General features: G+C 38.7%; 1 protein-coding gene across 3 annotated transcripts; it reads left to right on the plus strand.

Annotated features, from left to right (window-relative positions):
• Positions 1–6,411: 6,411 nt before the first annotated feature.
• ITGB8 (integrin subunit beta 8) lies at positions 6,412–55,190 on the plus strand. 3 transcript variants are annotated; one of them, XM_066318487.1, is made up of 15 exons: positions 6,416–6,668; positions 21,398–21,483; positions 24,062–24,236; positions 26,808–27,054; positions 28,809–28,974; positions 31,694–31,852; positions 36,572–36,667; positions 36,762–36,851; positions 39,438–39,572; positions 42,489–42,894; positions 44,003–44,228; positions 45,774–45,877; positions 46,988–47,151; positions 54,390–54,515; positions 54,763–55,190. In XM_066318487.1, exons 1-15 carry the CDS (start codon positions 6,539–6,541, stop codon positions 54,814–54,816), a joined length of 2,364 nt encoding a protein of 787 aa, XP_066174584.1. In that variant the 5' UTR covers positions 6,416–6,538; the 3' UTR covers positions 54,817–55,190. The 3 variants fall into 3 exon arrangements, 2 of the variants coding, with proteins under 2 accessions (XP_066174584.1, XP_066174588.1); XM_066318491.1 differs by lacking the exons at positions 54,390–54,515; positions 54,763–55,190 and adding an exon at positions 47,245–48,089; XR_010743533.1 differs by lacking the exons at positions 44,003–44,228; positions 54,390–54,515; positions 54,763–55,190 and having other exon boundaries at positions 6,412–6,668; positions 46,988–47,072.
• The last annotated feature ends 16,899 nt before the right edge of the window (positions 55,191–72,089 follow it).

A 72,089-nucleotide genomic window follows, 5' to 3' on the forward strand; every position in this document is an offset into this window, starting at 1 on the left:
CTCTGTTAGGGAAATGAGAGACACAGAGAAGAAGTACGTGGGGAAAGCAAAGAGGCCTGTAAGTATCTGAGGATCCATTCAAGGTGACTGCGCGGAGGGAGGGTGAGAAAAAAGAATAAAAACTTTTTAATGCAGATGAGGAAGAAGGCAGAATGGGAGTAGTAGTATGCAATGGAAAGAAAACTAAAAAAAGGGAAAAAATTTAAGGAAGAAAAAAATTAAAACACCTGACGTATAATACAGTCACTTGACGGACACCTTTGTAGGCTCTCAGCACTAAGTGGAGATTACGTACTTTTTTCAAGTACCAGAGAGAAAGGTAGGAGACAGGCAACAAGAACAGAAGCAAATGGGTGAAGGTAAAATAAAGAAAAACACATGGTGTGCCAGCGCTCTGTGGACAGTTTGAGCTTGCAATAACAATTAAAAAAAAAAGGAAAAAAAAGTATGTGAAAGTGGTTGTTGCTCCTCTGTAGAAATAAAAATGCTATTTGCGCATGTCACAAACTATCCTGTGAAATGTGCGTTTTTCAGAGCTCAGCTGACTCAATGTCTGTGGTTCTATAAACCTGGTCTCTGCCCATCCTCCATGGAGCTGGAAAACAACATAGCTGCAAAGATGCTGTCACTGTTTTTGGGTGGGCTGCAGTCCTTTGTGAATATAAAACTAAAATGATATGCTCTTCTTTCTCTGTTAGTCACTGAAGGAAAACAGGAAAATGGCACACAAATTAGTAACACAGGATCAGGTCTTTCGCCCTTCAGGCCAAAGTCCCACTGAAATAAGGTTAATGAAATAACTCATCTGGCCTACTGCTCACCTGTCTATTCTTTTCAGAAATCAAGCCACGATGCCTGTAAGTCTGTGAATTAATATCTGGAAAGTATTAATGACAGCATATAGAAGAACCCCATGTAAATTTTATACTTTGAAGACAGACCACAGGGGAGCTCATCCCTCTGAAATACTACACAACACAGTGTATTTGTCAAAAGAAAACAATTCTGTCTAAAATACCAGTTCTGTTACATAAAAATGCATAGTGGAAATACCAAAAAATCTTAGTGTAACACTGTTCTTTAAAACTCTTCATGTGACAACAACTGAAATGTTCTTCTTTCAGAATACATCTGTTCAACTAAATATACTACTGGGGTTTTTCAGTAATTATTTCCAGAAAGAGATTTTTAGACCATTTCAATAAACAACTTCAGCTTTGACCACTTGTTGCAATTCATATTTTTATGGTTTTGAGCATCCTAGGGGGATTACATAGATAATTTCTTATGCTTCCTTGTCTGTAGAAAACTCATCCTACTCTTTCTAAGAGGACAGGGAACCTTCATTGAGGTCCCCTCAGTGCCAATTTACACATCAGCTGTCTGCACTACAGATCTCTTTAGAAATGAGTGTCTGTATAGAACCATAGAACTTAAAAGCATTGAGTTTAACCTAGTAAACCCTAAACAGAGTGATACCTTCTCCACCTGTGAAGAGACTGCTGTGTCTGTCTCGACTGCTGTGTCTGTCTCAACTGCTTGCTGACCATTTCTGCTGAGAACCCATCAGCATGGGATTTTTTCTTTTCTTGCAATAAGGTGAAGTATCTAAGGCTTATTGTCTTATAACACAGTCTTCTTCAGGGGACTTGTCAGAAGCACTGAAGTACATAAGACCACGCTCTGTGACTTTAGGAGAATTACATACTATTTTTTTAATATAAAAATTTTACAATTCAGTTGGTTATATAATCAAGGGAGAAAAGTGTATCAGCAAGGTATTGCAAGTAATTTTCTCAGAAAAGCAGAATGGAGACATTTCTGCCACATAAATCAGAAAAGAAAATAATTTTATAGCTAAAGCTTTCCAAATAAATTATGAATAACAATAGCATTTAGATGCAGTATACATAAGTCATCAGGCTGAGTATATGGAAACTAAATAGTGGTATTCCACCTGCCTCTACATGACATTGACCAAACTGTTAACACTGAGAAGGTAAATGAAAAAAGGTAGTAGTTCAGGTGTTGTCAAATAATTTCATGCAGGCCTCTGGAAGTTGCAAACCTAAGTAAGATTTGTACACTCACAAAAAATGTCCACCTGAAATAAATTTAAGCCTTCAGAAAAAATTAAATAGAGTATTGGACTATTTGGATAGCTGTTTTACCTTCAAAGGGACCATTTTCTCTTTGTGCCATGTACATCAGGGAGGTCAGTAGCATGGGCTGATAATGAAGGTAGGTATTAACAAAAAAAATAATGAAAAAATACTGTTTTGGGGAGTAAAGAATTTTCTTGGTTTGGAAACTGGCACTACCAGTTCTCACAATAAGAACTGAGCCTAGAAATGAAAATTAATGTGCACAGTTATAATATCTTATAAGGAAATGCATCATTAATTTTTCAGAATTACAAAATAAAAGCACATTTTGTTAAAAAATTGTGTACTGCACCAGGCAGCTGGAATTATATGCAGAATTTTTTTTCGTATTTAATAAACAGCATAGGTGGATTGCTCATAGTCGGCACTTCTGAGGAAGAGGCCTATGACTTCTTGGCAATTGTTTTTTGGGAATAGTCACTGATTTTGAATTGTTCCATTATTTTTAATTGATAGGTTATAAAGGATTTGCACAATACACTGGCCTTTTTATATGAAACAGATACAATTTTAGATTCAAATGCAGTATGAAGAAATGAACCCAAGTAATAGCAAATGCAATCATATCTGACAGACAAGCATATGATTCTTATAGGTAGTTATATTGCAAAAAAATTCAAATTGGCATGTCAGTGGGATCAAATGAAGCCACCAAATCCAAAACAATTACTGCACTGTAGCAGGATTCTATACTATTAAAATAGGGAAGCTGGAGAAAAGTAAAATTAATTTAACAATAGAAAAATGCTTTTTATGGGGATTTTAATTGTGTCTAAGATTGCATTATAATGTAAGAAATCACAAGATTGGATAATGAACACTTTTTATTTTAAAAAAGTTTTGATATTAGAAGCTGTAAAACACCATCAATCTTCCCTTTGCTGTCCTGGTTTGGACTCTCCCCCACAAAATGGCTCATTGAAGATGGTTGCAAACATTCAACCAAAAAAGGAACATGGTTTTTGTAAGAAAAGTTTTGGGTTTTTTGAGCAGCTCTACTTAACATTCATTGCAGATGCAATATTTTCAAAGCTGTTTCCTGAAAAGAGAAACTTCACCAACAAGGTGATAGACAATTGCATTTTGTTTCAATAAAGCAAATGCAAATACTGGAAAGAAGCCACAGTTATACTACTTCAAGAAATTTGGGATACATGTAATATAATAACACACTTTCCACCACAAAAATTCGTAGAAAAACTTAGGTAGGAAAAAGCCCCCTGAGGCCCAACTATCCCTCTGCTCAAAACAGGTCCAATTAGTTCAGTCTGCCTGGGGACATGTTCATCTGAGCTTCAACTTTCTCCAAGGACACACTGCTTCAAGGATTCATAGCCCTGTGGATAGGACAATGGATTGAGACTTCAAGTCCATTTCCAGTGGTGTTAAATTCCTTGTTACAGGAGTTTAAGAGTCATATACTCTCATATGTGACCTTGGATGAGTTAGTTTCTCACTTGCAAGCCTACAGGTATTATTCAAAACTCCTGCCTAATTATATAATTGCATTATAAACAATACATTCAAAGATGCTATCACTGCAAAGTAAATGTTTTTAAGTCCTTGGATTCCACCAGGGGAAGAATGAAGCTAAAGAAATAGGGCATTTTATATAAAAAAGACTACACTTTAACCTCTTATACTAGCCTCTAAACATTGAGGCCTGAACTATTGGCATCTTCAGCTCTTGGCTTTTTTACTGGTGACTTAATTCAGGGTGCATAGTTCTCACCCAATTGTGGCATCCTTTTCATTATTTTTTCAAGGTTTAAATTAATGACCAGAGTGGTTTCATTTTGGTTACCTTATTATCAGATTTTATATGAAAATTATCAAATTTTTTCTTCCACATTAAGCTTTAGGCATTGTCTTTCTGCTCATAATAGCAAATCCTTGCCTGATGTTCTCATCAGGAGTAGTGCATGTAATGACTGATTCCTATTTGTATGATGAACAACCTTTATTTAGAAAATGAGAAGATAATTCATGCTGTTGAGGACATGGCCATTTTCTTTATGCTGCTTATGATAATTTACATTCTGTCTAATAAATAGCTTCATATGCAATATATCTGTATGGGATATTTACTGTATCCTTCCTCCCATCAGCACCACTTAGACTATGCAGGTGAAAAATCTAAAACAGGAAGATTCCAGTTTCAGTCACATTTGCTTCTGCTGGCATTTTCTTTAATGATATTTCCTTGAATTTCTTCATGGATCATCTGACTCCTTTTTTCCCAGATATATCTGAATCACCATGAATTTGCAACATCATGATCTACAAATTACACATTACAGTACCCAAGAGGAGTAAACTGAGTTTAGTTCACCCATCACCGGTCTATCTTACTTCAAATAGCACCTGAGTTCTCAAGGGACATGTAGCTCTCCACCTACAGTGTTTGAGACTGTGACCTCTGAAATCACAGAGCTTTTAGGTTAAGAATGCCACAATATTTGAGGTACTGTAGATGCTACACTTCTTTCTGAATGTCATTGTGTACTGCTTTCTCACATCCCATATCCCCATTTGGGCTGTGACCACTCAAGGAATGATAGTCAGATGTCTGAAATGGGGGATTTTTCCAAAATGAAGCAAAAAAAGATGATACATCATTTAAAAACTCCAAGAGTGGGACCACGGGGTTGCTTCATTGCCAACTCTGCCTCAGCGCTCTTGAACAAACCTACCGTGTTTTGTTTCTGACCTCTGACATTCAGATGCTAAACCATCCATAGCTCCTCAAAGCTTAGCACAGGATCTGAAAAGGCTTCCGCAGCCCTTCATTCGTAAAGACAGTGAAACAGCACACTGTTTACACTGGTTGGTAGCATTTGCAGGACTTACTAACGTTGTACCCTGCACAGACAGACTCGGACGCGGCATAGAGATCCTTTTAGGATCCTGCGTGCGCTGTTATCTCTTGCCGGTATCAGAAATGAAGGATGCCATAGGGCTGGCCATCAGAGACCCGAGGTGGGCACACCTATCCCCTAAGGCAGCCGGGCGGGTGCCCGGCCACCAGCGAGTGACAGGGGGAGGTGCCCAGGTGAGTTTTACCTGCCGGGAAATGCCTCCACCCACGGCCTCGCCGGGGAGCGGAGCCCTCCAGAGGAGCACGGCGACAAGAGCCGCCGGGAGCGGGGCCGGGGAGCGGAGCCGGGCGGGCCCGGGAGGCGGCCGGAGGTCGCACCTTGGCCCGGCGGGGCTTTCCCGGCCCGCACGGCGCGGTACTTTCCGGCACGGCTAACCTTCGCGTTACTTCCACTGCGCCCGGAGGCATGGAAACTCCGGGCAGAAATCATTCGGCAGGGCGCTAAAGGAGGTGTTTTTAGGTGACATGAAGCGATCAGGGGCGTTTTGCCGGCCCGCACCAGGGGCCGGCGCGCTGCTGCCAGTGGGACACCCCGGGGAAAACGGCGGCGTTGCTGGGGCCTGGGGCAGCGCCGCGGGAGCGGAGCGGGTGGTGGAGGCGAGGGTCACACGAGCAAGCGGCGGCGGGGCACACGGAGCGAGGGCCGGCCCCGGCGGCGGGGCGGAGCGGCTGTCACGGGGCCGAGGTGCAGCGGGGGCTGGCGGAGCGGCGCTGAGCCGGCGGCCTTCGCCCGCTTCCCCGCCCGGGGGCAGCGGCCGTACTGAGCTCAGGGAGCCGCGACCGGAGCCGGCGCCGAACAAAGGCGCGGGCGGGCGCAGTGACTTCAGCGCCGGGCCCGCCCCCGCACTCCCGCCCGCGGAACCTGCCCCGCTGCCGTCTCCTGGCAACCCGCGGGTACCCGCGGGCACGGCGCGCACCCTCCGCGCAGCGCCGCCGGCCGCGGCCTCCCGCCCATTCCCTTGCCGTCCTCAGCAGACCCCCCAGCCCCGGCGCGCAGAGGCGGCCCCGGCGGCAGCTCGGGACGGCGGCGGGCAGCGCCCACCTGGCCCCGGCGGGGGCGGGCAGGGGGCGGCTGTCCCCGCCCCTCCCGGCGGCCGCCCTCCTCGCCCGAGGGAGGTGCGGAGCCGCCGCCGCCGCTCCCCGCGCGGTGCCAGGAGCCTCCCCGCGCCCCCCGGGCGGGGCGGGCGGCGGGGCGCCCCTGGCGCGCCGGGCTGGAGGCGGATGGAGGGAGCCAAGCTCCGCGCTCGGCGGGGGCCCCGCTGCTGCCGGGGGCGGGCCGGCCCTGGCGGGGCGCGGGGGCGCGGCAGGCGCTGCCCCCGAGATGCGGCGGCCCCCGCCCGCCCCGCCGAGCGCCCTACCTGTGCCGGGCCCGCCGCGCCCCTCCCCCGGCCCCGCCGCCGCCGCCCCCGCGGGGGCCGGGACTGAGCGCGCCGCGGCGCCGAGACACGGCCCCGAGAAGAGGGCGAGGGAGCGGGAGCGGTGCCGGCCGCGGCGCATGATGTGGGTGCCGCTGCTGGCGTGCCTCACCGCGGGGATCGTCTCCGTGCCCAGGTGCCAGCGCGGCCCCGGAGCCTTCCTCGGGGCGGCCCGGCTGCTGGCGGCCGTGCCGGGACTCTGCCAGCGCTGTAAGTGTCCGAGCGCCCGGGGCTGCTCGCGGTGCCCCGGCCGGTCGGGCTGTGGCCGGGTTTGGGTCTGGCGCGGGGTGGTGCGTGGGCGGGGGGCTCGCCCGGGCCCGGCGGCCGCCTCGGGGCGCAGCGCTGACAGCGGGACCGCCCGGCGCCAGCGGCACTCGCCGGCCGGGCCGAGCTGGCGGAGGGACGGTACCTGCGGGGAGAGCCGGGCTGGAGCGGCCGGCCCCTGCCCGAACCTCACACCAACGGGACCTGCCCGTGATTTACTTGTCCACGCCTTTGGGGAGCCGCGGTAGCTCCCGGGGAGCCGGCGGGAGTATCGGGCTCCAGAGTACTGCGGGTCCTGAACGCACCCTCCGCAACACTCCGTGGGGCGGCACCAGGACCCGCCCGGGGGACCCAAGCCAGGGATGGACAGTGCTTGGGGATGGTAGTGCTCTGTTTTACGTCGTTTATATGGCATGCAGTGGCAGGGTTAAATAGGGATAGAGCTACGAAAAGATTGTCTTCTGTTTACCTTGGGATAATGCGCTTGTTGACAGTGCCCCGGGAGCTACGGTCCTCGGGTGAAAAAGGGTCTGGTAAATGTGGGTGACCCCTCGTGTTGTGGAATTGTTTCCCAAAGCCCTGGGCATCAGTTTTAATGTGTGCAAATGTACCTTAGATAGTGGAGCAGTTGACAGAGCAAGCAGGTTAGTCAAGTTTTTCATAAAGGTTCTTTATTTAGCAAGCAGTGGTCATAAAAGCAGATTGGTTGTCATTCATCTTTCTGTATTTTTTTCTGCTTGTGGAATAATTGGCATTTCCCAGCTTAAGCCTGGAGCTGATTTGCAATGTTAACATGTAACCTCTAAGATTTACAATGGAAACATGTATTAGTCTTAAATTCTTTATTGCATATGTGACAAATTCATGCCCAATTCAGTAGGATTTGTCCAGTGCTATTAAAAACAATGGAATAATTTGTTAACTTTCATAGGATAATTTACTTTGCTTTTTTGGCTTCATATTTTGAATTCAGAACCAAACTAAATGTCAATAGGAAAAAGAATATATATTATTAAATTTCTTATGAAACATGACATCTTGTGTGTAGTATCCCAGATTCTTTTTTATGCAGTGCAATTGAGTTGAAAGGCTAATTGAAACTTTATGAAGAGGATGGTTCTGTGCCTGAATGCAGTGTTGTGCTTGCTCATGAGTGTAGTTCCTGGGTAGACACTAGTGCAAATAATGCATCAGAGCAGAATGCCACAGGGGGGAGGTTGTGCTTGGGGCTTTTGTGCAAAAGGATGCTTGCTGTCTTTGTTGTGCTTCATAGTGAAAATATATATGGGTGATGCGTCATGGGTTATGTGTTTATTGTGACAACAGCTCTCAGATTGGGCAGACTGTAACTCAAATAGACCTTGTTTTTTCCTTTTCATTTGAAATCTCTGCTAATTCATGAAAGCTGAAAGGCACACTGAATTCTTTCCTTCATACATAATCACTTTACAGGCTACAGCCACTGTTGAAGCAAGAAGAATGTTTTGTTTTGTTTTTCTGTGAATGAACACATGAAATCTTTTTGTTATTATGAATGTTGTTTGTGATTTTTACATTTGGTTGTGATAGCCGGCACAGCACCACCTGGATTCTTTGAATGTCTGCAGGCTGCTTTCAAAGAGACTGGGCAGCAGCTCCGTGTACAGATATTTGGCAGCAAGGCTTTGTTCAAGCAGCCACTCCTCTTTGCTTCTGCATCGACAGTGCTGGGCATGGAGAAAAGCATCGTGCTCTTCCCGTGCCATCAACAAGTCCAGTTTATTTATGTGCAGAGTTGGCAGAACCTGCCTATCTGTTTCACTGAATCTCCAGTTCTAAAAGAGACTGGAAATAATATGAAATCTACACAGAACTCACATTTATTTTCATTCTTGTTGGAGCATTTGTGGCTCTTCTACTTGAAAAATGGAGAGCCTGATTCTACCTGAGGTATTTGTACTGCAAACTGCAGTTTGAGATGTGAGTCATTGCTTGGGGATAAGTAAAGGTAGGATTTGGCACAGGGCTTGAAGTTACAAGGAGTGCAAAAGGAAATCTCACAATGCTGTAAATTTGCAATTCCCAAATTACAGGTTCTGTAAGCTCAGATAAAAAGAGTAGTGTTGCTGCCTTCTACAAAGAGTCCCTTGTTCAATAAGGAACCAAAAGGAAATTTGCAGTTCAGTAAGCCAACTATAACAAATACCTGACCTAAGAATCAAGTTAGTTCTGTAGGGATTTCTACAGATCCCTACATTTATGTTTGAGCATTAAAACCTGACAAACTCCTAAAGATGTAAACCAGTGAACTGAATAAAAGCTGGATTCTACAGCAAGAGCATGTGTACGCATTGTGCTAGCCAGTTGAGTAAGTGCTCACTTCAGTGAAGGCAGTTCCCTTGCCTTGTTCAGAAACCAACTGCTGAAACTCTTATTTTTTACCTGCTGTATAAGCCCATGGGTTATGTGGGGCTTAAGTACTGAAGAATGACTGATTGGTCAGAGTTAACAAAGGACATTGGTTGAAATCTCAGCAGTGTCCCAAAACCAGTTATAATTAATATTGAAATCTCAAAACTAAGGTATTTGGTGCTTTCCAAAATACCTAGGGAGTTATTCTTCTATGAAGCTCAAGTAAACACAGCCTACTTGTGATGTGCAAACAAGGATGGGATGGAATGAAAATCTTTATCTCAGATGTAAAAGTTGGAGAACAGTCACTCAGCAGTTCTCTTAGATAGTTGTGATTGACAGGTCTCTTTAAATACCAACTTTAAAAGTTTGTATTTTCAGTCTTCTTGAGAGTGTCATTTGGAAAGACCACTGGGAAAAGTGGAGGATCTGTGATCACAAAGGGGTCAGTTGTTGATTGATTTATGCCAATAGCATGACTTTTGATTAATTAACTTCCTTCCATCAAGGCCTTTGGTGCTTCACCAGTCTTGCCATCAGATTTCCATGTGTTCCATCTAGTAAAAAAGTTTTATAAACAATTACTGTGTTACTTCTCAATGGAATAACAAAAGCAATTCAAACCACCTATGGAAGTTTTTGAAGAAAGGTGATCAGGAAATGTCCCATGACACACACAGAGGCACACAAAAAAGTCTGAAATAAAAGATACATCATGATAGCTTTAATTGGTGTTTGTCTGTTAATTCTCTTGCATACCCATGTGGCCCATTTTCCTTTGGGACTCAGTGGAAGAAGCTGAACTGTATGGAACACCCAACACTGAGCCAGTTTGGCTTTTCTTGAGGCTTAAAACAATCCAAGAAGAAGAGAAAACTCATTCTGCTCCCTAGGAGTAATGGACCATCTTTGGGAAAGCCAGCCTTTTGGGAACCTTTGGGAACCAGCCTTTGGGAAGAACAGCCTGGGTGTTTGAGAGGGCTGTAAGTTGCAGTTCTGAGGAATAGCAAAGGAGAGGTTAGTTTATGTGAGCATTGCTCAATGAGCATATTTTGCCAATAACATGCATACATTTGCTTTGCAAATTGCACACTTCTCATAATCTGTTGCAATTTCATGTCTCTTCAGGGGGCTTATGTGGTAAGGTTTTTTTTTTTTTTAATTTTATTTCATTTAGTTTATTTAATTTTTTTTAATTTCATTTAGTTGAATTAAACTCTTAGTTACATGTATAGTATTTACAATGTTTTCATGCTACAGATGTTTGAGATGAGACTAGGAAAAGAGAGGAGAGGGACAGTTGGTGAACTAGAGGAGCAATAACCATACTCTTGATGCTCTGGGAAGGTTGTCTCTGTCATTTTGGGTATGCTATTGGTGAGAAAAATTATCAAAGCAGTCTGAAGATTGGATGCAGCAGAAATACTCTCTACAGTTTGAAGAGGCAGTTGCTTCTTTTCGGGCCTTTAAACTTTCAAGGACTGGAACTGCAACAACTGTGAAAGCAAAAAATTACACCCCATTAGTCAAGAGGCCTGAATGAATAAATTTGATTTTCCATTAAAGTACAATCTTAAGTTTAATTTACTTCCCCAGACCATCAGAAAGATGTCAGAATGTGAACTTCATGGAAGCTAAAGAAAATCTTCATTAAACAACCTCCATTCCACAAGAGGACATTAAAATGTCAGATTATAACCTCCCATATACTTTATAGAGCACATAAATGCTGGTAATATTCTTCAAATCCCTATGAAGAATTTGTGATGACTTGTCCATGTTGGGTCTTGGGTTTGGGATAATCAGAACTAACTACTAATTACTGTAGGACAAGAAAAATTGAAGATATTTTATTTACAAATTGTGTGAGTTGACATGGGCTGCTGATATATCTCAAGACTTTTTCAGAAAGTCAGAGTCATCATTATTTTTGTAAGTTCATACTTGGAAACTAGCGACCTCACAGTTCTGGGTGCCTTCTCCCAAGTAACAAGTTGTAAGATGAGTGGAAATAGCCTCAAGTTGTGCCAGGAAAGGTTTAGATTGGATATCAAGAAAAATTATTCACTGAAAGGGCTGTCACGCCTTGAAATAGGCTGCCTGGGGAAATTAAGGGGTCACAATCCCTGGAGAGATTTAAAAGACATATTGATGTGATGCTTAGGAACATGTTTTAGTGGTGGGCTTGTGCTGGGTTAACAGTTGGACTAGAGGATTTAAAGGATCTTTTCCAGCCTAAATGATTCTATGATTCAAGGACGTACTCCTGAGCCTTTCTTATCCTCATCTCTGAGAAGTTCTGGCACTTATATGAAGGTGGAATCATTCAGGACAACAACCTGAAGAACAGAAGCCTGAGATAGGTGTACGTAAACTCAAGTTTTTTCATGTAAATATATATCAATGTAGAGGATTAGTGGTGGACCTGGCAGTATTGGGTTAAGCGCTGGTCTACATGATCTTAGTGGTTCTTTCCAACCCAAGTTATTCTGATTCTATCCTATGATTCTATGAATAGATCTGATGTAAGAAACATTAACCTTAAAGTACAAATTAAATCTACATTACCTAAATGATTTTTTTTTCAACAACGTAAGTTTTAAAAACTAGAATATAGAAAAACTGTACTTGTTTAGATCAGGATTGGTGTATCTTAGGCAGTGATTGGGATATAGTGAGTTCTGTCAGGGTAAAAAGGACAAGTGGAAAACCTTGGTGTTTTGACCTTTAAAATTTGCTCAGTGTTCTTAAAATATGTTAATGGTACTAAAATCATGTTATATTTTTGAAACTTATATTTGTGAACTGTTTAGTGCTTTTACTGTAACTGGTAATCCAGACATCTTGGTATAAATTTGACTTCTCATAATGAATTTACTGAAAATTGAAAACTAGACAGAGAAATTCTGAAAGAAAAATCAGTTCCGTTTTGTTAATAAACTTTTTGTGGGTTTTGTTTGTATGTTTGTTTGGTTGGTTTTGGTGTGTGTGCTTTTTTTTTTTTGTTTTTTAAATAAAATTCTTAGGGCCTCAGTGCTTCTCATTCTACTTGCATCCTCCTTTATGGTGAAGTCTTGTTTTCAAAGTTCCTGTATCTCCACTACTAATTTCTGATTTCTGTCTAACAGAGTGGAAACATGTAATAATTCTTTCTCATCTGCTTAAGCAAACATAATTTTTGATGGACAGAGTAGGATATGGTCTGTTATTCCTTTCAAAGTACTTGAACTTTATTATTTTTTTTTCCTTTTGGCAGTTTACATAAATAGCCTTGGGCTATTTAGTTTAACTTTTGGGAAGGAAGTGGGGTTCTGATGAATTAGTTCACTGTACACTGTAATGGAACCTTTCTCCAAGAAGAAAAGTAAGCTTCTTGCCAGCCATTCAGGATCCCTCATGTTCTGGTGGCAGAACAAGAATACCCCTTGAGTAAAATGTGTTTCAGGATTATTGGAATTTACAGCATTAGAAAGCTGCCAAAAAAGCAACTTCTAGCTGAGGCTAAATTGGCCTAAATTAAAAACTTTGCAAAGCTCATAATTGATTTTTTTCTTCATATGTTTCTCTGCTTCCCATGACTTCATTGTCATATGCCTGTGGTGACTTCTTGGTTTTTTACCCATAGTGACAATAATAGTGAGTCTGAAATATTTATGGTCATCAAAAGATACTGAGACAAATATTTTAACTGTAATTCTTGGCGGAGAAAATTTCTGTAGCTTCAGGCGGGTAGAATGATGTTCCTGGATGTTTGATTTTTATTTTGCTTTGGCCTCTTCTGTGCCCACTGATTTGGGAGTTAAGTCGTTAGCAGCAGTAGTTCGTCAGGTTTAGATATTGAAGACTTTAGTATTTCTGCAGTTGTAGCAGTATTATGAATACTGCTGCATGATGTATGGTGGCATCACAAAAGTAGTCCAAGTGTGATTAAACCAGTAGCTGCCCTTTCCAAAATAAATTCTGTTCCTTCTCGATGTTCAAGGGAATTAGGCTAAGTGAATTCTGTTTGTTCTCTACTTGAGAGTACAACTTTTTTTCCATCTTATCTCTGCAGGGTGGAAAGGGTTAGTACTGTGCTGAGGACAACTTGCTTCTCTCAGATGGGAGCTTCTTCCTGGAAACAACCAAGTTCCCATCTTTTTGTTCAAACAAGACTACCAGGAAATAGGAAAAGTTGTAACAGCTTACGCCCTGGCACAAATGGCACAAAATAACTAAATATAACTAATGACATCAGCAAGCAGGCTCTTCCAATCTAAGCAAAATTGTTGGAGTGCATTTTGCTATTAAAAATGTTGTGGCAATACTTCAGAACATTAAATAAACCACTACCTGTTTAAAACCTAGAATTTGCACATTTGAAGTCTGTCCTTTAAGGAGCATTTAAGCTGCAGCTGCAGACCTTACACATATGTGAATACTTCTTTGAAGGAGCAGAAGCAGAAGCTTGCATTCAAACAGTCTGTGTGCACCTGTAGTTTAGGTATAGTCAGTATGTGAGTCTGCATATTTTATAGCCCACAGTCATGTTTTGTGCAACCTTTGCCCCCAAATCATACAAATTTTACAGGTTAAACCTAAAATAGAGGTTGGCCAGTGTCTGTTTCTAGACAGGTTGCTTGAGTTTTGAGGTTTTTAATTATGAAAAAATCCCAGAAAGCTTTTTACTAATTTGTCTCAGGGACAATAACCATCTTTGGAGATTGAAAATCCTATGGAAAAGCAAATTACTGAAATAACAAATACCAAAGTCTTGGTATTCTAGAAAACAGTAACATTTTTTAAATAGCCCTCTTGAATAAATGCTCCTCCCAATTTGTGGACTACATACAAGTCCTTAGGGAGTGGTGGTTAACCTCTCTGATACCAGTCTTAAGTTTTATTTAATATTCTTGAGGTTTTCTCATTACTAGTGTAAACTATGTATTATGTGTTCAATGTTTTATTTCAACTCTGACCTAATCCACACGTGCGCAGCTTTTGGTTTGGGGATTTTGGTTTCTTTCAGGAAAATCTTCTTTAAAGGCACAACTCAGTTTATCATTTTGTGTTCAGAACTGACGGACTTGTTCCCCCTAGGCTGTCAACTTTGGGAATTTCAGTCTAAAATGCAGAGCAGGTTTGTTCCAAACCACCATGTATGCAGATAAGAGAGAGTGAAATAAGCTGTTTCCGTTGCTATGGACTAAGAACCTATCAGGTGGTCTTTGGTGACACTATGTGGGAAAAAATAGCTCTGAGCTATTCTTAGCAGTTGCCAATCCTCCGCTCTGCTGCTGGGTTTGTGAATGAAGACACAGTGCCAGGATGAGGTCATGTTCCTATGGAGCAGAAAGCAACAATTTGGTGATGATTAGATATGCAATTAAAAGGTACATTAGAGAAACAACTGGAGGGCTGAAGGCCTGGTTGGAGGAGGTAGAGTGCTAGAGAAGACAGGTGGGAGATAAAGACTGGCCTTGTCTTCTATTCAAGGCTGAACTTCTTAAGCAGGCACAAAATAGTTATTTTTATCTAACTTTATAACCATGACCTCCTAATTAATTAAGACTTTATAGAATATGCAGGAATATACCAACCATTCAGGGCTCTTGATGGGTTACTTGCTAGCAGCGCTTACTAATGCACAAGAAATTGAATTAGCAGTGATATCTGGCAGTAGCCATTCCAGGCTTTGCTTGAGCAGCATGGCTATTCGATCTGGTCAGCTCCAACAGAGCTTCTAGCAGCTGTAGATGACTGGAGCACAGTGATCCCTATGCCCATCCTAGGACACAGAATTAACACAACTCTGCACATCTTGAAGTTTCCTGGAAATGAATGGACTTAATAAAAAAAAAAAAAATTAAGCTCTCTGGTTCCATATGCTTTGCATTTTTATTAGTGTAAAGCTGTGTAAACAGGACCATCGAACCTTCCCCATAGAAGCATTAGCTTTTATGACTGTGGGAAATGAATCTCTTCTAATGATATAATCCTAGTAAATTTCCTTATATGTTTTTATTTGTAAGAGACAGGATAGGTTAGTTTCTGAAGCCAAGTAGTCTTTGACTCATTGTTTGCAGGCATGGATTGCATCAACAGAATGTAACCATCTCCCAGAAAAGCAGGAAGTTTCATAGAAAGGAGAGGCTACAAGTAAAGTTTGCCAAGAAACAAAAATTGTGTTGTGAAAAATTTCAAGGTTGCATTGCTTGTTTTCATTCTGTGTTGTGGCTTGGGAACAAAGTGAGACCGGAGTAGTCAATAGATCTCTCTCTCATAGTCAAGGCCATGTCTGAGGCTGTGGTTTGAACATTGTGTTTTTGAGTCCTAACTGCGATACCAGTAGCTACTATGGGCAGTACCTTTTCTAAAATGCTGTTATATACATCTTTCTGAAAACAAACAAACAAAAACCACAACAAAAACCAACCAACCAAACAAAAAACTTTCAAAATTGATATATATACTTGAAAAACTTGGGTGGCTAGGCATCTGTCTGAAGCTTGTGTTCCCCAAGTCTTCATCTTGAATGATCCGCAACCTTCGTGTAAGTGCGGGAACTTTTCAGAGAGATGAGATTAAGATACATAGAGACTCAGAGAATATCAGGAGTATCTCCTTGAATCGTAACATCATTTAGGCTGGAAAAGACCCTTAAGATTCTCTAGTCAACTGTTAACCCAGCATAAGCCCACCACTAAAACATGTTCCTAAGCATCACATCTGCATATCTTTTAAATACCTCCAGGGGATGTTGACTCTTGCTACTTCCCTGGGTACCCCTTTCAGTGAAGATATTTTTCCTGATATCCAATCTAAACCTTCCCTGGCACAACTTGAGGCCATTTCCTTTTGTCTTATTGCTTGTTAGCTGGGAGAAGAGGCCAACCCCATTACAGAGCAGACTTATGATGCATTTTCTATCCTCCAGCATCAACTGTGACTTGTTTTCTGCCAGGGCTTCCCTAATGCTGTGTTGACAGAGGTGTCCTCCCCTTTTGTCTGCCCTGTTCAGCTGAAATCCAGCGTCAGCTCTCTCCGGTGGCATCACTCAGACCTTGCACAATGTGCAAAAAAGGAAGATCTTGGCGTTTTTGTCCTCATGCTTTGCAAAGGCACAAACTCAGGAAGGGTAGACTGCTGCTTTGCTTTGCATTTTTATGACTTATTAAATCACCTGAGTAACTGTCACTAATGACCCTCATGTTTAAAAGGTACTGTTTTCATACAGTAATGTAGATTAATTCGGGAATTCCAAAACTCTCTGGGGTATTGGCAGAGTTAGGAATGGAAAGTCCCTATCAGTTATCAGGACTTGTTCACTAGTGATTCTTTTCACTCCATGTATGCATATATGCAAAGACTTCTTATTCAATCTCACCTCTGCCTCTTACCATCTCTGTAACTACATTATGGTTCATCTCTTCCAGTTCCATTTCTCTTTTTGGGAACACTGTAACAGTTGATTAGTTGGGGGGGAATGGTGCGGCGGTGGTTAGCTTGTTTGTTTGTTTGGAAAGGTGTTTTTATTTACTTGCCAGGTTTACAGAAGTATTTTTTGAGAGCTCAGAATTTAGCAGTGTTTTTCACCTTTCTTTTACACATCTTTATTTTCTTAGCAAAAACATGTCTCTGCCATGCAGAGTTTTAGTTTACTGCTTCTTCTGTTGCTGGCAAAAAAACATTTTATAATCAGTGTGTGTGTTCTTTCACTGAATAGTGAAACTAAAGTGCCCACCCATTAATGGAGAAGTGAAACAAATTAACAAATCCCATATATAATAGAAAAAAAAAAAAAAAAGAAGAGGAAAGAAAAGTTGTTCGGTGTTCTTCTCAAGCAATCTTAGGATTTTATTATAAAGCATAAAAAGTGTACAGTATTCAATTTGAAATCTCCTTTCCTGGGCAAGGTTGAGTACCTCTTAAAGCTGATTTTGAGGCATACCTTGTAATAGTCTTGAAAAATCTGGTGATGACATAGTGTGTTTTTAAAGCATGGCACAAAAGGCAGAATTATTTCTTGTTTGGAAAAAAAGAAGAAGAGGGGAAAAATCCCTAATTCCAGGACTGGGTTTTAGGATTGGCAGTTAAAGCACAGACTTTTTTTTTTTTCCTGTAACCTGAGCAAGTAACAGTCCAACACAATAATCATGGAAAAATAATCCCTCCTCTGTAGCATTTTTGTAATGCTTTTTATTGTACCTGCACACTCAGCCAAAGTGAATCAGGAAGCCATGTGTTAGGTGGGACAGTCGCTGTCTGTCCCCTCTGCAGGGTCATGTTGCTCTGCTCTGAAGGCAGAAAGGTGAAGGTAACTGCAGTATACGGCATGAAAGCTGCACCTTTCCTCATAAATTAGGCTGTATATGAGATACTGAAGGCCTCGTTCATTATCTGTGCAGAGGGGTAGCCTGGCTGATTGCTGTCCTCGAACAAGATTAGATGCATAAATGAAGTTGCACAGTAGAAGCTGGGTAATTACCTATCTTCTTGCCTTAATGAGTGTTCACCAGTCTGATGGCCATGATCAGGGAGTATAAGCTGCAAACTATATTTTGGCTTTCTCTTTTAAGAAAGCAAGTGGTACACCCTCCAAAACCAGCACAAGCATGTACCAACTGTGAAGCTGATACAAATCCGAATTCTTGGCTGTACTTGAACAAAGTTCTGTCTGTTTGAAAACCTGTTTAACATCCCCTCTGAGATGCCAGAGTGTTTTATTGCTATTTCATCTCTTAGATAAATACCCTGATTGTGATCAGGTTTCTTTCATAATAAGGAGGCAGGATATAATTATAACATATATGATGTTTGTCTTGCCTTGGTCCCTCTTGTTCTAGAGAGTTTAGGCTTGCCACACCTGTGATCACTGTAAATAGCTGCAGTTGTTGGAGCATGGTTGTAATTTTGTGGAGTAAGCTGGAAAAGTGTAGTTTAACCTGATGCACTTTTTATTATATGCATATGCCTGTGCAGTTCCCAGCACAGAATTTGGCCCTTGTCGAAAATACCTTTTGGCATATATCAGTTCAAATGAAGCCAGTAGAAACTAGCCCTTAGCTTTGGCTGAGCAGTAACTCAGTCTTGTCTGGACTCTGTTTTTGGTGAAGTGGCAGGAAAAATCTCAGTTTTTTTTTAAGTCAACTCATAAAAAAATATTTCTTGCTTTACCGTGATTTTTTAAAGCAACTGCAAAGTTTATACTTACACAGTTATGGTTTTAGAATAGGCTTACAACTAAATAATAAATATTTGATGAGTGAAAGCATGTCCATAAATGTTACTGTTGTAATGGACTGTGTACTTGGGAACCAGAGTAGTGATGTAGACAGAATAATAAAGAAAGAAATTAATTCAACTTTTTCCAGTTTTTCTTTATAAAGAACAAAAAATTTCAACCTTTTGCTCCAATGGCACCAAGCTTGTCTATTGCCAACCTGTGACTTCATGTTGGGAAAATGGGGCTCTTGAGACTGGAGAGATATCAGCAAAGAGATGTGCTTCCAGCAGTACTGTATATCTCATTTGTGAAAGTCTTTTATCTGTTGTGATCACACTGAAACTGGATTTTAAGATTTTTTTTTTCTGTCTTAGCAGTCTGCAAAGGCACACAGATCCCTCTATATTTTACTAGACAGGCTGTATTAATAAACTAAATCAAGTTTCGATAGATTCAATAAACTAACCATGCAGGGAAAAAAATGGGACAGGTTTTTGCAGTCAATTTTCCAATGCCTCTGGAAAATGACACATAGATAGATATTGTTGGTTTTTTAGCAGTTTCTGCATATTAAAAAAGGTATTAATATTCTGTTATGTGGTCAATGGCATTTAAATTAAAGTATGTGTTTTGCAGATAGGTTTATATGTCTTAAGAAAGGAGTCTCAGATATTATTGCAGGAAATTATTTAGGCCATACTTATTATTTGGCTTATTTGGTTTACTGATTGCAATGACAAGGTATTAATCTTCCTTATTCCTTATCTGAATGGCTACAAACACAGGTTTCTCTTTTTTTCATGTCAGCTATTTATTTTTATCAGAACTGCTCTGTCTCATACAATGGATATTAATCTGAATAGGTAACTTCAAAGTTCATGTGATTTTCTTCCTATTTTGCTCCATGGTGGTCTTAAAACACTATTATGCTGCAAATCAGCAACTTACACTTTTCCTCGTCCTTTGACACTTTTACTGAATCTATCGCTCTTTTTCTTGTAACGCCTTTCGTCTCTGCTCTCTTTGATATCCAGTTGAAGATGGGAGGGTAGTTTGTGTGCCAAGAACAATTACATTCCTTTTATTTTTACTCCTTCAACAACTTTTCATTCTGAGTCTTTGCACTTTATGAATACTGTCTAGAAAGGGATCTGTGGCAAGGTCTACAACCCTCTGCATATCAGTACCTACCCAAAATCTTCATACTTTTTTCCCCCTCCTGCAGTATGTCTTAACATTTTCTATGGCCTCTAGGTTTGCTCTTCCAGCCTGCAGAACATAAAGTGCAGTTGCTATCTTCTTACAAATGAAAAAAAGTTTTATTGTGTCAGTGCTGAATGAGCTTGCTCTCATTTCACATCCAAGTAAAACTTGCTGTTTGTTTTTATAAAAAAAAAAAGACTGAACAAAAACCTTTTGGACTTTGTCTTGTTCTTTTCTCTCACCTTTGCAGCTCCTCCTTTTTTTATCCCTCTCCCACCCTTTAATCAGTTTTCCCTGCATTCCAGCGCCTTCCTGGGCTGCTTTTCAACTTACTGTTTATATCATACCTGTAGCTCTTCTTTTCATTTATGTTTTTTTTATCTCATATTGCTTTCATGGCAAAAATTGTCAGCAGCAGTTGATATGAAATAGAAGTATACATCTGACCTTTGAAATTATTTAAATTGCCACCAACCTACAAATTATCAGTATAATGCTGCAGATGTGCTGCACTCGGCTTGTTAATGCAGATAATGGTATATGTGTTGTTGATACTAATAACATGCAAATTGTTATTAGTGCCTTGCATCAGCCATCATTCTAAGTGACCTGCTAAAAAATAGCTGTTTATATGATACAGGATATCGTCTTAGAATCCATAGCTGAAATCAGCAAAATAAATATTAAAAAGGGGTTTTGGTACATATTTTCCTAATACAGCTGTTCACTGTGAGAGGTTTGTCTCATTACCTAAAAAGAGAGATTTGCATTATTATTGCAGGTTGGAAAAGAAATAATCTGAGAGACAGTGCATGTAGCCAAAACTTTAGATGAAAACCAAACCTGTCATCAAACTGTTTTGGTATGATTATGCACACTATCCAATGGACCAATTGACATATGCAGCCTTTTGTTGTATGCAGAAATTAAATTTATTTTGTTCCCTGTATATTTTCTAATATAGCATGCTGAACATGCCACAAGGCAGTGTTGTTAAACAGCACTACGACTGAGCTGTGTATTTTGTGCCCTCCATATAACTCTTAGCAGGTGACTTCTGTCTTGTTTAGAGGTGCACTGGTGTGCAAGAGACTTGTGCTCAACATGCTGAAAGGATACACTAATGCTGGCAATTCAAGCTGAGCTGACCAAGTCCCTTGAAAAGACTCTTCTTCTCAGTACCAATTGCCAAAGTTTCATAGGAAAGAGTAGTAACTTCAGCAATGATCTATAAGACAAAGATGTGAAAAGGATATAAAGGACTTTGCTGGTAGACATGTAAGTGGACACAATTTTTGCAGTTGTTGGTACAGAAGGGTGTGTCTTCAATCTGTGACACATGTAGTGTTGGATACATTTCTATTTGCTTCTGGAAAAGAAAATCTTCCTCTTCTGGGAAACTATTCATTGCAAAAATGAATATGCAGAGGGGGAATATTTATAGAAGGTGAGAAAATACTTTGGGTTTCATGAGGAGTGAATAATGAATAATTCAGTCAAGTGTAAATGACTTAAAGGGAAAATGTCTGTGAAAAGATAAGCTACCTAGTACTTTTTTTTCTGTTAGGCAGTAAATCAGCAAGATACATGCCAAAGATAAACTTGCACTTCAAAATTATTCTAAATTAGGGTCTTAAAAATTTGACCTTGTGAATTGTGAATGAAGTTATTTAATCTGTGCATATGGTTCTAGACTGTAAATAAAATTATATTCTCTCGCCACAGTGTCTTTGTTCTGATTTACTTCTGTTTTAATAGATTGTCATCACTCTTAATCTGGAGAAGTAATTTTTGAAATCTTGGTTTAAAATTAGATATTTTACAATTTCACATATCATCATAAATCATGAATCTTTGGGTTTGTATTTCACTGCAGCGGAAAACAGATGTGCCACTTCAAATGCAGTAACATGCACAAAGTGTCTTGCTTTGGGTCCAGAGTGTGGATGGTGTGCTCAAGAGGTATGGCGTTTTGCTTAATTATATTTGACTTTGTATTTTAGCTGCTTCTGATCTTTATAAAGATAAAGACTTTTAAACTGAGAAAATTATAGTGAGAAATAGCAACAAAATCTTTAAATGATCCCTAGAGGTAGGACCTGAGAAATCATATGAAATATATTTTGTTTCAAAAGGAGAAAATGCAATCCTTTATTTGGAAAATTGCAGTAATTTTAAATAAAGTGAGACCCTTTTAATGCATTCCATCTGCTTTGTAGACAGCTTTGGCAGACTTATAGTAGCTTCGAGAGTTTAACAGTTTTTGGCTTCAAAAGCAAAATTACTTATCAGTACTTTATATTATAAAGTCGTCATCATATATGAAAGCAAGTCTATACATATATGTCTACTGCATTTAGCAAAAGGTTGTACTAACAGTGGAGCTGACTTCAACGTCACCTTATATTATGATCCTATCACAAATGGAAAAAATGATGATTTTCTCATTTTGACACTTGAAACTCAGTTCTGAGACTTAGCACAGAAGATAGATCTTAGGTAGCAAGAATTATTCTGAAATTATTGTTACTTTGCAAACTGTAAGAATATGGGATTTTCTGGTTTTGTTTGGCAGAAGAATGACCCTGTTGATAGCATGATTTTGAGTGATCACTTCAGAGGAGCAAGCTTTTTAAAAATGTCACTGACAATCACAAGCTTGTATGCTCTTTAAGCTCACGTGGAAATTACCAGTAGTAGCTTTCAGGTTAGAAGAGAAGGTACATAAGTTCCTGGGGTGTGTCTGGCAGAGATAAAGAGGGTAAGGCATTGGCAGTATCTGAGATATTATGTCTTGGAATCATTAACTTAGTCTGCCAAAGGTACAAAGCTAAGTAATGCAAGGATGGGTAGAGGCATGCAGGGCTTGTTTTTCCAGAGGAAGCTCAGCATGTGCAGATGGCACAAAGGATTACAGTGTGGAGGAGTTCATTATTCTGGCCCTGTATTCTGTCTTACAAAGGGCAAACCTTTATCCTCCTCCAGCTGCATTTATCATAGGGCAGCATTTGCTAACTTTCCAGTGCTATGGAGTTGCATTAGGTCCCCTTCTAAGTAGGCACACAGACTTGGCCAGTTTCCCTTCTGCTCTGCTTGTCTTGATTCACTTCTCAGGTTAATCCGAGAGTTGTTCATGGACACCAGGGCTTTGTCAAACCCTCTTGAATCGCTGGTTCACCTCCACACCATCCATGGTTATGGAATGGCAAAATGCATATTATTGCAAATGGAAATATTGCAGTGCAGCTTAGCCTGCCTGCTTCATGAGAACAATATTTTTAATAAGATAATCAACCTTGAGGAACTCTTGAGATGCTTTGAGTTCATACCCACACACAGCCAAACTCAGAAAACACTACAAATCTATTAGTCATTACTGGTAATGAAAGTAGCTAAATTCTTTACACATTTAAAAATCTAGCTTTTTGAAAAGTACACACGAAAAGGAGTATATTAATTGCAGAAACTTAAAAAGTAGTCTCTGTTGTTTTTAATAAGGTTATAGAAAAAAATCAGAGGTAGACTACAAAATAAGCCAGAATTTGAAAAACAAGATACAAGACTGTCACATTTCATTCTTCAGGGGCTTTCTCTAGTCTTTACAGGGTCTGGATGACTGTTTATTATCTAATACACAGTTGGCTGTATTTTAGTTTGCTTATTTTCCCTATTTGCATCTGAAAGATCAAAGATTGTCCTTTGATTGGTTGGTCTCCAGCTTTGACTTAGACTCCAAAAGATCTGGGTTTTGGTGGATTTTTTTTTTCCATACATGTTCAGAATCATATTAATCATCAGATTAGTGGTCAGGAAGGAATTTTGTGTTGGATCATTTTGGCACAATTTTTGACAACTTTTCTCTTTCAATGCAGCAAAGGATGGGCTGATTCTGACGTCATCCTTGTATTAATCACTTTTGTTCTACAAAGGCTTTTTTATGTTGGTGGCATCTTAAACTGTCAGCTCTTGTAATAATACATGGTTTTTTCTTTCCGGGAATTGAAATTATATAGTTTAGCAGGTCTTTGGACTTTTTTGGACTTTGTTTAGTGCGATAGACAAATTCAGGTTGGCTAAATCTAGAGTTGTCCTCCGGTGTTCCTACTAAATATCAGCCTGAGTAACGTTACCAGTGGATTCTTCTGAAAACTAAACTATTTTGATGTTGAGAGAATGATGCTTTTTTGCTAAAAGAAGCTCGTAGGGTGACACAGAACTTTTTTTATGACATAACTGTAATTTCCTTTTTTTCCAAAGTTGACTTGTTCTGTTTGTGCAAGATCTTATTTCTCGTTAAAAAAAAAGTTTCTGTGTAGAGAAGGGTAAAAGTGGCCATTTGGTTTAACTTCTAATTCAAGATTGCATCATTGCCATTATTAAAAACATATGGCTTCATGAACTTGTTCTATAACTTATGCAATTATAGTAGCATATTTTATTGTTTCAAAGACTATTATTTTGGTTTTCTTCATCCTTTGAAGGTAGTACAGAGGTTTTTTCAGCTCACACTGTTTTGTACTTTTTGTTTCTTATTAAACAGGATTTCATGGCTGGCACAACACAGAAGGGACGCTGTGACACTGTTTTCAACTTAATGAAAAGAGGCTGCCAATCAGATTTGGTTGAAAACCCCACGGTTCATGTCACAATACCTAGTGACCATGAAACAAATACACAAGTGACACCAGGAAAAGTTTCAGTCCAACTGCGTCCAGGTTGGGTCGTCTCTAACACACTGATGTTATAATAAATTTAAAATAAAAACACTTCTAAGTACAGATATTTTGTGAAGAGGCATCTGGAATAATTGTTTGGAAGAATGATGCTATAATATTGTATTATAGAACTGTGATGGTGTTGCTCCCATATTCAGGTATCTTCTTCACTAAGAATTGTTTCTGTCAAACACAGCTGAGGTCAGAAAAATCCAAGTAATAAGTGGAAAGAAACTTTTAGGTAGTTTTTCCTGTCTTCTTATGTGGTTTCTTGATTCTTTAGCCACTTACACTAACAGTTTTGCCTTACATGTGTATAAACTACTCCTTCTGAAAGTAAATAGAGTTATAACTCTTAAATTCATAATTTGATAAACTTCTTGATTATTTCTTACTTTCAAGTGCATTGACTAGATAACTAGAAAAATACCAAAACCGTTATATAAGAAAAGAGTAAATTCCTAAAGAAGACTTAGTTGTTCACTGCCTGAATTTTTATGACTAGTATATCTCCATTTGCCCTCAGCTCAAGTCTAGTTAAATCAGTGTTCATTCTTTGTCTCTAAAAAATCTGTAGCCAGCAGCAGAAGTGAAGGTGATATGAAGGGATGCAGGGCTGTCTTTCACTCAATAAAATTTAATTTATTTCTTTCCTTTGCAAAGAATAATTGGAGAAAGAAATACGTGAGAGGGATCAGTCTTTGTCAGGAGTGTTCATTAAGTGTTGAGGAGAAGCATTTTGCTGATCTTCCCTGTAGAAATTATAATCTTCTGTCAATTACAAGGGAAAAAAAAAAAAAAGGATCTGCATGAGTAAACCACAAAGGAGCTCTGTTTTTCACTCTTTATAATAATAAAACAGTCAAGGTAACATTAGCACTTCCAAAGTGACTCACTCTACTTCCAAAGTGACTGATACTCTTCTTCATACTGAGAAAGGGTTTCAGAACTGAGCTACCTCTAAGCTCTGTCTGTAATCAAATTAATTTCCAAAGGCATACTGGATTCATAGGAAAAAAAGCTGGCTTTCTAAAATTTGTTTTCCTTAACCTTTTTTCCACTAAATAATGAAACTAAGTTTGGAGTTTCCTATGCTTTGCATAGTTTTTGCATCAGGGAGGCAGAAGAATGAAATTTTAAGGACTCCAGAAGAAAAGCTTTTTATATATAGATATCTTACCTATATGTTCTGCCTCAGGGAAACACACAGATATACTACTATAGTTTTTCCTCAAAACAGACATTTGATGCAGTATAATGACACAGACAAAGATGCTTTTGTTTTGATACTGGGAGGTTTTATCACTGTTTACATACACTCATCATTTAGGATTTATGTGAGAAAAATAAAAGCTGCACTCATCTCACTATATGCAAACTAGAGACCTGCAAAGGTCGTTTACAAATGTAATTCGATTTACATTGGCAAGGAGGAAACATAAAATACAGCACTCTGAAATTCTTTTCCTCATGCAAGACCCAATATAGACAAATCCTGACATTTTCAGATGGACTATGTTCAAAGATCATTGGAAGAAAGTACTTTACATATTTAACTTTTCTGAGAAGGATCTCTGTATTGGATGTACATTTTGATAGCTTTTATTGAAAACCAGTGTAATTCAGTGTTATCTTCCTTCCTCCTGTCCTTTGTTGGATCTTAATTGCACAATACTGGATTAGATTCTCCACTCATCACATGAAGATCCTAAACTGATTTCTTCTGTGAGCTCATGGTTTGGTGACATAAAATGATGGCTAATTTGAAACCATGCATTACTGTACCTGCTCTGGCCATACAAATCACTTCACTCCTTTTGACATTAAAGAATATTAGACTACCAAAAATGTGAGGACTAGCTTTAGCAGCTTCCAAAGCATTCATGTTTTTATTACATACGAGACTATTTTGTGATTCTGCAGCAGACCCAGACATCTATCATCCTGAAATAAGAGTTCTGTTTCGTATATGCCAAAAGACTGATTTTTTTTAATTAAAATCTTTTTTTAAAAAAATTGAATTTTGATCCTATGGAGTTTTCTCATCAAATCTTTGGAAGCAGTTTGGGATAAATTTGTATCGTTATTTCTGTGAGTTTTTCAGGCTGTGCTGTCCTTGTGGAGCATACGTAGTTTTAGATTGTGTCATGTGACAAACTATTTGCAGGATACATTTACATACTTTGAAGTGACAACCTTGAAGTGACTGACCCCAATTTGTATGCAGATCTGTGTCCTTTGTGAGCCACAACTGCTTTCTGTTATAATGCCAAAGGGATTGCATAACCCTGAATTTAAAACAAAACGGGAAGAAGTCAGATTTTTACAATAAATTGTAGTGCTCCTGCAAGAAAAAAAACCCAAGATGTTCTACAAAACAATGTTTTATGCCTTATTTGTGAATGCTTCTTCAAGGTTTCATTTACTCTTGGGAGACTTTCTTGTTTGTTTGTTTTTTCTCTTTGCTCACATAAACAACTTTGTCCTGAGGTTGCTACAAAAATAAATGTATTTTTAAGCATGTCCATTCAAAAATAATAAAAAAACATGTTTGTTTCTTTTTTTAATCAGGAAGTGAAGCAAGCTTTATGTTAAAAGTTCGTCCTTTAGAAAAATACCCTGTGGATCTTTACTATTTAGTTGATGTCTCAGCCTCTATGCACAACAATATAGAAAAGTTAAATTCCGTTGGATTTGCTTTATCTAAAAAGATGGAGAATATTTCTCTTGATTTTCGACTTGGATTTGGATCCTATGTGGATAAAACTGTGTCACCCTATATTAGCATTCATCCAGGTAGAATCCATAACCAGTGCAGGTATGTAGTCTTTTTACATTTACTGTAGCATTGAAATGTGCGTTTAATGAGAGAAATATGCATTATACAGATATATTTTTTTAATTCTTCAGAATTTATCTTTGTTTCCTTTTACCATGGTTGACAAAGTTCCTAAGGAAATGCTGAAAATTGTTTTACAATGATTATTTCTGGTGAGTGATTTCAGAAAATCTGTTTCTGTATCAGAAAAAATATGCTGTATTTTCTCTAGCAAAAAAAGCCAAAACCCATGCTGCTTTGGAATGATTGAGTATGTTTAAAGTCAACTGTTGTGATTTTGGTTATTTTGGATATATCACCTAGATTCATCAAAAAAGTTTTTACTTTCTGACCTATGTACTTTCTAGTGTATGGTCACGTATTCATTAACTCTTTCCTGAAAATCCTACTTTTGTCAACATGATGTGGTTTTTTGCAGCTCATTTAATGAACGTAAGCAATCCTCTGATCTACAGTTCTAATGTGAAAGAACTGATCTTTTAAATAGACAAGATGTTCTGTCCTGCATTTCTTTTTTCATGCCATGCCTTGCATACCTTGAGTTACATATAAAGCAGGGATCACTTCCAAAACCCCCTGGAGAACAAGATTATTCACAACAAATTCAGAGCCGTATGAATTACAGTAGTTGGAAAAGCAAATATTAATTCTTCATTCCTTCTTGCTTGCCTTGCCTGGGAAGACATGATCCAAAGTTCTGTGAAGTCCCTAAGTAACTTTTGTGATTTCAATGGGTTTTGAATTGGTTCCTAGTGGTGGAATTCATTCTAGAGATGTGACAATCTATGGATAAAGCAGTAATCTAGACCATCTATATATAGTGAGAAGATATTGATTGGCATTTCTAGGTCATGATGCATTCTGCCTAAGAGGAGACATCTCCAGAGGTATTAATCCTTTCAATGCCAATTTCTCTTCCTTGGCTATACCTTGATTTGGAGAAGGGCAGGTTACAGTCTGGGTGCAGTAGAAATTAAGAGAGTTGAAACCTGCTCAGCATCTCTGAAGTGGATGAGTGCTTCAACTTGTGGCATAAATCACAGCTGTGAAAATGGGTCCCAGATCAATGGCCTGTATAAGTGCTGTTTCACTAGCTCACCTACCACAAAAATCAGACTTTCTCCCTTATGCATAATTTGAGAAAGTATCATTTGCTATGATGTTACTGAAAATGGATTTTCTCATCTCTTTGATGAGGTAATTATTATTAATATCAATATTATTTTTATGTACGTTTGTGTAACACTAGGGGATATTTGAACTCAGATTTTATTATAATTTGATCCAGTAGCCTGTGTAGCAGCAGTAGCAACCTATTAAAAGATCTTACTGTCTCAGTGTGATAATCCTTTCTCAGGATAATGAAAAGCAAAGTTGCACCATGCTGTAGGTTTTCCAAAAAGGTTTATATACTCCCTGACATCATACCATCCCTCTTGTTGCATTTTTGTTATTTATGAAACACTATTGTTAATATATTAACTAAGTTATTATAGTTAATATATACACAATTATATACACAATTCCATAATATACATTTTTGTAATATATTATAACTACTTCCCACTGAACTTAATTTCACATGGCATTGCTCTTTTTTTCTGTAAATGTTTCTTATTCTATGCTATCTATATCTTCATTAGTATCAGGATTTTATGGGTTAATGGGGATGCAGTATTTTCAACTTCTTCAAAGGAAAAATAAAGCTTTTGATTTGTTTTGTTTTTGTGCAGTGATTACAATTTAGATTGTATGCCTCCTCATGGTTATATTCATGTGCTATCCCTGACTGACAATATAGCAGAATTCAGAAATGCAGTGAATAAACAAAAAATTTCTGGGAATATTGATACACCTGAAGGAGGTTTCGATGCCATGCTCCAAGCAGCTGTGTGCCAGGTAAGGAAGGAGCTTATTTACAAAAGAGTGAAGTAATAGTAATTCATGCACTATATATATATATATATGAATGTATAGGTACACTGATGGTCAGTGTTCCTGAATTCAAAATGCCAGTGCTATGCCTGATAATACTAGGACTTTTCCCTCCTTTTTCACTATTTCCCCCTTAACTATACATTTCCAATTGAAACTGAAAAAGGAGAGCATGAGGGAACGTCTTTCAGTATTGGTTATGGATCTTCAATTTCTGGCTTTAACCAGCCTAGGCAACATAAGATGGATGGTGAAAGCAACTGCTTCTTGTTTGAACAGACACATGTATTAATTTCAGTCAATTACCTAATTAGTTTCAAAAATCGTTAAAGCACTGCTTGTGTTCCTCAATCAAGACATACCATCTGACATTTCTTTTCAAGAACTCGAAAATTGTATGAGAAGTTTTACATATCTACTTGTGTAGATAAGGAAAACAGAAGAACTTCTGTGTTCAGAAGAACTTTTAAAGATTTCGAATTTTAAAACAGTTGAAATCAAATAAGAATTAACTTTTGTATATTGATAAAATTTCATCACAGTCTCTCCCATGCAGAAAAGGATGGAAAAGATCTGTATCAATAAGTCTCAAGGCATAAGCATATTAGATGAAGAGAGTTTGTTTTGCTCTAGAGGGCTATTTTGGTTGTTGTTTTTCTTCTTATGCATATTAATACAATACAAATTTTGAAATTTGGCTGATTTATGGATTTGGTAATGCTCTATAAAACATTCAATTCCCATTCAAATCACAGGCTTGGCGTGTTTCTCATCTGTTAGAATGATGTCAGGACAATTGTTTTATCTTGTCCATCTTCACACTATTTTTTTCTGAGCAGTACAATATCTCAAGGACAAAAACTAATCCAAACTATGCTAAAAATGGATTGTTTGGTCCAATTTTACTTTCAAATTTTGATGAACAGGTATGTAAAAACCACTCTTCATAAACACTGTGATTGAAGCTGATACAAAAAATTATTCTGGAACTTCGGAAAAATTCCTGAAATTTCTGTGTTTCTCACTGGACACATTCCACACTTATGACATGTGAGTTCTAGAATAATATATGCTTCCAAGAACAATAGAATGGAAACATTCATGAGAATGTGGAGGCTTTCCTGTTAAGTGAATTGTGAACTGAAATGGATGGGAAAAATGTGCAATTCATAATGACCCTCATGAACTATAAATTATATTAATGTGCACTCATTTGCCTTTAAAACTTGCTCCATCTTGTTTTAAGCAATACATCATAGTTGCAAGAGGTAGCAGGTTAGGACATGGAGCTACTTTAAATTTTTGATTGCTGTGACATATGTAGGTAGGAATCATAGAATCACAGAACATGTCAAGTCAGAAGGGACCCATAAGGATCATCGAGTCCAACTCCCTGCTCCTCACAGGATTACCTAAAACTAAACAAGTCCCAAGGTAGCAAAATCAAATGATGAGTCTTAGAAGAAGAGATTTTTACAGTGCTGGAGGAGAATTCGGAATTATTTAAGACAAAACCTGTTTACAAATAAAACTTAAAATACTTGTTCTTTAGAGGAATGCTGTCTAGGAGTGTCCAAGGGAGACTGATGCCTAAAGTATAAGCTGGTAAAGACATGACACCCCTCTGTATTTGTTATTCTTGTTGTCTTGAGATATTTAACCCCTATTCAGAGACAGTAGAGAGTGAGCCTGAGAAGGGAGCTATATGCCTCTCTGTGAAGAAAGGAAGGCAGAGAGTAAGTCTCAAAGTGTGGCTGAGGGCATGGACTGTACTGCAGGTACATGTTTCACATGAGAATGGTAGAGATTCTGTGTCATAGGGAGGAGATAAAATGGAAGCAGTGAAAAAGAAGATAGAATAAGCAAGAGAGGGAATAATGAAAAAGCATATGATGTGTTTCTTGTGTGTCTCAGAAATTTGATTATAATCAGGGAGAAAAATGTTTTGAAAATACAAATTGGCATCTAAATCAATTTAGATATAAGCTTATGTGCTGCATCTTTCACATCACCAAATTCCTAAAAGGCATTCAATTCGCCCTTGAGGCTGCCACTTTACTATCAATCCCTTAAGATTGTGGATAAATGTAGCATTTTGCTACATAATAAGGAATTTCTCAATTTGTAATTGCATTAAGACCTTCAAACTTTAGTTTATTGATTTGTGATTGCATACTAATGTACTTACCAGAAAATTGTGTAGGAAAAGGAAATGATAGAGTGACAAGAATATAAAGTAATTAAATCAAAGTAAAAATAGAACAGAGTGCCAAGTATCAATATGGATGAATGCATATTTAGTGGTTATAATGCTTCCTTGGACCACAGAGGATTTTACCAATTATGTGCTTTATATTTGTACATAATAGTGACACACACAATGTGGCAGCTGTTATCAAGCCCACTGTATAAAGCATAACTGGCATGTATAGTGGGACATCATTCCTTAAAAAGCAAAGAAAATGGTAAACGGAAAAAAAGCAAAGAATTTGGTAGTTTTCAGATGTAGTACATTATGTCTATTAACACACCAAATGCTTTAAATAGCCTGGTTTAAATGCAGTGCTGCCAGGCAGTGTAATATCTGAAAGTGATCTTTCATGTTAATTTTTCATCTTGTTTTTGATTATTTTAGAAAATAAGTTGCTACTGCTTTCTTATGCCTAATTCTGTTTTTTTGTAGAGCCATATTGGATGGCGGAAAGAAGCAAAGCGACTGCTTCTTGTGATGACAGATCAAACTTCCCATCTGGCCCTTGACAGTAAATTAGCAGGAATTGTAATTCCCCATGATGGAAACTGTCACTTGAAAGATAATGTGTACATCAAAGCAACGAGTATGGTAAGGTATATGTCATAGATTTTGCCTTCAGAGAGGCAGTGCAAAACTGTGTAAAGGAGATTTTTAGACTGCTCTCAAAGCATTGCTTTTATTTCAGTTAGTAGACTAGTATTATTCCAGGTAGGCAAATAGTGAAATGATGAATTGGTCACCTGGCATATTGGCATTCTTTTTGTGTGGACTAAAGTATTTTGGAGCCTGAAAAAAACAGTACACAGCAAAGGAGGATATGTTATGGTTTCAGTGTGGGGTCTTATTAGCATCTCATAAAAATCCCTCACATTTTGTATAAAATATAAAGAAGTATGTGGTGTGATATTTTGCACAAATAGAAGATGGTAATACGTAAGAGTAGTACAATCCTGCTTACGAGACAAAGGTAGTGACTGTGGTTTATGGTCAGAGGACGCACAGGACCATTGGTTGAAAAGGCTTGGTAAGAGTAAACCAGAGGCCATACAAGAGCAATGAGCTACCTCAAATGGATGGACTAGCATTAAATGGACTCAGATTTCACAGTAGAAAGCCAATGTGTGCTAAAACACACCTCTGCAAAAAGTTACATCAAATCTACTATAGCAAAATAAGATGCCTTCAACAGATATTTTTAGTTTTCAAAATATTTTCTTCAGTAATAGATAAAGTAGTCATAAGTGACTGAAGAAGGGAATTTTTGCCTAAGAATTGTAAGTTTCAACTGCTTTCGGTATTTTCTTAAATAAATATAAACTGTTTATTTAGAAACATGAATCACTGCTGGTGATATATTCCCCAGAAAGTTGAAGTATAAATTTCATTACAATTACAGCATGTTAAGTCTTGTTCTCAGTGCTAGCTGCACCTAGTTAAAGTGTACAGCCTGTGTTCAGCTAGAGCCAGCAATATGCAAGCGAAATCCAGTGAGGGCTTGTGTAAGTGAGGTTAGACCTGAATGTAATCCTGGCAACTGTTATTTGCATGGATGGTGGAGCAGCAGGAAGAGGCTGCTGACTCTTGCGTGATCGTGAAATACGGGAGTTTTCTGGGAAGCAGTGAGTGTTTGGGACCTTGCTGAGTGGAGGAGGGAGATCAGTGTGTGCTCACAGGAAGGTTATTTAGATTTCCTGATTATCCAACGTTCTCGCATTTACGTACTCCCTCTGTCACCTCCTGGATATTTCCTCACAGATGTCAGGGGGGGTTTTTCTGCTCTAATCAGTCTATTCAGTTTATTCTACTTAGACCAAATAATCCTGAAACTTTTCTTTCCCAAAGCAGAACATTTTCTGTTTTTCTTTCTTTTTAGTTTTCTTAGTTGGAGTGGTATAACTCAGAGGATACTTGCTCTGCTTATTAAATAATTGCTAAAGGTACAAATCTTTTTGTGGTGCTCAGGATTCTTTTGATAAGAAAGATATTGTCTGTTTAAAAAAAACCAAACAAACAACCAGCTATATTTATTTTTTGTCCATCTTCGGCAATTAATTTCTTTTGCAACTGGAGAAACCCACCAATGGAAAATGTAGACAAAATTAATTACTATCTTTCTAAGCAGCTATGATGGATTGATGGCTGACTTAAAAAAAGGTGTTTTAACTGTTATTTTGCATTCTGGTTTGAAAGATCATAATTTTACTGTCCTGTACAGCTGTACAGAAAAAGAAATTTCCATGATAACTACTATTGATATATTTTATGAAATTATCTTTTTAGCCACCCAAATGAAATTACCTTGAAAGATCCTGTGGTGGCACATTTAGATCCATGTGTTTTCTGGCTGCTAACTTCTTTTTGTTTGTTTGTTTGTTTGTTTGTTTTTTGTTTGTTTTTAATATGGGAAAATTTTTGCATGCCCACATGTTAACAGTAGGCATACACTTAGTAGTAGTAATTGCATTTTCTGGAGCAGATTTGATAACAACACAATAGTGTCTGTAAGGGAAAGTGTGCTGGTTTCTCACTTTTTTGTTCTCATCCATGGTCCATGTGATTATTTTATTCACAGATATCCAATATTCATAATGAAACTTCAAATGAATGAGTGAAATCAGGGGGCTGGGAAGACTATTTGATATTTACATGAAATATCATGAGTTTTTCAGTCTTTTAAAAAACATGATATGAAAGGTATTTTGGGGTTTTTTCCATATCAATACAATTTTGTCTGGTTGTGCTGAATTAAAGAGAATTCTGTAATCACCTTGTTTTCCTGCTTTGGTTCTTAGCTTTGGATAGACATGAGAAGATTGTATTTTGGCATATTTTTATTTCTTACTTGTGACAGTTAAGTGGATTTTGCCTTATTTATTTGAATAAGCTTAGCCTTTACATCCAAAATGTTTCCACTTAGACATTTTTCTGCATGTTTCTTTCTAACTTTTGCTAAGCAGCAACAGAAAGGTCAGCAAAAATAATGTATGTCAGGAAAGAAATCTAGTCTCTTTTAATTAGATCTGTGCTTGGTTAACTCCCTTTCTGAAATACTTAACATTTGTATTAGTTATTTTCTCAGCTTAACACAGTAGGTTAAAATAATAAAATGAATGATGTAATTGAAACAAGAAAGATGATTTAAAATTAAAGTACATTTATCTGAGCAGTAGTGGGAAGAGATAAGATAAAAATACACATAGTACAGCAAGGTTTTCACAGCAAGCAAAGTGAGGCTTCATGAGTGACCACTGGTACCTTATGTAAAGCATCTCTTTACATGCTTAATATTTAAAAGTTAGTGTTGATCTGTTGATGCTTTGGGCTTTGGGGTTTTTTTAACTCAATTCTAATAAAAAGAAGCAAGAAGCTGGACTCTCTAGGGAGTTATTGATGACAAGTACATGGAAGTTCAGCCATCCCTGTGAGCAGAGGTAATCTGGGGATCCTGTCCCTGCAGCCCTTGCATGTCTGTGGGTGTAATCTCTTGACTTCAGTAAGCTCCCTCTGAATAAGTTCTTGTTTCATGAAGGCTTGGAAAGCTATTTCTCATACTCCTGATTCCAGAGTTCAGCTAGTAGTTGAGGGGCCACTCTGCTGGAATTCAGAAAGGTCTAATATCCTATGCTAAGCAGGAAAACTGACTTACCTTGCCACCATCTCATGACCCCTTGATACTGCCCCTGTCACTCCCACATTCATGGTGCAGGACGTGTTTGCAGAACATCTGGCTTCACTCGTGTGCTGGGACCACTTGGTGTGTCTGTGATCTGCCAGCCCATTGCACATGGCCTGTAGGCTTGTGCAGCACAATGGAGGCTCCAGCACTGTGCTCTGTGCCACAGAGAAGGAGCACTGTGTTGGAGGCTACTCTCTCCAGCTGGAGTTGCAAGAAGGCTTGTTTAATACTGTGTTATCTACCTTTTGTCAGTTATCTTAATGAATATAATCTTTTACCAGAGCATTGAAACATTGAGAGAGGCATGTACCCTGGCTAATATCAAACTGTACCAAGAAACTCTTTTGTTCTCTCTGTACAAGGCACTTTATAATGGTGCAATATGATGGAAAATGGATTTTGCTCCCTTGCATAACTTTGTCTCAGTTGTCTTGCTATTCAGATTATCACTAGGAGAGCTGCTGACTTGCAGGGTCAAGTAACAAGGGACAATCTGAGGAGAAAGGAATTGTTCAGGGTAACAGACTGTGTTTGTGGAAGAGAGAGACAATATGGAGTAGATGGTGAAAAAAAAACAGGAAAAGAAAGACAACAAAAGTTATGTGGGGGATAAAGGTTTAAGTGTCTGACATAAGTGGAGGTGTCGAGATGAAATCTCTTTAAGTGGAATCACAGGCCAAGGCCCCAGTCACTTCTTTCTTTTTAGTCATGAATTTTAAGTGTTGAATTTACTTTTTGAGAACTATTCACTTAAGGCTGGCTATTAAGTGGTGGTTTTCAGATACAGTTTGGTTTAGAGTACTGAAGCTGAAGGGATCTCACCTAACCCAGGTGTACAAAGCCCATTGGGACCACACAGACACCCTTGAACTTCCCCGGATCTTGGATGAAGAGATAGCAACACAGCTCTTGTTCTCAAATCCATATCAAATCTCTCAGTGAGAAGTGTAGAAGGAGCAGGTCATTGGCACAGGACACGCTGTCATAAGTACCCCACCAAGCAGAACAATTCATAACTGAGGAGAGCTGTGAAACTCTTGCCATCTTCTTCAGGCATAGGTGTGGTTAAGAAAATGTAGCAGGTCGTCATGGTAAAGGACTGGGGTCATCAGTCCTTAAGTAGGTCTTGAACATGGAGAGGAGAAAGCTGTCAGTCGTAAGTCTAAGAGTGTAGAATAAGTGTAGAATACTGACATTGCCAGAACCTGATCTAGTGGCTGCATTTGATGCCAAAATACACTCACCTCAGTGCTTCATGTTGTGCTTTCTCCCTGGTTTTTGCACAAGAACCCACCTATCATTCCCTGTTCTTCTAGATGGACTGTGGACCACATCATATCCATATTTCTTAAGCATCAGACTCAAACCAACAAAATAGTACTGTAGAGTTAGTCTTCCCACTGTGCAGTAGATCTACATAATTGGCAACAGATCAGCATGGCTGATGCCCTGATGATTTTTTTTATTGTTTATTTGAATGGTTCTATCCTGGTTTTGATGTCAGTCTGGCATTCTCATACATTTAGAAGTTAAGATTGGATTCGTTTTAGAAATCTATAATGTACCATATATGAAATACGAGATTTTTCTCTACTAATCTGCAATTTTCTCTTTCCTGTTGTATTTTGCAGGAGCATCCATCTCTTGGGCAGCTCTCTGAAAAATTGATTGACAATAACATCAATGTTATTTTTGCCGTTCAAGGAAGCCAGTTTCATTGGTATAAAGTAGGTTAGAAACTTGATTTCTTTCTTCAGTTTTGAAGGCGCAATATTTATACTTAAAATTAAAACTGTGCATAAATTGTTGTCTTTTTGATAGGATCTGTTACCTCTCTTGCCTGGTACTGTTGCAAGACAAATAGAATCACAAGCAGCAAATCTCAATGATTTGGTGGTAGAAGCCTATCAGGTATGATGAGAGTGACAATGTTGTGTGTAATATTTGTACATTTTTCGTCTTTCATAGCCTGAAGTTGGAATTTCCAGGATCTTGTCTTCCATCCAAAATCCCTAAGAATCCCTACTTTTCCTAATGTGCAGGTGGATAGGTGATACCATCTTATGATGGCTCTCATAGTCCCACGCTGTCAGGGTCTCAAAGTCAAGAGCTACTGTTTTTTAATATCTAAGGATGCTTCTAAATGTTCTCTTTTATTCTCTGCACCTGTTGCTATGTGACTTCAAAAGAGGGTTTATTTATTTGAATTCTGGCACCTCAGATCTTTAGTTACAGACCAGACACTACTTGTCTAGGCACCATATAAATTAAGAGCAAAAACTCAATGCAGTATCTGGAGAATATTGCAGAATAATTTTTATACAACAAACAAGAGATGGGAATTTACAAGGAGGTAGTCTGAGAACAGTGGATATAGTGAAATGCAGTAACTATACTGTATAAAGCAGTGTAATGATTTTGGCATTTGAGGCATGGAAGTAAAGAAGAATTTTATAGGGATTTGGGAGAGAACAATGAAAATGGCTTAGTGAACTCTTTCTTGGAGTCATCAATTGAATGTAATAATTTGGGAGAAAGAAAGTAATAATATGAGCAGTAGCATAAAGTCATTTTCCAGACATAATTGACACAGAATAGCAGTTTGAAGGTGAATTGAGGATATTGTTAGTGAAGGAAAGAGGATATAAACAGCTTTGAAAATGAAGCCAAGAAATAGATATTTGAGGTACTACAGCATGAGGAGCTCATAGAGCAGCATCTAAATTAATGTGATGGGTTGCATGGTGGAATGCTGTTATATTGTGCAGCTACACACAAACAGGCAGTTTCAGAAAGTTGAAAACTCAGCGGCCAGAAAGTATATGCAATGTATCCACATATATCACTATTTTTTTTTAATTAGTTGGATTTGGAAGGCTGAAATTACCCATTTTACTTGCTTAACCACAGAATCAAGCAATTTGCTTACAGCAAGTTTGCTATAATGAAGAACCAGCCCCCATGTCTTTTCATAGTCCATAGAGTGCTTTTGCACACATTTTTCTCACTGCCACGTTGGAGACACACTTCAAAAGGAGAGGAGTTTAGGGGTAGTCAAATTGCAGAGAAGTTCTCACTGGTACTTTGCTCCCTATTATAAAGCCAAGAGATCTCATTTGGAATATGGAGGTTTGCAGGGAGTTTCTGGCATAAAATTTTGAAAATTGTAGTGCTTTTGTATGACAGCTTTTCTCTGTCCATCCTAAATTGAAACACATTTCTTACCCAGTGCAGGGCAAACATTCAAGGGGAGGAAATGAAATTTTATGAAACAATTATTTAGTTCAATACAAGATTCAGTGGGACTTTCCTCGTCCAGCCACCCCCAGTTTGCTTTTGCTTTATTTTCATTTTTTAGACACTCTCTTTCTTCCCATCCTAACCTTCATTGGATTTCACAATTTGAGATTTTTATCATAGTTTTAGGGGCTTTTTAATACATAAATACGTGGTGATCAGGTCTTGAATGTGTTGCATTCTAGGGAAAAAAAAAAGGACTTAGATAAGAAAATAAATTTTGTGTTGATATTCAATGACCATGGGCCTCTTGTTTCAGGCAGGGAAACCTTAGGCTTAGCTATGGAAAACCCTGGCTGAAAATCCCTGGCTAAAAAGCCAAAGATGAGTCACTAATTTTCAAAAAGTTACTAAAATAAACATGTGTTAAGATTCATATAATTGCATTTCCATTTGTAGAAGTAAAAAAAGATCCCACTGAACTAATTTTTTAATAGTAGTGTAGGAGGAATTTTAAAAATCCCTCCATGCAATTTTTGGCTCATAATTTGTACAGAGATTTAATAAAATTTTAAATGGTCAAGGAGCAGTATTTCTTCCTTGAAGGAAGCAGGATTTTAGGTCATGTAGTAAATGCAAGTTACAAAGTAGTTGCTTTTTCATTATTTTTTATTGCAAAATGCCCTATAGGGATTGACCAATTGTTGGTTTATATAGTCTTAGCTGACCCAGAAAAATCAGTAAGAATAATCCCAACAGCCTTTATGTCACCTTAAGGTTTGTTCAGAGAAAACATTTTTAAGACAGATGCAAAATATCAGAAGTTTTTAAAATGTCAAGTCAATTAGGAACATTTTCTGCTGGATAACAGTGGTTGTATGTATGTTTCCTGTTGTATTTTAGGTGTGTGGCTAAAAGGCAGTGTAGACTCAAACACTGAGCAGTTTTTATTGCGCATGGTTGTTGGAATAGATTTTCAAATTGTGAAAAATGCAGTCTCAAAACCATGTTAGCAAAGCTGAAAACATTTTTATCTGGAAAACCTAATCCTCTTTATCAGAATTAGCAGTTCACTGGTTGTGTATATTTGGTATGTAATTGGGTCTCTACATGGGGAACAATGCTTTGATTCATTCCTTTATTCACTCAGACAAGCTTTCTTCATTTTTAGTCAGACATAGGAACTATACTTGGTATTAGTCACTAATGTACAGTATATTTTGAGATGCAATGCAGTTAAAACTTGTTTTCTGGTTACAGAAACTAATCTCTGAAGTGAAAATTCAAGTGGATAACCAGATCCAAGGTCTTCATTTCAATATCACTGCAATCTGTCCTGATGGAAGTAAAAAAACTGGCATGGAAGGATGTAAAAATGTGGGATATAATAAAGAAGTATGTTTATAGTACTCATTCTTCAAGGAACTGGAATACTTATTTTTCTGTTTGGTTGAGTTTCAATGGTGTGAAATCTTCTAGGGATTTACTTAAACTGAAAATGGATTTATGTGATTAATGATCACAGGCTCTCTATTATTCTGTGGGTTTATTTTTCCTGAATCTTATTTTAATTCTCACTAATCCCTTGGAACTAAGGCTCAAAGCTTTTCCTGAAAGCTAACGTCCATTAAAACTTTCCTTCTTTGTTCTCCACTGGGCACAACCACCACATCCATTGTGATGAAATCTGTATGTAAAGAGGTTGAAAGATAATCACACAGTGGAAAAAATCACAGGAATTTGTGCTCCTTGGGTCTATACTAGATGTCATCTTTCTCTCTTTTTGCTTTAGTAGGCTTTCTGCACAATCAGGGTTGTTACTGTTAATAAACAAAATCAGTTTTTTTAGAAATCAAATTAATAAAATAATTTATTCCCATTTGAATTGGTCCCACCTACTGAATGAAACAGAGCATCATGCACCATGACAGTGCAGGGGAAGATGTCTGGCTGATGTAAAGAACATGGTTTTCTTCCCAGAAAAACTTCCCTGTGCCTTGATATATTTATTTAGTTGCTTGGACTGCTGGAGTAATTCTTTTCGCTTGCCAGGAAGAGGTCTGTGTTTCTAGAGAGCAGGGTCAAGGAGTTCTTTCCTGCTTGACATGTACATGTGTCTCAGCTAGTGTGAGAAATAGCTTGTGTCTGTGTGTAGAAATAGCAAAACAAATTAAATGTGTGAATTGTAAATTTGAATTTATTTTATGGTCCTCTAAATTTTGTCTGCATGCTGCTGATTGTAACTTCTACAGTTTATGGGAGATTTGCTGTTTTTACTCTTAACTCATCTTTTCTCCACTGTTGTTCCCTGGGCATGTCATAAGAAACAGGACTGGAATTTGTTCTGTTTAATGAAAAGAAAAATATTTATATCTGTTTCTTTTTAATAAAAGGCCAAGCCAGTTGATTGTAACAGATTGCATGTGGTCCTAAACCTCTGTGGCTGTTGAAAATGAGCCATCCTTAAGAGATTAATTTATTTTAACTATAAATCCTTCTTTCAGTATTTGTTTACAGACAAAATGCTTTTCCCTAATTCTCACATTCCTTTCATTGTCTAATCCTTCTTCCTTCCTTTTCTTACCAAAACACAAAAGTGGATTAAATTCTGGAAGAATCTTGTGGCCTCTTCAGGGTGCAAAACTAACTTTGGCTATTAGCAAGTGTCATGGTGTTGTAATTATTTACTCACCACAGGTTTAATCTATCTGCTGCTGTGTCCGGAATCGAATTTCACGACTCATATGCACGACATGATTTTCCCTTCCCTCCCATTTCTGTCATTCTTCCAGTACTGTTTTGTACATGAAGATGATATTTTCTGGCAGGGCTCTGAAACAAAAGCACATTCCCTAGCTGCAGCCTGTCCTCCCAGCATGATAGGCACCTGCTGTATGAATCAGTTTCTCTGTAGCCACACTTCTGCCCTGCAACCCAAGGGGAGAAGCCTCAATGCATGAAGAGTGTGGGCTACTGAGGGGTTATGTGTGTAGTGGCACATTTGAGAAATGAGAAGAAGAAAAGCAAAGGGTGAGACAAAGCCTGTGTGCCCCCTCAATAAGACATTAAGTGCATGTTTCTGCACAGCATTCTTCTCCTGTTGTCCATGTAGGCAGCCGCAGCCTCACTCGCCACAAAGCCACCATTGTCCCCAGGGGCTGGGTTGTTCTCGTGTGGGGGCGCAGCAGGAGGGAGAGACAGTGAGGAGAGATGAATGGCCTTAGTATTTGGGATAGTTTCAACCTCATATGTAATCAGTTTCTCGGGGTTTCTCCTTTTTATTTGGAAATCTTTATTTCTTGGTAGTAAAGATTAAAGGTGCTTGCTCCTCTTGCATTCCTTTCTCACTTTTTCTTTTTGGTTACATTTTCTTTGTGGAGATGAGAAAGAGTTGTTTTATATTAGGAAGCTGAAAAAATTGAAAACCTTAGAGAGAATACCCTGTCAGAGGGCACTGGTCAAAAAAATAAAGAAAAAAATTGTAAAATACAAGATCGATATCTAGTGTGTCACATATATCAGAGCTGTACAAAGCTTTTAGGGGTGACTGATGGAAACTCTGGCAATCACCTAACAACCAAAATGATCCTTACTCCTGTGCCAGGACTACAAAAAGCTGTGGGAGCAGCTGCTGTAATGGACACTGCTGGGATGAGGACCTGGAGGATAGTGGTGATGATGGCCATGACATGGCCTGGAGCTAGGCGCTGGGTCCACAGAATTGGGAAAAGTAACTGCTAATATGTGGGCCATTTCTGTATTTTAGTAGATGTAGCCAGGGCCATCCAAAAACCTCTGTGGTTTCTTATGTGCATGACCAATTCTACAGCAGGACATTCATTATAGATTCTTTTTATGAAGACTTCTCTGCTTCTGTTTTTGTATTGTCTTGCTCAATCTAGTCCCAATTCTTACCTGAGTATTCCTGTTCTATAACAGAATATGCAGAATAACAGAATTCCTGTTCTATAATAGAATATATATAACATTAAATGAAAGCAGAAGGATGGTGATGATATTTCTATTTCCATTTAATTTGTATTAAACTTGTCTTTTGCAACTATGCTTTCTTAACTTGAAAAATTGACTGTCAATGCTCTGTTGTTAGGATTTTACCTGTATTTGTGATGCCTATCATTACAAAGATATCATGCTTGACAAGTGACTGCTGTGTATTATTTTGCTCTTATCAGCTAGTACACATTCATAAACAATGTAACATTCTGCTTTATTTATGTGTTGAAAATTTTCAGCACATGTAAGCAAGAAAATAATAATAATAATGTTAAAGCCATCTTTATTTCTTCTTAGGTACTTTTCAATGTGTCAGTTACAATGAAAGGATGTCATACAACTGGAGGAAGAAAATATGCCATACTTAAGCCTATTGGTTTCAATGAAACTGCCATTGTCAATGTGCAGCAAAGCTGTGCCTGCCAATATGGAGACAGCACAGGGCTCAAAAGAGTGTGGGCTGATGAAACAACTTCTGACAGCAAACAGTCCCAGTGCAGTGACAGTAACTGTAGCTCCGACAGAGACACACTTCCCTCAGAGCAGTGCAGGCAACACCAGGACCAACCCATCTGCAGTGGTCAAGGAAATTGCATAGATGGAAAATGTTTCTGCTACAAAAACAAGCTAGGCAAGGTGTATGGCAAGTACTGTGAAATGGATGATTTTTCCTGCCCGTATCACCAGGGAAACTTATGTTCTGGTAAGTTGCAGCATGTCAGCAATATGTCTGTATTTTCTTGGTTGGTTTTGTTTTCTGAGGCTACTGTACATGATGCAGCTGAAAATAATGATATAAGGCTGTCAAGAACAAGAATTGATTGCGCAGAATTAGTGTAGGAAATGTTCTGAACATCCTGTTAGAAATTCACACTCCTTGGCTCTTTTCACCACAGACATGCACACTGTCTTCCAAGTTTCACTACCATTTTCTAGGGGACACATTGATATTTTTCCCAGTTTTAGCTATTTTAGTATTTAAATCTCAACATTCTTTATAAGTAATGATATTGATTTCTCAAACAAAAAGTAACATTATTACAGAAAGCTAGTTGATACACTTCAGTCTGATGGAAATATGAGATACTGAGAGATTAGGAAGGGATCATAGCTTCCAGGTGAGGTTCTGATTTCCTACCACCCTAAATCAGTCCTGTGAGAGATACAGTGGCACTTGATTTCAAATACTGGTATAAACACAAACACTGTAGGGAATGCCTGCTTCCAAAAGGAGACACTAAGTGAAACAAAGTTGTTAGAAATTCTTTTTTTTTTTTTTTTTCTAGTCCACTTCATGTTAGGGAAGAAGAAAAAAAAAGAAAAAAAGGAAAAGGAAAAAAAAGGAAAAGGAAATTGAAATGGAAATGGAAAACGAAAAGGAAGGAAAGAATCTGGCCTATGCACATGAACTTTATATTTCTTCTTCCACTGAATATTGCTGTTTATTTGAATGGAATGTTTTCTTGCTAAAGAGAAGTTTGTTTAGTTTGCCTGAAGACTATTTTCCTGGTCATTGTGCAATTCCTAATCTCCATTGTTTTGATCCAAAGCAAAAGAGAAAAACTTTAGTAGAAGGATTTAGGGTCACATCATAGTAGCAACTTTTGCTCAGTTTAACAATGAACACCAGCCTTCAGTATTGATCAGGCCAGTAACTTCAGTCCAAGTTGTTAACTTAAAAACTAATTAGAAAGTCCAGGTCTGAATTTGCTCTGTTTAAGCAAAAGCACAAGCAGTACAAATGTATCCATCTAAAATTTATTTTCTATGTTTTCATGGAAGCATATGACTCCAGACTCTCTGTGTTGTAGGTAATGGTGAATGTGAAGGTGGTAAATGCAAATGCTTTGCTGGCTGGGAAGGTGATCGTTGCGAGTGCTCATCACAATCAGCAAAGCACTGCCTGAATTCAAAGGGCCAAATTTGCAGTGGAAGAGGAAAATGTGTATGTGGAAAGTGTGAGTGCACAGATCCAAGAAGCTTTGGCCGTTTCTGTGAATATTGCCCTACTTGTAACAAAGCCTGTGAAGAAAACTGGTATGTTTCTTGTGCTAGACTTGATTTTTCAATCCCTAGTGTTGAGCATGAAGAATGAAACATGAAGAAATATTTTTGCTTGGCTAGATGTTATATTTCTTAGCTATTTAGGCTGTAGGAAATTGGTACAATTCATACTTGATACTTCTCTGTGTAGTTGGATTCACACTGACAATTAAGAGAACTGCATGTCAACATCTATTTTAACCATTCTTCCTATGAGATCTCCTGGGTAGAAAATAAAGCCATTAATTTGTATTTTTAAAAATGGAAAATAGATCCTAGTTTTGAATGCCATCAAGTCCAGTAATATTCTCCACTTTTTTTTTTTTTTTTTTTTTTTTTTTTTTTTTTTTTTTTTTTTTTTTTTTTTGCATCTTAGCTGAAAGAAGTGTGGAACTAGTGCCTTGTCACTGTCAGTGATCAGCAGAGCAGAGCTGGTCTTACCTAGAGAACAACCTTCTTCATTGCTCAGTTTTAAAACACCTAGTCTTTGCCATGCTACTGTTAAAGCATGGCATTTTTCCTTACTCATGTAAAGGAAGGGGCAGTGTGGAAGTTAAAATGTGCAAGCCCAGGAGGAGAGAAGCTAGTCCAGGCTCTCAGTGGTGCTCTGTGTGGTCCTGACGTAGAGAGCAAATGCAGCCCTTTTCTTGGGTGTGACTCTTCTGCGCCCTCTCATCACATGTGTGATGTTCTGGATCTCACTGTGGTGCAGAGGGTGAAAGATCAGCCTTTCATTGGAAAGGTCATTGTGCTCAAAACAGAACCATTGTTTGTTTGCATTTATTTCAGTTATAGGTCATCTGGTGAAAATGCTGCAGAGCTTGGCCACATCTGGAAAGGTTGCTGCTAAGATTTCACTCGATAAAATGCAGTTAATCTTTCTGGCTTACACTAGTTCAAAGTCACTGTGAAATGTGTGCCTTTAATAAATTCAGAAGATGGTATATCTTCATCAAAAAATCAGATTAGGGCTCTTTTGGGGATCTCTTGTCATGTCTGTCTCCTTCAGGGCTATAAAGTGAAGATGGTATGACTGAGAGCATTGCCTCCCACTTGGAGCTCTCTCTCTTAACAGCCCAGCACTGCAGACTTACTTGGCTTTGTCTTAACATAGCCTCCAAAAATTATTGACAAAGCTGTGTTTCCTCTACCTCTACCCTTCAGTTCCAGCGTGCACCCAAATGAGATTGATAGGTAAGGGAAGACTAGAAAGGAACTGGAGGCTGAAAGCTGAAGAAAGCTGGACCTCAGCTGCATTCTGTGACAAACGCACAAAAGGCAGAGCAGGGTTTGGATGAAGGTGGCTCGAAGCCAAAGACATGTTTTAGTTTGCAGCTTCTGACTAGTTGGTTCTGAGAAGCATCAGAGGGATAAAATGTTGAGAGAGGTATCGCATTTCAGAAAAAAAAATAAATGTTGCAATGTTTTTACTAACAGGAAAGCATTATGTGCAAGCAATACGTCAGCCTGTTGATACAATCTCTTAAAGGGGAGTGCAAAGAAAGACATAGGGTTTTAATTATACATTTTATTTTACAGGAACTGTGTTCAGTGCTATCATTCTAACAATGCATCTCATGTAATACTTGACCAATGCACAACCTCATGCACTTACCTACTGCATTATATTGACAATACTTCAGGTAAGTGGCATTTTCTAGGTAATTTTAATAAGAGATTAAAATCTGTTGTGATTAGTAATAGAATTTGCCAATGTTAGAATGTCTTTCAGAAGCATATCACATTATTACAATAACAAAGAAAGAAAGCAGGAAAAAGAAAAATCATTCATAGCTTTAGGGAAAGTAAAAGATAAATAATAACAGGAAATAAGATTGTCAAGCATTGCTAAGGTCAGTTTTCCCAGCTCCATAAGAATCATGTCTAATAATGATGAATCCTGCCTGAGCAATGCTTAAAGAAATATTTATAAAAATTTGTTATGGCATCTGTATGTTTTATTACTTTGAGCATGCTTATATTATTTGACATTACCAGAAACAAAAACGAAAGAAGTAGAATGCTTACCTCGAGTTCAGTGATGTTTAAAAGTTCTTTTCAAGTATAAAAAACTGCAGTTATGAGGGCTGTGGAAGCATAAAGCCTTTTTTTAATAAAATCTCATAAATTTTAATCACTCCATGCAGCAATTAAAATTCAGGTAAATGGTTACCTTTTGTCACTTAACATTTATATAAATCTTTTTGTACTACAGTTCATAAATGAGGAAACTAATTGTAAATACTTTTTCATAACTTTAATATTAAGGCAAGCTTACTGTGTTAGTCCAAGAGTGTGGAGAGCACTGGACAAAGATTCAATAAAACACGTTTTCTTTCAAATTTTACCAGTGATCTTCACTGCCATTTTGTGAAGATTAGATTATCTCTGCCCCAAACATCTCTAATATTTCATCCTCTCTACTTCAGCTATAAATTCACTTATTTGCAGAGGATTTGTGGTTGGCAATACAATGAAGCCCGAGTCTTAGTTCCGTAGATTAAAAGAATAAGAGTTTCACTGTTTTCTACAATGGATCTTGATCTGAATTGCCTTTCTTGATAAGCCCAACTTTAAAAGCTCTCATATGGCAACTTTTCCTCTTAATTTCCCTCAATTTATTTTCCCTTAATTTTTATCAGGCTTGTATTACATTTATGCAACATTGCTAAGCAGTGGTGGGTATGCCTGTGTTAGAGGGATGTGCCTGTTCCATACATTAGGTGTATCCTCATGTTTTCCTTTCATTGCAGATTGTTTCTCTGGACGAAACTACTTTAGAGTCTTTTCCATAATCGTTATAGTTACCTTTCTGATCGGGTTGCTTGTTGTCCTTATCATCAGGCAGATAATTCTTCAGGGGAGTAGCAATAAAGTTAAATCTTCATCTGATTACAGAGTATCTACAACTAAGAAGGTAATTGATTTCAGAGCCATCATCTTCAGTAATCTTTTTCTTGCATATAAAAGTTAGCTAATTGCTGATAAAAATTGTATCTTCTCCTTCAAGGATAAGATGTTTTTGCCTACAGTTTGTACAAGAACAGTAACATACAGACGTGACAAACCAGAGGAAATCAATATCGACATCAGCAAGTTGCGATTAAACGAAACATTCAAGTGTGAATTCTGAAGACTGCAAATGTCTCGTTCCATCATGCTTGGTTTTTTAAAAATTACCTTTTGTACTCTGCGGGAGTCTTGTCTGTTGCCATATGGTCTTTTGTTGTGCATTTTGTTGAGTACTGTAACAAAGTGACTTGTAAACATATTCACATTATGTGATTATGTTTGGAACTATAGCTGCTGTATTTTTTAAATTTTTTTTTGAAAGAGAAATGTGCGTTACTACTGTTCAGAAACATTGGTGTTGATGTAGCACTTTAACATATTCTAATTTATTTAGTTATGGCCTAGAATGTAGATACAAACTGGTCTGACAAAGCACTGATCTCACTCTACATGTAGCTAGTACTGATGTGCTCTGTGGGAATGGACAAAAGGTGTGACCGAAGTATTAACATTGCTGTATATTATAGCAATAGATGAAACTATTAAAATGCTCTTAAACAGAGTAAATGGTACCTTTATAGGTCTCTCAGTTGACAGATCCCACTGATTTGTCTGCTTATGCCTCTTATCTTTTCCTCATAAAAAAGATGGGATTAGATGAGTGTTCAGTTCCTGGTACGAGTGTATATTGTGTGTGTATACACACACATATGCATGCACACACAGGTAAATTATATATATATACATATAGGGGTTTTGTATGGATGATGTCACTTAAGGATAATTTATATCTGATAAAGAGTAATTTCTAGCTTTTTTACTTGTTTAAATATAACCCACCCACCCCACCCATTTTATACAAAATTTAAGATGTTTGGAAACTGAGTAGAGACAGAAAATGAGAGTTTCTCTATCCAACAGCATAGTATACATGATAATCACTGCCAGCAGACTATGCCTTTAGAGTCAGCAGCATCAGTTCCATTGCAAATAGATAAATTACACCAGAGCTGTGTTTGGTTTGCTAGCTACATGTCAGTGTTTTGCCAAACAAGGACTTGGATCTTTTTGTATGATGTCAGGCATAAGTCTGATTTTACATGTGCTCTTTTTCTCTGTGTAAATTAGTTGATGAGATTAGGTTTTCTAAGTTTTTTTGTAACCACTTCAGTTTTTTGTGACTGTGCATTGAGAAATGTGTACAATGTGTGATGGAGAAAAGAATCTGCAATTTAGGAGAAAGTGAGGGAAATGGGAGACTTTTTCTCAAGAAAATACATTAATTGACTTTATAATTTTGGATCAGATTCTGCCTTCAGAAATCAAGCAAAACTCTTCCAAACATGGTGGGACCAATATAAGCTTATCTGAGAGCAGAATGTAAGCGACAAAGTCAAGCAGAAGCATCTTTTTTTTGTCCCTGAAACCTGCTAGAGTGGTAGAAGATGTGTTATTGTTATATGCTCATTGGAAGCATCATATATGCTGCTGAAACGCTATGAAAATCAGATCAACTTCTAATGCACTAAAACGTTGCTGGCAAAAAGAAAAATCATCTCAGAAGACAGTGTATCATTCTAACAACATTTATTATAATACCAAATATTGTCACTATTCATCATAGATAAGAGTTACAGAAACAAAGCAGGACTTCCTTATGTGCAGTCTTTAGAAATTACTTGTATTTCCTATTCTGTATTTCTTCTGTAAATTCCCACTGAAACCTGAGGAGTATGAGGATTGAAAGGAAAGCAGGATGTGGAAAAATGATGAGTGTTTTATGAGCGTTAAGTTTCTTGGGTAATGGTTCAAGGAAGATTGAAAAAAATAATATAGACAATGGGCCTTTCATTAGTCATAAAAGCTCTAGACCTTAGGGATGGTCTTTAAAAAAAAAAAAAAACCTGTAAATTGGACTATTAAATGCTTTTAAAACAGTCTCCAAATAGATCCTGAGCTTTCTACCACACAGGTAAAAGTGTCTCTCTTTACAAAAAACATGTTTCTTTACACTAACCCTGACTTTAGAGATAGGTTAATTGTAGAACCTTAATTATAGATTAATTCTGTAATCTATCAAGTACACCTTAAACTCTCATTTTCTTTGAAAGTGTATAGGGCTGTTATCCTCCTGTGTAAATCAAAAGATTCCGAACAATTGGTTTTGGTGGGATAAAGGTAAGAGATTGATAAAGGTTGACCTGCTGTTACCCTTGTCACAATTCGTGGCTGTTTGTGAGTGGGAGACAATCTCTGGTTGTCTATTTCACTTAAACAAAAAAAAAATCTTAGTGGAGTATATCTAAGTATATAAAAAAGAGGCCAATTATGTTCTTTAAACAGTGTGATAAACTCTTAAAAAATATTCCTCAGAATATGTTTTCACTCTATAATGGCTTTTAAAGCATGTACTAAAGCTTTTACTGAACTGATAACTACCTTTTTTTAGTAGAAATTACTTTTCACTGTTAGAGGGAGTTCAGTTTTGTGGGTAGGGGATAATGGAACTGGGTTCTTGGTGGAAGAAAGACTTGAGCTGTAATACTCGTCTTCCAGACACATCACGCTGCTACTGCTTTTCTTCTGTAGCACTTGGCATTGGAGTGCTGCCTGTGAAGGGGCACGGCCAGTATTTCCTTATCAGACACCTGCCTGAATGTTTAAAATACTCTGGTCAAATAGAGCAGGCTCACAGGACAAATTGCACTGTAAGCTGCTTGCTGTCCTGAAATTAAAAAAGACATATAAAAAATTTTAAAAAGAAAAAAAAAGATGCTTCTTCTTCTTCTTTTTTTTTTTTTTTTTTTTTTTTTTTTAATCTCCCTCATGGTTTTGCTGTATTGTGGAAGAGGCTGGTGAAAGAGAATAAGCTGCTGCTAATGTGACAGGTCAAGGCTTTTAGAAGGCCCATGGGGAGCTTATACAGAGCAGGATTCTTGGGAGGAGGCTTTGTTTCTAGGGATGGAATCTATCCATGAGAAACTCTGGCTTTGCTTGGTACTTGTTTCCCTCTGCCTTTGACCATGTTTTTCAGAAGAGCTGCTGCAGGAGATGAATAGCTAAACAAAAGCCTCACTATTTAGGGAGCTGTGTTCTCTCAGCACATGACCTTAAATGAGAAAGCAGCCTTTAATTCACAAGGAATTTCTTCAGTGATTGCAGAAGGACTGTGCTTCCTATAGTGCTTAATATGGGAGATATTAAAGGCGAATTAGTTCATATTAGTTTTCAATGTATTGTGCGTCAAAGATGCTCATAAAAATAGGGGAAAAATAACTAACTTCAGAATGGAATGTTCCAAAGTTCTCAAATAACACTTCTTATACTGGGTTCCTTCAAAAAAAAATTAGAGAGAAGTCAAATAATCCTACTGCATGCTTATATCCGAAAATATACCAGCAGATACTGCTGTGTCTCATTGGTTTGGGGGATTGTTTTTAGATTTGATCCCACAAATGGAGCATGTGCATGACTTTTCACATCATATTTTTTTTACTGTTAAAATCCATATGTATAGTTTTCAAATTCTAGTCCCTCTTTTTAGCCTTTGACTCATTATTTGCCTGACACTTCAAAAATTGCATGTTAATGTAATTAAAAAGTATGTATTTTACTTCAGATTTTTTTGAGTACTATAAAATGAAGAAATGCTATGAAATAGTTACTTCCAAACATCATGACTACACTAATAAGATTGCTGCAGAAGTGTGTGGGAAAATAGCTGTTTCTTCCAGAAAATGTGCATATGGTATGCAAGGAATTTTCATTATGCCCAGCTGAAATTCCCTTACATTTGCAAGGACGTTAAAAATGAACCTTAAAAAGGAAGGATGTTCGTATGGGCATAGTTTACATTTTAACTATTATTTACAATTGGATTTATTTTTTCCTCTCTATGATGTCATGAAAACCTGCTATGTAAAGCATTCTTCAGACTGCAGTGGAAAAATATTATTTTCCCAGTCTGATCATATATGATACTCATTTCCTGCTTAGTGTGCATGTTTTGCAAACCATAGGAGTAAATGTGTGAAATAGCTTCAAGCAACCCTCCATCCTAAAATAGACATAGAGTCTGGTGTTGCCCAGGGCAGACACAAGCCAGGGCACGGCTGCCTGTGTGGAAACTTCAAGAGGGACAGTGCTGGGGCTCCCCACAGCATCCCTGCAGAAATGGTGCTCTGTGATCTTGCTTTGCCTTTTGTCAGGGCGGGAAACCTCTTCAAACTAGGCTGACTTGGCAGCACTGGTGTCCTAGGTTTGCATTGCAGGCACTTGGCCCCACACTGGGACTGCACGATGTGCAGTCTGAACCCTAATGCTGCGGGCTTTTTGCATCTTTACTCATCAAAAGTGCCTGCACACAACCCAGCGAGGGACAGCCTGTAAACGTGGGTGCTGCAGACCTCCATTAAATCTCCTGGGGAGCGTTTGGGCACCGGTTCATTGACTTCCCACCAGCCCTGGGATCTCCACCAGCCAGCCCTAAGGAATGTAAGCAGTGGCTGTGAAGGGCACTTCTCACAGAGGCATTTGTGCTGAGTCAGTGCTGACTCCTACTCTGCCACGACTGCCTGCGAATGGCGCGTGGTGACAATGTCCTGAATACCATTTTGCATCAGAGGGGAAAGCAGAAATGAAGCAGTACTTAACAAAAACACTAATTTTTAATTCTGATCTTGAGATTTCTCTGATACACAGGTTGGCTCTTAAAGAAAATTGAAATTCATGAAGGGGGTGGGGGGAAAGGTTAAAATTAACCAGTGGGAATGCATCTTTATAGGAAGCCAAATGAGTGGTGTTTCACTGAGAGCAAGCTAGCTCAGAATGGTTGGCCTGTCTTGGAAGGGGGCAAGGGGGAAAGAAAACCCCTAAAATTTCTAGATTCTTAAGCTTTAGAAATGCTGTTTGAATTTCCTTTTCTGAACCTGCTTTAAAAAAAGGTACCTATTAAAAAAATTAAAATATCTGATATTTGTTAAAATAATGACTTCTGTCCAAATTCTATAATTTCATCCTGATACCTATATAGTATTTGGGCTGTTTCAGTTATATTTTGAAGGGAGATGAAAAATGACAGCTTTTTGCAGAGGCATTCATGTTGGATGAACTCACTGTTCTGAAGCTTCACTCTCACTACTTCTTCAAAAACAATGCTACTTTAAAGTGTCTTATTTAGTGATTGTGTGACAGCTATTAATAATACTACAGTTTTAAACTTTCTATTTAACATATACTACCTTTTGTAAAAAAGAAACATAGATAAATAATGTGTCTCTAGATTTTATGCATAGAGAATGTTAGTTAGGGAAGAGGTTTTAAATTTGATAACTTCTTACTGCTCATTTGACATTTTAAATGATACTTTTAAATCACTACTTTTGTTCATCTGGAAATATACTGAATATTTTATTATTTAAAATAGTATACTTTTATAGCTGTTTTATTAATTTCAGTTGACTACTAACTTCTATTGTAATATTTATTAATGAGTTACACTGTAGCATATTGAGATGTTTATTTTTCTATCAGAGCTGTAACAATTATGACATAGCATTATTTTAATGCAACATCATTGTACTTGCTCTAAAAAATAAAATCAATATCTAATCCATATGGATTTTTTTTCATATTTTTAATATTAAATATGTCTGTGACAAGTAAGAGATGTCCACCTCCTTTTAAAAGTTTAAAGCACATTTACTGAGGTGCACCGATACCTACAAAGGGAAGACTATGGTTGTGGTTATTTTAAGATTGAACACTACTCTGTCCAGGTAATATATTGTTCATTGGATGTAGGCAAATGGGTAGATGCACATTCAGGATGAACTTCGACAGGACAAGAAGGAATAAAACACTATTTATCAGTTTGCAGGTGCAGCTGGTTTACATTGTCCAAGCCATCTGAAACCTGAATTCACCAGGAGGTGCTAGTACTTTGTAGAAGACAAGAAGATACCTCCTGTGTAAATACAGTCTCTAGATTGATAAGTGGTTGTGATAGTTTCTCTTCTCCCTTGCTCTGTTGAGTGGTAGAGGAGCTGGATTTCTGGGAATGGGTAAATCTCTGCAGATGCCTTGTCTATGCCACTCACTGCACACTTGGTCACTTTATGAGTACTGGTGAAAACATGTCACTGGTGAGGGTGAGGAAGGTGACACATTCTGTCCTTGTGCAGAATCAGTCACAGCATTTGCTTTGCACAGTGGCATGAAATTGCTCTTGAAAAGGACTTCAGACATGCTCTGTATAAGGACATTTAAAATTTACCATGATGCTTTGATAAGACACTGTGACATCTGCCAGACATCTCTGGTAAAAGTACCTGTCCATGCTGCCAAAATGATCCAGTTTTTGCTTTAGGAATGAAAGGGCTAGAATCAAGTGACAACTGATACATTCTCAATCATCATGTAACTTAGTGTCCAGGACTTAACAATAAAAGAGAAACACTAAAAAAAAGGTCAAAACTGGAAGAAAAGAAAATAAAAAATAAGTAAATATCACAGGGAAAATCTGTAAATCTTTTTTGTGTCTTTTATCAAAGCAAGGAACATTGTCTTAATATATGTGTATGAGACCATCTGAGAAATTTCCTTTCACAAATGCCGTAATCAACCTTCACTGACAACCAGAGCAGGCAGAAGCAACTAGTCCTATAAACAGAAATACACGTTTTCCTTGAAAGCTCTTTATTGAGAAAACATTCATGCTGTCATTACTCAGAGTAAACATAAACCTAGATCTGAATTTCTGGTGTAGAATTCAAGTGTATAACTTAAGCCAGAGCTACAGGCCTCCATTTTGCCATTTGGCAGTACTCATGCAGCTGAGGTTTTGTTAACACTTAAGTCTCCCATAGCCAGTGATCCTGGAACCAAGCAGTGTTGCATACCCTGTATGTTGTAAAATGATGGTAAGTGCTCTGTATAAAATCTTTCTTTCTCTCTTCTTGCCTATGTTCTGTAATCCAGTAACTAATTCATGCCTATAGACCTCTAAACATCCAGGTAACGTCAGGGATTTTGACACTGGCATTGTATTTAGCCAACTTTTACCCATATATACACAGTTGTCAGCCAGGGTAGAACAGGACTGAAATGTGTCTCTAACATAATACAACTGCTATTTTGTTGCAGATGCCATTGCCAAGGAAAAGGCTTGGTGCCCAGACTCTCCAAAGAAAAAAGAAACCTAAATCACAGCCTCTAAAGCCGGAGCAGGAAAGAGATCCTGATTTCAGCCACTTTTTTGACACCAGTCATGTAGGTGTATGCTGTTACAGAATTTCTCTGCCTGCATGATTCCTTTTGTAGTAACTGCAGAATTTAATCCAATATTCAGAGGGCATGGTATTAGGGAGAGTTGGTTTGAGTGAGTATCTGAATATGCCTGATGACAACCAGAAGACGATGATTAGAATTAAGAATAAAAACTTTGTTAACAGACTAGTTAACAATTTTGACTAGTGAAGAGTTAATCTGACAAGTAGGTGATTTCTTTTGCTTTCAGGTGTGCAACAAAGACAAGAACTTTGGAAATGCATTCCTGCTACTCTGGGTTTAAAACCAAGCAGTTTAATGTACTATATAAAGTAAATAAAAATCTAATTTTACAGAAACTCAGGTGGTCTGAAGCTGTGATTAGAACATAGGTGCTGTCAGTTCTTTTGGCTGCTCATCTTCTGCTTGGGAGTCTTTGAGGGGTCCGAGTTGGACTGTACAGAATTCATATTAAGTAGACATAGGTTGCCAGTCTGATTTATTAGTACTCAAGAGGCCCCAGCATTACCATCTGGTTCCTCATTCCAGGGAAACTGTGGTGGGTGGCAGAAAGCAGAGTTTTCCTTATTTTTTGCAAACCGTTCTATCTCCTCAGCACAGAGCATAGCATGGTCTCTGATTATTTTCTTGGCCTTGAACTGCATGATTCATGAAGGACAGTTACTGTTTAATAAAGATGATGTGTATGCAAGCAGATAAAACTAAATTATTAACCAGAAAAGCATAATAATGCCAAGTTATGTTACATATGCTTATTGAAATCAGTACATGTGCTATATTTCTTTCAGCTCTACAGTTTGCCAAGTCCCCCTTTTTGGGGCTCTAAGCCTCAGCCTAAGCCTTTTGTTTATGCCTGAGCAATCTGGAGAGCCCAGGACCTGTTTCTGAGTCGTGTTCCTCTGCTCTCAAAACTGCTCACAGGAGAAGCCTTTCTCACAAACTCCCTTCTGACTTTTTGGGCTTTGACCATAGCCTTACCACAGACATTCTGAAAGCATCACTGAGGCTGTAGGATGTGTGGCCTGCTGAGGAGACTGGAGACATGGCAGTGGATGGGTTTTCCACAGACTTTTAGACACACTTTTGCTTTACTCTGCTCTAGACAAAGCAGGAATTTCAAAGACTTATGCAACTTAATCATGGTATTCTCTAGATTGTCCTTGTCTTCAGGGGTGTCTATGGTTGGCTTCTTTCCTTGAATCATTTTGCAGCTGCACCCAGGCTCCTATGGAAAAAAACCTCAAAAACACAAAAGCTAAAATAAATACTTTCTGTCTTTCTCAACTTCTTTTCTCCACTTCTTTCTATATCTAAATCTATATCTTTCTCAACTTCTTTTCTCCACATTTCTCTATACCTAAATCGAGCTCTACCTGTGTCTTTGAAAACTGCAGACACAGGATCAGAGGGCTTCATCAGGAAACAGCTGATAAGGAAAGCTTTTTTATTTTTGGGCAGAAAAGAGCAAGTCTACAGTGCAAAGCTAAACAGAGCATCTCTGAACTTGGTCAGGTGCAGTCCCAATTCTCTGCTCCTTTCCAGAGTTAAGGAGTTGGGGCTTTTTCTTGGTATACTAGCCAGTCCTCAGATATCCACAGGAATTCTCCTGCTGTAGGCTTTCAGTCACAGCTTCTGCAAGCTGTATGCAACACACAAACCCCAGGACACATTTCTCCTCTAATATCCCTATTCTGATGACCATTTTTTTCATTTGTAAATATTTCTTTCTGTATAACTTGGTGCATGTGTGTTAATGTGTGTGTCTGTCTCCATATTCCACCCAAATTGGCTTTTTGTTTTTCCTAGAAGTCTATCTTTGCTAAGCAGCCTGTAAGTCCGTATGCAGACATGCACACACCTTTTTTGTATATGCTTCAAGTGGCTTCATATGCCTCCCCTAATTTCTTATGCATAGCAGGATCTTCCTTTTAAAATTCCTGTTTCTGTTAATGGCTAACCTGCTATCATGTTGAAATTGTGACTTGAAGTGTTCCCTGGTGTCCTTATTTATTCTTTGTGCTTTTATCCTTTTTGGCTGCTGCCCAGCACATTACACCTAAAGAAGACAGACACAGCACCTTACTCAGGGATTTTTGGTTCACAAATAGGTCCTAATCACAATGTCAAATATAATAAATGAATGTTACCTTAGCCAGTTTTTATCTCATGCCTTTGAAAGAAGAAGGTTTTTGTTCATGCCTTTGATTTTTTTTAAAAAGTAAGACTCATTTGGCCCAAAGAAAATAAAGATAATGTGTCAGATCATTTTGCAAATCCAAAAAATGTCATTGTTGGAAGGAAGATTTATTATTGTGTGACAGACTGAAAGTGTTTCATGCTGTCTAAAATGAAAACCAAGTAGATTAATTTCCAGACCCAAAACCAAACAAACTCTGGTTTCAAAAATTTTGTCCAAGGTTCACTTCAGTGAAATTGCTGGGTCCTTGTGGTTCAGTGTGTTAAAAGTGAACATGCTGAGCATCTTTAAATATCAAATCCATAAGATCCCCTTTGATACCAGATATATAGCAATTTAGGAATGTTAATGTAAATTAGGAATGTAAAATTCCTAATGTGAATGTTATATTCTTTCTTTCAAAAAAACCACAACCTGACAGAACTTGTTTAGTAATCGAAAACATAAGAAGCTTTATTTATTATCTTAGCTGAGGTTCTCTCTTGGATCACAAAGAATTTCTACTAGCAAATATTGTGGAGTATTCTTTCATTTTCTATTCTTTCCCCTTTTTATCAAAAAAAAAAAAAAAAAAAAAAAAAAAAAAAGTGGATTTAAACTATCTGAAAATAATGCAATGCATAATTTACTGTAATTTCCTATACTAAGAAAGAACTTTGCTTGTCTAATTACCTGGCTTTTTATCAAGTGTGTTATTCTACTTAGTTACATTTTCTCCCTTTTTTTCCTTTTTTTTTTTTTTTTTGTCTGGAAGGAAAATTTAACAAATGTCTGTCAGCATGTCTTGAAATGTCACAAAGGAAAGTGTATTACCCAGTCTAATTGCTATTATTTGAGTGATTTGATATATTTGGTGCCCTAATTCCTATGGAATTCACGGGGTTTTACCTTGCCAAATTTTACTCCCTTACTTGGTCAATGCTTGGTTTCTGCTTCTTCCTTAGGTTAATGCAAGTGCTTGCCAGCAATGCCTGCAATTGTCCTTTGAAATAGTGAAATAAGGGAATTGCTGTTCTTCAGCAAGCTTTGGCAAAGAGGAGAGTATTGTAATTTTTATATGATTACAACACCTGGGCTGTTGAGTTTTATTGGATATAAAATGTATAGTACATTTATATGCTGCCCTGAAGTCAGCAGTATAACAAAACTGAAATTTTGCTAATTCTAAGGGTTATGATGTGAGGGACTTTCTTGAAAAAATTTCTTTTTTTCAAGTATTTTTGAGATCCCCCTTGGAATGATATTTTTAGATATTTTATTTCCCCTTGGCACCTGCCTAGAGGTCATTAAAATAGGATTTAATTTACAGTATTCACAAGGAAGAAGAATGATGCTGTGCCCTCCTTACCTAAGCAATATGAAGTGACAAGTGCTCTCACAGCACCAGAACCATGTTCCAACAAGAGTCCTTACTTTTTCTATCAGTACCCCATGAGAACAGCCAGGTTTTTTTCATCTAGCATGGTGTACCTGTCTCCAGCAGTGGAGATAAGCTGCCATGGGAAGTATAAGAACACTCCAACTGTGTGTTACTTCCATGAGGTTCTCTAGCCTCAAGTCATTTTTCAGCATGGAGAATTTCCTGCATCTAATTACTATGGTAAATCAGTAACCCTCACTTTCATAGGGATGTGCTATTTAGCTTATTTAAAAAAAAATTAAAAAGAAAAAATGTCACCCACCAGGTCTGGAACTGCTGCATGAAGAGCTTTTTCTGGTTTTGAATGCAGCACTTGGAATGCAGGAGCTATGGCCAACCAAGCAAAGAGAGTGGACATTGAACCCCAGCCACTCATTTCTGGAAAACTTGTCATGTGTTCCCAGGCCACCTTTCCCAGACTGTGATGTCCAAGTATACAGAGTCATTTATACCAAAGCCTATCCTTGTTCCTGATCATCTCTGCAGCACTTTTCAGATCCTCACCTATCACTGACATTTTCCTTTCCTCATTAAGGATGAAGGAGTAGAGCAGTTTCCAAAATTCAGAATGTACACAAGCCACCTGTTTACTAGGGACATACTGATGTTTCTTCTTAGTTTTTTTTTATTTTATAATGCTTCCTAACATTTTTATGTCTTCATTTGATACAGAAGTTTCATCTCTTTTTCTTTAATAGAGGTCTTACACTGAATTATAACATACTTCCCTGTTTAGCTCTGAAATCCTCAACTGAAGGAAAGATGATTCCTCACAGCTTTTTTGCATACAAGTGCTAGAAGTTCAGTTCCCTTTTGACTCGAGAAGAATCTCTGTCTCTTTCCCTCTCTCTCTTTTTCTCTCTCCCTCGTAGCTTCTGCTTTTTCTGAACATCATTCCTGGTCAAGCAGAAATCTCTGCCAGATACCCCCCTCCAGTATTACAGTTCTTCCTTTCTACTTCTGTCTCCAGTTCTGCACAGGCTGTAGTAAAGGCTTCACAGAAAGTTCCCACCAAAGTCCTGGTCTCCAGCTTTTTTTCCAGCATGAAAATATTTTCCTCTAGAATTCCCTACTTTCTCCCTTCTATATGTGGTTGATGGCTACCTAAGTACTACCCACTGCAACCCACTGCCTCGGGTTTGCAGCTTTGCAAACCAGCTTTGCACTTAGTAGGCAAATTGTATGTTTGCCTGTATGTCTCAACCTCATGCTATATCAGAGTATTTTACTCCTCCTCCCTTCCTGCTGAACACCCTAATTCCAGAAGAGTGTTTGCATTAATAGAGGGCACATACAATCCAGTTAAAAGAAACCTATTACTGGAGTTAGGTTTCCTTTTGCTTGCCAATATGACATTCCTGGTTATCACATTTGCCAGTCTAGGTACCAGCAGAAGTAAACAGGGTTTTTTAAGACAAAATATTCAGCAACTGCAGCGTGTCCTCAGTTAGTGTCTCCATTAGCCCACTTCCCTCTGGGCCAGCTATCTGACTCTGATCCATACACACAAATGCTGGCTTTTCCACAGAGGCAATACTTACATGAGTCTCCCTCCCTCCCTGCAGGGAAGAGGTTTCTAGTGTTCTTTTATCTTTTTTTTTCCTTTTTGGACAGCTACAACATCAGTTCCCAAAGAAGTCTCTGTTGCCAGCTGCTCCTTTTTCATTAACCTCCCATAGTGCCCTGGCAGCCAGGAGGCCCATGCATGTTCTGGGGCATCAGGCACATCATCACAGGGAAGGAGACTGTCCCACTCTGCTCTCCACTGAGGAGGCCTCACCTTGAGTCCTGTGTGCATTTTTGGGTACCACAATATAATAAGGGCATGAAGCTGTTAGAATGTCCAAAGGAGGGCCACAAGGATGATGAAGCTCTGGAGGAGAAGCCATATGAGGAGCAGTTGAGGTCATTTGGTCCTTTCAGCCTGGAGGAGACTGAGGGGAAACCACTTTGCAGTTTAAATTTCAGGAGGGGAAGAGGAGGAGTAGGCACTGTTCCCTTCTCTGTGGTGACCAGTTACAGGACTCGAAGAAATGGCCCGAAGTTGCGCCAGAGAGATTTATGTTGGATATCAGGAAAAGGTTCTTCCCCCTAGAAGGTGGTTGGGTGCTGGAACAGGCTCCCCAGGGAAGTGGTCACAACACCAAGCCTGTCTGAGTTCAAGAAGAGTTTGGAAAATGCTCTCAGGCATATGGTGTGATCTTTTGTGTCCTGTGCAAGACACATAGAAGACGAAAATATTATATATGGGCCATAAGCAATCTTGCTATAAATGATAGCAAGATAACTAACGATCTGATAACTAGATCATTTGGTAAGCAAGTTTCCCTGAATTATAAGCTGAATATAAAAATATAAAACTGTGAATTATAAGCTGAATTTTTCATTAGATACAACTATGGCAATGGAAAGGATTGTTTCTTAGACAACAGTTAAAATGAGACAGAAACAAGAGTGCATCTGAAAAAAGTTAAAATAAGGATTACCATGTCCTCTACTATGGTGACTCTCATCTTAAAAGTCTCTTGGGGGAAGATGGTAAATCACTACTTTACTCCTAGGTTTTGTTCAAAGACTAAAGTTTTGAACTTAAAAATTTGGCAGAGATTCCTCCAATTTTTGGCACAGCACAGTCCCAAATGCACTCCTACATTTGTTGAATCACAAGGAGTGGAAAATTAAAAATAAGGAAAGACTACTGGGATCAATCTGAAAGTAAGAGTCGTCATGACTGAAAGGTGTTAGGGTATTTTCCACAGTATGAATCTCTACTGCTTTTCCACGTGGGTTGTGTATTTAAATAAAGATATCAACCTTGACAGGCTGAAAGAAAGGACTGACAGGAGCAGGCACCCTGCAGGAGAAAATGCCAAGTCCTGCACTTGGGACAGACTAACCATTGCACCAGTCTAGACCAGGGTTTGCTGTTGGGGGGGAAACTCTGCTGGGAAGGATCTGTGAATCCTGGTGGTTGCAAGCTGAATGTGTGATAGCAGAGAGTCCGGGCACCAGAGCATGCCAACAGCACCATCTTGGGTTGTATTTATGAAAGCATAGCAAGTGAAATGATGGAAGAAGTTGTCCCCATTTTACTTAGCACTTGTTAGTGGCACACCTAGATACTTCATCCACTTTGGGTCTTGAGGACCTTGGGCAAGTTCAGCAAAGGGGTACTGAGATGGTCAGGGCTGCAGCACATGCCCAGTGAGAAGAGGCCAAAGGATATGGACTTGTTCACCCTCAATAAGAGGTGTCTCCAGGGCACCAAAGAGCAGCCTGCCAGTGCCTATGGAAAACGGAGGTGATCAAGACAATGGAATCAGCCTCTCTATCAAAGATTCATGGTAAGATAATGGACATAGGCTGAAACGGGAGTTTGAGACTGGATATTCAGGAAAATGTTCATTCTGAGGGTAATTAAGCATTTTAAGAGATTGCTCAGAGAAGCTGTGGGGTCTCTGTTCTTCAGAGTTTCTTAAATCCAGCTGGACAATGTCTTGAACAAATTTTTCCACTGCAGCATTGCTCTCCTTTGAACAGGAGGTTGGACTAGAGGCATCTCAAGGTCCATTGCAATCTGAACAGGTCTGTGAGATATGTGGAACCTGGTTAACTCCTAACCCCACAACACTGCTCCCCTCTGTGCTACCTACATTTGCTTCAAGAGGCTTGCAGTATGCAGGTGGTCAGTGGTACAGCTTGCACAGTTTGCTAAGGATCTGCTTGGAAGGAAAAGCTGCAATCACCACACTCCTTTACAAAGCAGACAGATACTCTTCATTGAAGAAATAGCTATATAAAGAAGCCCATTTCTGTGACATTTATAGCATAAATTTACTTTGAATGTGTATTCCTTATCTGGCCATGGAAGATTTTGCCATCTGAAGCAAAGAACCATATTCTGCTCCAAGGCACATACAAATCCCTTTAGCTTCAGCGGGAATAACATGCACATAGTTGAGGGCATAGCTTGGCCCATGGTCAGTAGCCTTCTAAAAGCATTTTTTCCTACATTTTTTTCCTTGCAATATTCATCATTTTCCTTTCCAAAATTCTGATGTCATTCCTGCTGCTGAAGTTATTGGGAATTTAGTGGGAACTCAATTTAGCAGGAACATCTTTGAAGTTTAATTAGATTTCTTGAGAAAGACCATGGGTAATCTGAAATACAAATTCACAAGATTGCTTCAGGCCAATAGTGTCATGCAACAATATTAGACCAAATATTATGCAATTGTTCTGTAGTTTATGCTCTCTTCCCACTCATGAGTTGGGTTTGAAAAGCTTGTGGAATATATATCACATATCAGAGAAGTGCCAAATGTTCCTTATATAGTCCATTCTCATATTTCCTATGGAAAATATTCCTTCTCACAATCTTCCCTTTCCCACATTAAGCTGAAGTTTGTCCATTACACCAGGGTAATGTCATCCATGTCCACAAAATTTCAAGGAAAGCCTCAGATGTCTGACACAACATCTGTTCTGACAGCAGCATTCAAGGTCCATAGAGCTAACAAGATGAAATATTATATAATAGACACAGCTGGTATCTATACCCTTTTTCTAGAAGTGCATAAGTGATTATGCAGAATTATCCACATATGACTATAAAAAATTGAAAATTGAAATTTATAGCTGCTCTGAACTAGTCCTGGCCTCATCCACCTGCTATAGTGTTTGCAGTGGATGTGAAATCAGCTCTGATTTGCCTTTGGGGGCAGGGGCAGAGACCCAGTTGACATTAGACACACATGCTCTGTGCTTTACTCAGATGGTCCCTCACAAGGCACACTGGCAAGTACAGGAGAGTGGGGAGAGATGCTGTATCCCACCATCTGGCATCTCAGCATCCCCCTCATGCCCAACAGGCAAGCAAATCTGCTTGGCAGCACAGAAGGTGGGCTACAGTACAATAGTATCTTGTTCATAACCACAACATTTTCAGCACAGAAGATCCTAAAGCGCAGTTACAAACTCTAAGTTAAAATCTACTCTTATTAACTTACTGTCCAACCATTTCTGTCTCCAGTGGAACAGTGACAGCAAAGCTGGTGTCAACCTGTCCAGATGTGACAGTGTCCAAGGGCTGACCCGACACAACACAGTCACCAATCTCAACCTAAAACTGCTGCTCATTGTGCTTACTCTTTGTCAGTACTCCGGGCAATGGGTCAATACATGATTCCTTGGGCAGAGTCTGCAAGAGCAAGACTACAAGGTGACCAACGGCACACATCTTTGTCAGCAGGTCATGGTGATGACAAACCACGTGGTTGTAGTCCATGATGCTTCCTTCATTTAATGAATATGGGGAAGTTTAAGATCACAGAAGATATGATCCCACATGCAGGTGGGATAAGATTGCCCTAACCTCACTTTGAACAGACTTAGTACATGGAATTATTTGAATCCTTAGGCAAAATCAGCATTTTTTTGTGTCACTGAAATAAAAGGTTTGTGGCTAAAAATCTTTCATTCTGTACATTGATTGCTTATTTCTTCATAAAGAAATTAAAGCAATCATCAAGAGAACAAAGCACATAGAACTTTACTGATGTTGCAATCTACAAACAGCAAGAGATCCCTTTGTGTGAAATAAAACTTATATTTGGTTACAACCATCATTTTATAGCACATAGCTTTGAGGTCTGATTCATTATGGCAGAATTCCAGTTTTATAAATGGCATTTAGAGTAACATTAGGCTGAGAGAACTCTGTCTTCTTAGTATTTTAAGTTTGTTGTTCTTTAATTGTCAGAGTCATGTGTTGAAAAAGTAATTTATGTGTTGAAAAAGTAACAGTTGAACGTAATTTTCACAGCCATGAGTCCACTAAAAGAAGTGCCCACAGGTCTCCTACTGAAACCCAAGGAAAGGAGTATGACTATGGACTGAGAATTGAATATGTTATAAAACATATAAAACAAGAAGTTTTGGGCAATATATTTGGGATAGCTAATATTTTTCATGTTGTGTAAATCTGTCATGCGAAGGCTTGGACACATGATAGCTTTGTGGGATGTAAAAATGGCATCCACAGAAGGTTCATGAGTACCAGCATGTTTGTGTCTCTAAATGTCATATTTTGCTCTGAAGCCATGTTCTCCAGATGGAGACATGACCACCTGAAAGAAGCCACTCAGGCTCACCCAGCCCAAAGCCCTGCAATTGGACATCACTGACCTGTCATACTTTCCTCAACACTTTTTCTAGCAGCTTATTTATAAACCAGGAGAAGGATGAGAGCAGTACCACAGAGCTGTGGTGCTGGAGCCAGCAGGGGCCAGCTCAGCAGGAGCCCCAGGAGGAAATCCCACTCAGTTCATTATTTGGACCCTGCAAACAGGGCCTTATTCTCACAGGCCCTCTGCCCAGTGCAGCAGTGCCCATACAAGTCAGCAGCTGCAGTCTCTGTTAACACACTCCTTTTTGCCCCTTCTTTTCCTCATTTTAAACAGGCTGAGGAAAAAGAATTAGGATCACTAACTCGTTTGCCTTCTGTAGGAGAGTTGACTTGTGTGCTCCAGACTGGTGTTGTGCCAGGACTTCTGCTTACAGAAAAATGAGTTCTTCCTCTATGATCATGCTTTGGGTTTGTGTAGGAGTGTTTGGTAATATTAAGTACATGCTTTTTTCAGTTTCATCCAGTGGTTTTACGTCTCAGGAGTATTACTCCTTCTCCCCCTTCAAGGGGATCCCTCCTCCACAGATGAACTGGTCAGATATTCATACAAATACTGTTTATTCTTCTGGGTTTGAATTATGCCTATTAAAGAATTTGCTTTGCTGTGAGAGAGGCGTCCCTGGGATTTGGGACTGGCCACATGCCATGGTTTCCACATGCAAACCCTTGGAGTCCCTCTCAGCCTTTCCATTGTGGCTTTGTGCTTTGACAGCCTTCAAGGGTAACATTACTTATTTATTCTCTCTTTTCTTGATGTGTGTGTGAAACTAGGTATCTGATTGTGCCTTTTAGATTTTAAAACAAGTTTGAAAAGCATGATATCATGGATAGGATGAAGTCTGGTTGCTCTCCACCTACCAGAAATCTCTGCATCTTTCCCTGACAACCCCAGCACACTCCTTCATGTCCCTGTTTATTTGGTTGGCAGACAAAGGGTGGAAACAATGCATATGCCCATTGGCAGGTTGGTGTGCCAACAGGCCAGCAACAGCTAGCCTTTGGAAAGGGCAAAGGAGTACCATTGTTCCCATATCTTGTGTCCCTAGATACCATTTTATCCAAACACCAAACTGGGAGAAATTTCTACATTTAAAAACTGTAGGCTGCTTTCATCTTTCAGAAGTTATGAATGGCAAGTGGCCAACTGAAAATTAAGTGATCGTGCAAGCCTCTCGTTCTCGTGCTTTTATTTTTTATTCTTGTTTTTTAGGAAACCACAAGAGTTAAATCAGCAGTTCTTAAGATTTCTTCCTGTGGTTGATTTGGGCAAACAATGGTGCCCACCCACTTTGCAGTTCTCACTGTGTTTATATTTCCTCAGGAGAAACCAGCCAAAATCACTGCTGAAGATGGAGTTGAGAAGGAGAGGTCTCATAAGAGCAATAGGCTGCCAGTAGTCTATCAAAAGGATGCTGCTGCTGTTGCTGTATATTTTACTGAATGTCAAATATTGAATATCAGTCTTACTTTTTTTTTTTTTTTTTAATACTATTTGGGTAAATAAGAACATATCCCACAGGAGGCAAAATTCATATGTCATAGCCTTCTGTGTTATGAATTACTGTCACCTTCTCACTTTTCCTCTAGGGAGGAAAAAAGGTGTGGATCCAAAGAATGTCAGCAAGAAAAAGCATCAAGCAATTTCAGTACACTTGACACCATGAAACAGGCCTTGAAATAGAATAACCTCTTTTTTAGGTTCCAAAAAGATCAATGGGAAAACTAGGGTCACTTCAAAAGTTTCAGTGTTTAGCCTAATAATTATGGTTTCTTTTTAAAACAGTAAATTTTTGATCAGGAAGCCTCATTTCATTTGATAGACCTTTCTACTTTACATTTTCAGTCATTTTACTTTTTTTTTTTTTCTTTTATGCACAAATTTGATGTCACTGGAGCTGCACAAACAGTATACAAACCAAAGCTGAGTATAGGGAAAATTGCATAAATAGTTGTTTTGGTTGGTAGTGGTGTTAACAGAACGTCTTAAATTGCACAGTAATGATCTGTACTTCCTACTTGGAGTATGATGGTTTTCCAGTTTGCTTTATGACGCTGTAAATAACTCCCTTGAATCAGGGTTGATTTGCTTATTCAATTAAATCTGAAGGAAAAACAACTCAGTTTTGCAACAGTTAAATAAGGCAATTGTGCCATCCAGTGGCTAGCTAGGTTAACTCATGTCTTCTCGTTCCATATGATCATTTGGTGTTTCTTTTTTCTTACTCAAAGTAATATGTAGTTTTTGCAACATGCAATGTTCCATGTCTGCATCCCATTTATATATGTAATGAAATTTTAATTCTATTCAAACTTCTTTTTTCTACACTATTTAAATGGAAGGCCCAAGAGAAGAATAAGGTGGGCCATATATTCTTCTGGATCAGTTAGAGGTAAGTTACAGTTTATTAGACACCCTATTATCAAGTATCATGGACCATTGGCAACAATGAGCAGATAAAAACATAGCATTTATCTGCTGTGACCATGGGGAACGGCAGAACCTTTAATGAAGTGTTCCCAGCATAACCTTTTGTAGTAACAACTGTGATTGAGTTTATAAATTGGTTCCTGAAACCTCTCTGTGACTGAAAGAAAAGGTCAGGAGAGGCAGACAATATGACAAAATAATCCTATGGTATGATTACATTCCTAAATGTCACATTCATCTCTCGAGGATAATATCTAAGGCAGATCTCTGGAGCCTAACGTGAGATTTGGACCTTGCTGCTTGAGTCTGTACTGAGTAGACAGGGAAATGTGGCCACGAGTCACAAATTGAAAATATGTCATAATTTCCAAACCAAAATCCACTGTGATCACTTCTGAGGAAGAAGAAACTCCCTGATTACAACATTTTGTTGATGATCCACAGGCCTGTTTTGGGAGAAGTTTCACTGAGCAAACTAACTTATGGCATCCATGTGAAGCCTGCAGTTTGGACACACACGACACTGCGTGCATGGGTGTGGAGGACCAGGCATAAGCATGTAGGTGTACTTTCTCTGAAATATTCTGACTCTTGAGACAGGAAAGTTGTGATCAGAAGAGAGGGTCACACAGAGGTGGGGCAGCATTTGCTAACCCAGCTTCTTTTTCCACCTTGAGACTCACTCCTACCCTCCCTCACTTCCTTCCTGGAAGGCTCAGAAGGGCTGACTGCACAAATGCAAAAAATTTGTGCTGAAATGGGATGAAAAATCAGTTTTACGTAAGAGGTTTGCATCAGAAAAACTATAAAAGGAAGTACATGAGTCCTGCTCTCTCTTTCTCTTTTTCTTCTTTTTTTTCTTAGTCTCAATACTCTAGATCAAGACTATCCACATAGCAGGCTCATCTCAGGATCTAAGGACAGATTATCTTCTTGCTTCTTTTTCTGTTTTCCACCGTTATTTCTCTCCTCTCTTGCTTTGTCTTGTCAAAGTGCAGCTATCATATTCTACCCTGTACTTCGCACTCATGTTTGTTGCAGAAGTTGAGATCTTGTTGAAGTTGTAAAAGTTATGAAAGTTAAGGGCTTGATAGAAGACAATTACACACTGAAGCTGAAGAGAGTTCCCTGACAGGTGGACTGGTGTCATTGTTCAGCCTAATGGGAATTTATAGCAAACATTTTTCTCTCTACCAAGTCAGAAAGATAGTAGGACAGTGGGAAAGAAAAAAACAAGCATCTGCTCGGTGGAGGCAAAAGTGAAGAAAATCAAACATGTATGGCGCTACACATAGCGCTTCATTGTGGAAAAGAAACAGATTCTCATGTACTATTCTGATTCCTTTTCTTACTCAAGTGTTTTGCCATTGCCTTAAAACATTAACCTTGTGCACAGGAGTTGCACATCCCAGAAACTGTCACCAGAAGAAAAAGTGCATCATTAAAATAGAGTGGGGTCCTCATGCTGTGGGCACAACCCATGAAGGGACATCTTCCTGTCCCAGCACACAGAGACAGCTTGCTTCTTGTACAAGGGCCCTGTGTTCCCCCGACCATGGCAACATACTCTTCCAGCAGATAGACTGACAGTTTATTTGCACTTGTGTTTAATGGCAGGTTTTTATCTCTTGGGCTCTTCATGTAGTCCAGCTGTGTAGTCCTTCCAGGAGCAGCACAAACACTTGTTGTGATCCCATGCAAAGCTCTCTCTGTCAGGTACAGCTGCCACACCATCTCCCATTCTCACATGTTTTCCACGCTCTCCTTCTCTACATTGCTAGCACAGGTGACTCACTGTATCTCAAATTATCTGTCAAGTATTAAGCCATTCCAAACATATTTTTTTGAATGCAAGCAGCAATTCCCCTATGACAAGACTTTCAAGGAAATCTCTGTGCAATGCTGCCCTGCCTCTCAGGGACATGAGCTACCACACATCAGTGCCATATGCACTTCACCATGATGAGATACGAGAGAATAGTTAACACTGTGACAATCCTTTTGCTACATACACAGGAAGGACAACCTTAGATCTAATCAAAACTATATCTTAACCTGAAGTTTAGGAGATGTCTACAGATTTAGGGTGTCTTTTGAGAGGGCCAGTCCAAGAGGAACTTAAAACAACTGGCAAGAATCCAGCATTTTTGAGGTTTCTTATAAATGAGGCAGCAAAATCAGTGGTCACTTTTGAAAATGTTGCTGGAGATGCTTTGTTCCTTATGCATATGTGGTGTTTTAGCACAGATGTGAGGCTGGGGATGGACTCTGGCTGACCGATAGGAGTGCTGTCCATGCCTCTGGAGAACCCAGGCTTAAATGAGAAATCCCAAGTGACTCGGCCCTTTTTCCTACTTTTGGCCAGAGAAGGCAACAGAGCTCTGAGGAGAGCCCCACGCTGGCTACGCCTTGCTGCTACCCCGCTGTGGGGGGAGCCAGCCCTGGTCTGGCTGTGCCTTTGGGCCCCCTCAGCTGCTGGGGTGGAGGCTGCAGCTGAGATCCCTGACTGCCCGAGCTGCTCCGACCGGTGCAAGATTCTTCCCCCCTTCCCACATCGGCCTGGCTGGCGTGGCCTTGAAGTCAGCCACTGCCTAGAGAAAAGAAGACCTGGGCAAATTTCTTCTTTCTTGGCACAGATGAAATTTCCAAAGCCTAACCTTTTTCTTAGTGGGAGAGACAGCCAAATTGGATACATGTAAAGGGACAAAACGGAGATCTCAAAGTCAGTAAAGGAAGAGTGACTTTCTAGGTGGAAGAGATGACGAGTTGCCTTGGTTCTAGGCTGAAGATCTTCTATGAGTTATGGCAACAGACTATAATATGAATACGCTAGAATAATCCTTTTAATCGTGGACAATATGAACTGGAGAGATGATTTGTGGGTTCTTTGAGCAAAGGTATCAGTGACTTACTGAATGAATATTGAGTTAGAACTTGGGATTTGTTGGTCCCATGAGAGGTTGGAACAGAGAGAGATGAGAAGAAGCCCTCTGCCTATGAAGAAGAAGAAAACATCTCTGTTCTTTAAGTTGAAGAATCTTTCGCCTTTGAAGTTCTTTATCTTTAAAAGTGCCACTCCAATATATATGTGAGTCTACGGCCCATATGTAGTCATGGGAAAGGCTATGTGACATGGGAGGTTCCACAACTCCAGAAGTTTCCTGGGTGGGCTGTGTTTGTGTGAGTTGGAAGCCACAAACAGACTGTTTCACTTGTGGAAAGTAACCTAAGAACAGGAGAGACTTCTCTCTCCCAAAGAATGAATGAATGACTATTTTATAAGTGGTACTGACATGGAGTTCTGAGTTTTGCCTCTTTACATTGTTTATAGAAAATGAACAGCTTGTGGTGGGAAAAAGGGTTGGTTTAGGAATTCATTTGTGGTTTGGTTTTTTGGGTTTTTTTTCCTTTGCTTCTCTTAGTGTGTGTTAATAAAATCTATCTGTTTTTCTTAAGTTGGGGCCTGTTTTGCCTTTTTCTCCCAAAATCCGATTTCCCAGTTGACAAATAAAATTTGGGAAATGTGAAACCACCACAGCATCTAAGTTCATATTGACAAAACAATGTTTATTCATACTGTGCCTCCACACCTGGAAATGAGATTCATACTGTTGCTTTTATTTTAGGTATCATAAGCTCTTCATAATGAGAGAGACAATAATAATAATATTATTATATAATAACCTATAATAAACATACTGTAACATATATTAACTATAATACATGTAATAAAAACCATAATAAATATAATACATAGATTACTTATGCTATGTTATATCATATAATTTCTATGTATATTATATAATTGTATTATATCATATAATTTTCATACACAGATCTGTTTTCAGAAAACAGATGATTAACAGCTGAATGTAGATGTTCTCTGCTGGTTGTTTGTTGGTTTTTTTTTCTTTTCTAAATTGTTGCAAAAAGGTTATGTTTAAAAGAATGAAAGAAACAAACAAAAAACCCACAAAGCCCAGAATCAAAATGTCAGGAGGGAGGAAGAATCAAGACCTTCTCAAGTCAAATTTTTCTCAGCTTCTCAGCTGCAAAACCTTAAAGAGACTAAATGACAATTTTAAATGTTTATGTTGGGGAAAAAAAATATTCCTCGAGCACAAGACCCAGCCTTCCAAGTCAGATAAACATTCACTGCTCTGCAGCCCTTTGAAAAAAGAAGGAGCTGACAATTGTCACTATTTCACTCCGACTGAGTATGTCTCTGCTGGGCAGATCTCTGCCACCCTTCTGGTATGAATTGCAGTTATCAAATCCAGCTGAAGTTGGGACCAGCTGCAGATACAGAATTGTGGACAAGATCAGCATTGCTGTGATAACCATGGTTCAGATCAAAGGAGAAACAACAAAAAAAATTGAGCTGTCTTGAAGAAACATTAATGAATTACTAGTGAATCATTTTTACTGGACAGAGGATCCAAGGTAGTGTGTAAACCGCAATCCTCACATTTAGCACCAAGAGAAAAACAATATTAGTCTTTCAGCATGGCAAATAGCCTGGCTATGTAGTTAATAATAAGCCAAATGAAAGGAAGATGTGGTAGGGATATTTTTCCATTTTCACCCTCTTGATAGAAGTGTTGACACAGTTTTTTGAGTGAAATTTCAGTAGGGTGGAGATAAGGCTGCAATTATTAGCCCTCTGACTCCTAACCCTGCCCTGTTAAAGCAAAGTTAGAGCTAGGCTGGACCTGGAAACAAGGAGGCATTCACCAGGCTGTGCTTTCATTCCACTGGAGTATGTGTAGCTTGAGGTATCTCACTGTGTTCAGATTCCTGTGTGCTAAATTTTCATGTTTTTTTAGTTAAGTCACTCCACTCGTTTCCCATTCATTTTTGGCTCCCTAAGCTTGGCTATGTCATTTGTTCTTGGGGAGCTCTTGGCCCTATGGGCATGAACTCCTGTAACAGTTAAAGCTAATCTCTGGTAGTTTTGATATGCATGGGCCACCTTCCAAGGTCTGATATGTTAATGGACAAAACCAACAATGAGGCAGACAGGCGCATCTTTTTGAGAATGTTGTATTAGTACCGTCTACAGCTTATCTGTTAAAGGATATAAGAGTAATGCCTGACTTCTTCAGAGGACACTTTATTGGCAGGGTGCAATGGTTATTGCCATGAATGATGAAGACCAATCTCTGTGTTATCAAGTACGTAAGGAAAATTCAAATGCATTCATCAAAGATGATTCTCTGGATCCTTTCAGCTATGAATTATTGTACACCAGCAGTATTTGTGAGCTATTCTGAAACAAATAATTTTCAACAATTATGACTTCAATGAGAATAGAGTGGGAAAGA

Source organism: Sylvia atricapilla, chromosome 1, assembly GCF_009819655.1.
Source record: "Sylvia atricapilla isolate bSylAtr1 chromosome 1, bSylAtr1.pri, whole genome shotgun sequence".
Taxonomy (NCBI): Eukaryota; Metazoa; Chordata; class Aves; order Passeriformes; family Sylviidae; genus Sylvia; species Sylvia atricapilla.

Coding starts and splice junctions, on each gene's coding strand:
- ITGB8 (XM_066318487.1), top strand. CDS start 6,539: ATGATGTGGGTGCCGCTGCTGGCGTGCCTCACCGCGGGGATCGTCTCC. Junction 28,975..31,693: donor TCCAAGCAGCTGTGTGCCAG/GTAAGGAAGGAG, acceptor GTTTTTTTGTAG/AGCCATATTGGATGGCGGAA. Junction 44,229..45,773: donor AAAGCCTGTGAAGAAAACTG/GTATGTTTCTTG, acceptor TTTATTTTACAG/GAACTGTGTTCAGTGCTATC.